Genomic DNA, 72,089 nt, shown 5'->3' on the forward strand with positions numbered 1-72,089 from the left:
TACACTGCCTCCCTTACTCCTGTAAAGATATCTTTGGTGTATTGATTCTTCATTTAACCTTAAACTAGTACTTAGGTAAGAAATATGAACACGGCTCTTTTTCCACTCAGAAAAAAAAAAGGAAACAAATTAATCTAATAAATCAGTGTTATTCTAAACAGTAGTAAAATACTGAGAAATGTTTTTCTCATTCCTGCTGTAGCCTGTTAACAACAACTGGAGGTGATCCCTGGGTTAGCTGGGAAACACACATTGATTGCTATCTGTAGAAAACTCCACTTTCTAAATAAAGCAAACAATGAAATACATTGTCTGCAAAGTGACATACCTCAATGTGAAAATATTAAGGCTTGTAAGCTCTAGATCCTGGCACTAGAAATTTCTTGCCAGTGAGGACATTTTTTTTTTCCTTCTGTGAACAGTAGAAGGGTAAGAAAGGAGAAGATGGACTTCTGCAGTTTAGGTTTATGACATTATGAGGGATCAAATCTGTTTTTTCTCTAGGATAGGGAACACAGACATAGCAATCACCTATTGTATTTTCTCACTAGACCGGATCGATGATCTGTGGAAACTTGCTTATTTATTCCTTAGCAAAATTTTGTTGCTCCATTACTGAAGCTACTAAGAGAGTTGTACAAACTCCATATTCTATTTTCACATACAATTCTACATAAATGTTTATACCTTTTATTTAGAAGGCAAAATAAAATTAAAAGAGGAAAAGTATCCCATATACACACAATACCTCTTGATGGGCTATCATTTTATGGGATGGGGGTATGTGGGAGGATGGGAGAGTAGGAGACCCAGCAGAATATAATGTGTGAGTAATTATCATTTTAACTGGGGCCAAGACACCAAGATATTATTGCCTTTTTAAGAGATGTGTGCCCTGTTGAGCTGCTTTCCTTAAAGAACACATTTCTAAATATCTCCATGTTCCCACCCATAAAAGTACTAACAATTCTAAAGGGTATGAAGGATATAAGAACAGGATAGAGTCAATCACTATTTTCTGTAAACTGGGTCCTTATTTTTCTATTTTTTATCCCTGTAACAACATGTTTTGCAATTTCTGCTTAGAATATGGATAGATAATAGAGTCTTGGTGGTCTGATTTTTAATTTGAAAACTTATCAGTCAAATATTTAAGGTAATTCTATAGGGCAGAGAAACTTCAGTGTTTTATATTATTGTTGTATCTCTGGATGACAAGAAAATTTCTGTACATTGACAGACTATACATGTAAATGTAAAAGAATGTGTCCTTCAGCTGCCTTAATCTTAGGAAAAAACAATGAAGAAGATCAAAATATTTCAACTTGGTAGTATAAGACATATGAAGACATGATCATCTAGATAATAAAAATCAATTTCCTATCCTTGTACTGAAACCTGAACCCCACAGAGCAGCATGATGTAATTCTATTACCATGCTTAATTTCTTGGCATTTGCATGGCCTTTTTATTTTGTGTTACTATTATTCCTGGCAAATGAATAAATTTCACTCAGCAGAAATAAATTAGACAGCTTGCCACTCAAACTAATCACTATGGTGCTTTGCTTCCCCTGCTCAAAAGATAGGCTGACAGCTCCTGGGCATTAATCTAGCTATTTCTTGATAACAGAGCATCTATTTGCACATGGCTGTGAGGAGAGTTATAAAGATTTTAAAAATAATTATCTTTGGGTCTCCCTAGGATTTGAAAGTCTAATTAAAGAAAGTTTAAGACATTGTAAGTCTTAAAGAATTAAGTTTACAGTGTGCAATTTAATCAGAATTTGAGATTAAATTGGGAACTGGGTATGTCGAAGAAGATGGAAGAAATATTTATCTTAGCCAGGATTTAGTTGCTCATAACACTGAAATTTCAATAAAATAAGTGAAAAGTGGTAGGTGGAGAGACTCAGGGCTATAATTACACAGAACAAAGAGAACTAAGCCCAGATCCCTTTTTCTAGCTGGCGTCATGAAGATGTCCTGGAATACACTTTTGTCAGTGACGAATGCTACCTTGTGTTACACTGAGTATAAGATGCCTATAACGCACAATCAAAAGCAGTCATGAAAGAAGGGCTATATCTACTCCTGTAGATGACATCTGTACCAGTGCATAAAATTGACTCTATCCTGCATCTGTGCATAAAATTTACTCTTATATCCTCTCTTTGCTTTGTTTCTTTTAGGCTACACATTTTCTTTAAATATGTGAACAAAATCTATTGGTTTAATATACCCATTATCCTAAGACCTAGAGGATGTTAAAATGGACTTGAAGAACGTAGGTGAAAGCCTGAAGAAAAAAAAAGTCAATAAATTTTTATCTTAAAGGAGTTCCATTTTTAACGTCATTTTCTTGGAAGATGTGCCTTTGAGATAGCTGTATATATTTTGTTCAGGCAGATGCATTGTGACTTCTTGGTTTAAAAAGATGTAGAAGTCTGTGAGAATCACTAGAAGGGGAAAGGGTAACACTCATTAACTTCGCTGAGGCCATGGTAGGCAGATCTGTTTTAAATTCTGGTGGCAAAGGGATATTTGAAAAGGATTTATGAAGTTATCTCATCTATTTTTCCAAATAATATTCTTCATGTTCTCCAAACTTGGGAAAGCTTTATGGAAAAGAGTGAGCCATAAAGTGGATGATCTTGCTAGTAGTACGACATTAATTTTCTTGTATGATTCATATTTCAGGATAGAATTTGTTTTTAAATGTTTACATATTAACAAAAAAAGCACTCTTCCTTCATCCTTTTTCTCCCAATCATTTATTTTTCACCTTTACAACTTTTACATTCCCTAGAGAAAAACATGGGCTATCTTCAGCACACCACAAAATTCTGCCTTCTTTTCAAGCCCAGTGATTCTACTTTGACCAATCTCCCACCAAAGGAGATAGGCTTTGTTATCATACAGCCTTTCGGCAGCATTGAAAGATATAGCACAAGTCACATGTGAGTTGAGCCTTAAAGAAGTTACTTCGATGTCTTTGAAAATGCAAAAATGCTCACCAATAAAGAAGAAAGCGACCAAAAAAAAATTATAATTTCCCCTTGCAGGTAGTTTTAAAAAAGTCTTTTGTTTTTAAATCAGGTTCAGAATTATTCTGTTTATACTGAAGTACAGATCTCAACTATAAGTGTGAATCCTTACCCAATATAAACAAGAGTTTAATATTGGTTCCATCTCTGGGTGAAAATAAATAGCTCTGAAGAGTCAATTTTCTCGTTTTTTTTCCCACACTCTGCCTGTAATAGTTGTTTTATGTCATTCCTGTCACAGCTCTGATACAAAGTTGGAGTAGTATGATATAGTCCAGCTCTAAGTCTTTATGAAAGTTATGAAAGTAGATGTCTTTGCCAGCAATTTAGAATTCTAAATTGTCAGTCTTTCTGGATTTTAGGTTGCTCCTCCCAGACCAACCTGTGGTAGACTTACTCATGGTCTTTGGAATTGCTCATATTTGGGGTTGAAACTTTACTCATCTCCTTACTTGTGGTTTTAATTTACCAGGTCTCTTTTGAAGCCATGCTTTTTTCTTCACCCATGGAATGGGATAATGAATATGCCAACCTCATGGAGTTGTGAGACTTAGGTCCCATTCAGTTCCAAAAATATATTGTTGAGATTATGTCAAAGAGTGTTGTGCCAATGTTTTCCCTGTGAGTTTTATAGTATCTGATTTTACATTTAGGTCTTTAATCCATTTTGAGTTTATTTTTGTGTATGGTGTTAGAAAATGTTCTAATTTTATTCTTTTGCATGTAGCTGTCCAGTTTTCCCAGCACCACTTATTGAAGAGACTGTCTTTTCTCCATTGTATATTCTTGCCTCCTTTGTTGTAGATTAATTGACCATAAGTGCGTGGGTTTATTTCTGGGCTTTCTATCCTATTCCATTGACCTATATTTCTGTTTCTGTGCGAGTACCATACTGTTTTGATTACTGTAACTTTGAAGTATAGTCTGAAGTTAGGGAGCTTGATTTCTCCAGCTCCATTTTTCCTTCTCAAGATTGTAGTTGTGAGACTTAAATGAGATAACATAAGCAGGGAACCTAGCTCAGAGTCTGTTACTTGGGAATTGCTCAGTGGAAAGCTACAATTTTCATGATGTTGCTGATGGTGTCATAAAGGGGTATTTCCAGTCTTATAGCTACTGAAGCTCCCCTTCTCGGGTATGAGCAACTAACCAGAGGCATCTAAAAGCGAATGAGCTCTAGAACTGAGACGCACTCAGGACGTGTGGTCACTGTTGTTGGGTTTACTAACCACTAAAAAGAGTGACTCACTTCTTAGAACAAGTGACTTGCAGCTCCAAGGCCCTAAAAGACTGTAACCAGTAGACACTGCCCTTCAGTGTGCATGCCTAACTCTATTTTAGCTGTAATTAAACACCTTAAATCTGATCGTTTCTACCTAAGCTAATATGCTTTAGTGAACCTGGCACCTAATACAGATCCTGGGGTGGAGTAAGCAAGTGTTCAGTATATGGTCATAGGGGAGTAAATCTAGCTCTTTCCTTGGTTCTTGGTGGGAACTCTGGAGGACACCTTAATAAATCTTAGCAGATACAGAAGCAACTGGATATTCTTTGAGGTGATCTGACACAGTTGTCATTCCTTCATTTCTACTAATATTTATCAAGTTTATGTGCAAGCTCTTTAGTTAGTATTCATATTCTAATTTTGTTTAATCCTTACAGGATTAATATTGAGGTAAATAATATTCCTATTTTTCAGATAAGGAAATCAAGACTTAGATAAAATGACTTATTAACTAACATCAGCTAAGTTTACTGTGATGTGTGGACTTGTGTAACACCTTAGCTGCTATCTGGATAGTGGCATGCCTCGCCTGGAGTGAATTTGGGGTACTGAATGCTGTATATTCAGTTACCCCCAAGATCCTTCCTCGAGAGCATATTATTCAATATTTAGATGCATTCTTTTTTTTCAGGCTTGGGCTATGTTATGGACTGAATGTTTGTGTTCTTCCAAAATTCATATGTGAAGACCTAATTCCCAATGTGACTATTTGGAGATAGGGCCTTCACGGAAGTAATTAAGGTTAAATGAGGTTATAAGGGTAGGACCCTGATCCAATAGGATCAGTGTCCTTATAAGAACAGACACCAGAGAGCTTGCTCTGTCTCTCTCTCTCTCCACCGTATGAGGACATAACAACAAGGCAGCCATATACAAGCCAAGAAGTGAACTGTGTTGCACCTTGAGCATGGACTTTCCAGCCTTTATGTTTCCAGAGAACATAAATTTCTGTTGTTGAAGCCATGCAGTCTGTGGTATTTTCTTACAGCAGCCTGAGCAGACTAAGACAAGCCCTCATAAGGTGTAGATGCTTGGATGTTCTGTTGTATGCTCAGTTAGTACACTGGTAAGCAAAAATCAGGTGTGCAAAAAAAGTCAAAATGTAAAATTGATTAATTTTATTATAAAATTATAATAAAATTTATTTATAAAATTAATTTTAATTAAAATTAATTAATTTTTTAGACAATTTTTTAGAGCATCTTTAGGTTCACAGCAAAAGCAGAAGGCAAGTATAAAGATTTCTTCTGTCTCCACGCATGCATAATCTTGCCCACTATCAATATCCCCTAACAGAGTGGTACATTTGTTACAACTGATGAACCTACATTGACACATCATAATCACCTAAAGTTCAGGGTTTACCCTAGATTTTACTCCTGATGTTATACATTTCTGTAGGTTTGCAAAAATGTATAATGACATGTATTCATCATTATAATTTCATACAGATTATTTTCATTGCCCTAAAATCCCGTGTGATCCACCTATTCTTCCCCCCGTCAACCCTTGATAACCACTGATCTTTTCACTGTCTCCATAGTTTTGCCTTTTCCAGAATGTCATGTAGTTGGAATTGTATGGTACGTAGACTTTTCAGAAGGATTCTTTCACTTAGTAATATGCATTTAAGGTTTCTCAGTGTCTTTTTATGGCTTGATAGCTCATTTCTTGTTTGCGCTGAATAATATTCCATTGTCTGGATGTACCTTGGTTTATCTATCCATTCACCTACTGAGGAACATCTTGGTCGTTTCCAAGTTTTGGCGATTAAGAATGAAGCTGCTATGAAAATCCAAGTGCAGGTTTTTGTGTGGATATAAATTTTCAACTCCTTTGGGTGGAGTTAAATCCAGATCTGCTGACACTGCTCCAAGAACACACAGCTATAAATAGCAATGTCAGTGTGGGCAGGAAAATTGAAATTCCACCGGCTTTCCCTGTTTCCATTTGCATTCCTTGACTCAGAGGTGGTACTTAAAATTTAAAAAATGTAATAGTGCGCTCAAAAAGTCAGCTTGCTCAAGAGATATCTCTAAAATTTCATTTGTTTTCCATGTTCACAGCAATTTTTTGAATTTTAATCTATAAAAATCTGTATCTCCATGTACAACTTTTCCTTTCCTTTGATAGGGTCACTTCTAGAACAGGCTGGAAATCAGAGGCAGAAAAATGAAATGAAACTCTGAGTTTTCATTCATCCACATTCTTATGTATTCTTGAGAGTCTCACTTTTGTTACCAATGACAGTGACCAAATTAATTAAGGACAAAATGACTTAGTATCCTCTAAAATTTCTCCTTTGTTCCTGTAGTTTCTAACATTTCTGGAGAATAATACTTAGAAAACATCTGCGTTTTGACCTCTGGGTTTATTGAACTGAGTGAAAAACAGGGTAAAAGACAGTTATTAAGTCATTGAAAATGGTGTCTGTATTTACTATGCCCTTTCATTTATGCCTTCTGCTCTTGACTTTAAACACTTGTTTCCAGGAGGGACAAAGCTTTGCTAATGCTCTGAGGCTCACTTTTCTCTCACGATTGGAAGAATTTGATTGTATCCAGAATTACACATGAAAGGTAGAAAAGCTGTAGGGTTACACTGAAAGGCATCTTGGGAGAGGCTGAGTTTTTCTTTCACCTGAATTAGGAGCAAAAAATATTAATGTGTATGCCCCCAAAAGAACAAAAAGGAATCCATTTAAAGAAATAGCTTACAGGAAGGTCATAGCATTTTAGTGCTGACAGTCACTCCACCCTTACCGTATATTCTAAATGAGAAAATTAAGACCCAGAGGAGGCTCCAGACTTTTCAATTGGTCATTGTGATGTCAGAAAAGTTTTGAAACATATGCATAGTGTTCTCAAATGCTTGTGCTATTCAGTGCTCAACTGAAGACTTCAGGGGAACCTCTGCACATTTCTAGAGCTCTCTGTGGGCTGGATGATTCTTTGTTATGAGTGTCTGACCTGTGCATTGTAGATGTTTCATGGCATCCCTGACCTTTACCCACTAGATGCCAGTAGCCCCACCCCACCAGTTGGGACAGCCAAGAATATCTCCAGACATTGCCAAATGTCTCCAGGGGGGAAGTTGGCCTGTATGAGAACCACCGCCTACTAAACTTAGTAATAATTTTGTCAGAGGGACAGCAGAACACAGTGGTTATCTGTGCAGGCTGTGGAGTCAGGCTGCCTGGGCTTGAACCCTGACTCTGCTACATACTCACACTCTTGGAAAATTACTCAGGCTCTGTGTGTCTCGGTTTTGTCATCTGTAAAATGGGAATTAATATACCTGACAGGTTATAGTGAGAATTAATTGAGTTGTTTTTATAAAATGCACAGAATATAGTGCCTGGAATGTCGTAAGTTTTCAATAAACATCAACTTATAGTTTTTCACTTTCCAAAATATATCTTTGATATTTTATTTTATTTATTTTTTTAGCTATGGTTTTCTTGTAATCTTATTTTTTTAATTGAAGTATAGTTGACTTACAGCGTTGTGTTAGTTTCTGGTGTACAGCAAAGTGATTGTTTTATATATATATAATGCATATATATTTTATATATACATTATAATATGAAATATATATACATTATATATTATATATAATTCTTTTTCAGATTATTTTCCATTATAGGTTATTACAAAATACTGAATATTGTTCCCTGTGCTATACAGTAGGACCTTGTTATTTGTCTATTTTAAATATAGTAGTATGTATATCCTAATTTATCCCTCCCCTCCTCCCCCCTTTGGTAACCGTAAGGTTGTTTTCTGTCTGTAAGTCTTTTCTGTTTTCTAAATTTAAGTTCGTTTGTATCATAATTTAGATTCTACATATACATGATATCATATATCATTGATATTTTAATTGCATTGATTTGGGGGATTAATTGATCTGGGGGCAGAAGTGATCTCTCTGGGACATTGCAACCTCCTTTCAAAGAACCAAACATGGCCTTTCCATTATTCTAGTTCTCTTCTAGCTTCCTCAGTAGCTTCACAGCTTTTTTCATAGGGTCGTGCTTCTTTCTTAATCAGCACACATAAATGAAAAATAGAAGTAGGGTCCTTCCAATTTCCTCTGTTTATTTCTTGAAGCTCTGCTCTGTGCCCTCAGGTAGAAATGTTATGCCAACGCCAGTGCCCTCTCTCTGTTTGGTCCAAGGCAAATAGTCTACAGAGCTTCTAGTATGAAGTTGGGGTTATTTCCTAATTTTGAACAATATTCGTTTTTATTTTACAGTTTTCTTTATTCTTTTGGTTCATTCAAGCACATTTCAATAGAAGGACTTTGTGAGTGTTTTCTTAAACTGCTAACTTCTCTAGACATGTTCAGCTTTTTACAGAACTACTTAAAATTTTTCTTTTTCTTCATCTGTTTTTAATTAGTCTGCTAATGTTTGGGGTTTCCAAATGATTTATTATTTTATTCTTTTTCATTAGGGGGTGATGTTAATAGTGAATTTGGGATTGGAAGCAACTGTTTTGTTGGAAGTCAATGGGAACTAGTACAAAAATGGACTGTGATTTTTACCTTTTGTGCAATTATTTTGGCTTCTTACAAGCTCATGGCACTTGCCTTAGTATTTACCACAAACAACTAAAATGGTATAAAAATTGTTATTCCCCTCCTTACACTAAACTGCAAAAAGCTTTTTTTTTAAAAAATTGAAGTGCAGTTGATTTATAACATTGTGTTAGTTTCAGGTGTACAACATAGTGATTCAGTTATATACATATATTTTCAGATTCTTTTCCATTATAGGTTATTACAAGATATTGAATATAGTGACCTGTGCTATACATTAAATCTTTGTTGTTTATTTTATATAGTCCATTTGCAGCAACATGGATGGACATAGACAACATCATACTAAGTGAAATAGGTCAGACAAAGATAAATATTATATGATATCACTTATATGTGAAATCTAAAAAATACTACAAATGAATTTATTTACAAGATAGAAACAGAGACATAGAAGTAGCCCTTTTTAAAAAAAGAGTTGTGGTTGCCTCTTGCAAGCAGCCCCATGTACCTGATATATAAACACACTAATTGCCTTTTTTTTCCATACTTGAAGATGGTAGAATAAATCACTAAACATTTTGTGTTATCTGAGGAGGATAGATATGTTGGGATGATGTTTTCCTGCCTGGGGCCAGTGTATGCACCATGCAGTCCCCTCTATTTGCCCTGTAACTCCATCTCCATCTCCCATACATTGCTTTGATACAGGCAAAAGCTGAGGTCTTGCTACTCATCTCTTAGTCATTTTGCTCTTAGTAATTTTTCTTTATAGTTACAGCAGCATTTATTTTCTTTTATTTACCATCGACCTATCCAAATGTTTTCCTTGCTTTTGTATGTGTAAATTCATTTCCAGCTTGTTGGCAGTTCTCTTGTAGCTACTAGTATAAAAATAGAGGAAATGTATCAATCTTATATGAAAAACTTCATATGGGTGTGTGTGTAGGGTGTGAGACAGGAAGAAGTAATCAGTATACAACAGCATATGTCTGCCCTATAAAGTTTTAATACTTAACAGAGTTTATAAAGGGGGAAAGTTAATGGGTATTTTGGAGATGCTGGAAGATATTTCTAAACATTTTTCTAAAAGATTGCTCCAAATTACTTTACTATAACAATGAGAGCCTCAGCATATGTGGTATTATATTAAAAATAACACTTTCAGTTTCATAGATAATCAAGCAGTTTCCTATTGTTTTAATTTGCATTTGAAAACATTAGTGAGGCTGAAAATAAATTAATGCAATTTTGAAATATGCGTGCCTAAAAAGTTGAATAAAAGGTTATTGGTCAGAAGGTAGAATGAGTTTGGAACAAGTTAGATGTTTTGAAAAACAACATTGAAGTGTTAAATATTTTCATAAGATGTGATAATTGCTCTAGCAAATTTTACCTGTCCGAAGTGTCTGAAACTTTCTAGTCAGTCCATCAGTGATTCCACAAATAATTTTTGTAATGATATCTCTTTTCTACTCACTATTCTAGGCACAGAGAGGTCCCCCCAGTCATTGCCCTTGAGAAACTTACATGCTGGTGTCTGTAGGGATGTAGGTGGCATATATTAAGTGGGGAAACCAATGCTACAGGATGTTGTGAGACTATTCTATTCTCTTGGAATTGCCCACTAAGATCCATAACTGAAAACAAGAATGACTGAAAACCACCCCTTTCTAAAGGGAAGCACTGAGGTGGTCTCACTGCTGGTGCCAGACCTCCTCACAGGGCTTTCTTAAAGTTTATAGAACCAGACCTTCTACTGGGCTAGTCTATATAAGAGGAAAGTAGACAGAAGAGATTCACTGGGGCTTCACTGTCAGTGACTTGGTGTGGTAAAGGGTGAGGCCCACTCCACCCCACTCCCAGAATCTAAGTGGGAAAAGGCAGAAGGAAGCTCTGAAAGAAAAGCTGATAAAGACTGGTGATGCTTGCAGAAGAGGTGGGCAAGACTAACATTCTGTTTAATATTGGAAGGCTGTTTGGGCAGCATTTTGCCAGGATGCTCCTATTGCTACATGAGTAGCAATAGGATTACCTAAGATTACCTCTATGACTTCGAGAAATCCAGCATTGAAATTTTTTTTTAATATTTATTTTAAAATTTTCTTTATTTTTTTGGCTGTGTCAGGTCTTAGTTGTGGCATGCGGGATCTTTTTTTGTTGCGGCATGCGGGCTCTTCGTTGTGGCACGTGGGCTTCTCTCTAGTTGTGGTGTGCGGGTTTTCTCTCTATAGTTGTGCTGTGCAGGTTCCAGGACATGTGGGCTCTGTAGTTTGTGGTACATGGGCTCTCTCATTGAGGCGTGCGATCTCAGTAGTTGTGACACGTGGACTTAGTTGCCCTGAGGCATGTGGGATCTTATGTTTGATCCCAACCAGGGATCAAAACCCACGTCCTCTGCATTGGAAGGTGGATTCTTTACCACTGGACCACCAGGGAAGTCCCTGACCTTTTTTTTAAACTTTCCAACAAACAAAATTTGTTTTTTAATCTTATTTTATTTTTTGTTTCATATATGTTCTTTAATAATCCAGCACTGAACTTTGACTCACAGAGTCCACCGGTGGCTGGATTGTGTAAGCCAGGTCAGCAGCTACAACCATTAAGCAAATGACCACAACCACATACAGTTAAATAAAAAGATGTCCGTTCTCTGCTTCCAACTGAGGGGAGCTAAAGCCTAGAAGGAAGAGGGTAGCCATGGAGCTTTGAATTAGGTACGAGATTAGCATTTTGAAATTGGAATCATTTTAATAACAAAAGGGACTGGAAAGTTTATTAACTCTCTAAGATGTCTCTAAGGAATAAGAAAGGTATATTCCATGTAGCCTAAGTGAATAAAAGATTGAATTTTTTTACTCTAAAGAAATGAGACTTCTCAATAACCAGTTTACAAATAAAGAGAATAGTCCTAGGGACTGAGTGCTATGAAGAAAATAAAGGAAAGAAAAGAGGTAGAATTGAATGGAAAGAGGAGAGAAGCTGCTTTGCCTTGGCATGGCTGGGGAGACCTAGTTCATTCGACAACATTTTATTGAATTTTTCTGTATTCCATTCACTGTTCCCAGGTTTGGGGGTATAGTAGTAAGCAAAGTAGACAAAAAAATAAAATCAACAATCTTCTTTGAAGGTGTGAGGCAGGAATGATGTGAAGGAGGCAGCCCAGCAAAGGTATGAGGTAAAAAGGAGAAAAAAAAAGAATACAGTTCCTGAGAAAGGAGCAAGTGAACTGTGTTGGCGTTTCAGGGAAAGGGTTTGGCTGGAGACCAGTGAACAAGGAGAGGGTTGGAGAGGGATGGGGCAGGGAAGATAAGGCTGGTCAGATCCTTGAAGAGCACGCTAAGGAGTGGGGTTTACTCTGGTGTAATGGGAAGCCCACTAAACATTTTAAGTAGGGGAAGTACATGATCTAACTTACATTCTAGAAAAATTACTCTCATTGCTTTGTGACAGAGAGAGTGTAAGAAACATGAGTAGAGGCTGGAAGACAAAACGTGGGGCTGATACAGATAATCTCACCTATTCTTTTTAGTAGGAATAAATGATATTCGTCACTTTTCAGTGCCCTCCCTTTTCTTAATTTCAAAATACCTAGGGATGGGGTACTTTGACCGGAGGAAATTAAAATATTCAGCACTTTTATGCTTGAGTGGGCCTAGAATGAAGTTCATTGATTTAGGTTAAGTAAGACTTACATTAAACTGATTGCTTTCGATTTAAAGATGATACCTTTCAACTGAGAATGGAAATAATTTTCATATAGTTGGCAATATTTGAAATAATTACTCAACTCCAGTTAAAACAGAAGGTCTAAAAATTACTTTATTAGCTTTCCTCAGAGCACATCTTATTACAAATAATACCACCCACAAGAGAAAAGAGCCATGAGACGGGTCAAGGGCATCCTATGACTAACTTAAATAGAGGCTGAAATAACACATTCTTCTAATATATGATGCACTGATAGCATCTGGCAAAAACATTTGGAAGAGACCCAAACTGAGACAACAACCCTAGTTAACAAGCTCCACTGAGTGATGTTCTTTAACTGATAATGTGAACTCAGGTTGAAGTCTAGTGGTAGAACTTGGAAAAAGGGAAGTTTGAGAAATTGTATATTGTTCATTGTGAAATGATTGACCTGGCCATGAGATCAATTCTAAGAATGACTCTAAGGGGCAGATAAGTTCAAGGCCAAACTCAAGAAAATAGGAACCACTCAACAGATGTTCATCATCTCAAGTTCTATTCCCAAACCCATCTGTACTGAAGAACTTTTTGGATCTCCACTGTGGAAATGAAATTCTTGTGTCTAATTTAAACTTACTCTTAAGTTCTCAGTAAGACACAGCTAAACAGTCTCTGAAACATATTAGACATGCAACAGAGTTAAAGAACTCATAGATTTGGATGACCGTTTTTATCAGTTATAAGTAAAACCCCACGCAGATTAATGCAGTCTATCCATTAGGGAAATGTGCTCTAGCACCTGTCTTGTCATGATTTTTTTTTTTTAACTTTGAAAACATTAATGACTTTTATTGTATAACCCACAGATGAAGATAATCTTTCTCCCCCATCTCAATTCCTGGAACACTTGTGGTACTTCACTAGTGATGTGCATCATGTTTTCTCTTTATTATAATCATGCCTATTCATAATTTCCTTTCTACATTGCACAGAAGCTTCTTATGAGTAGTTGGCAGATGCTTTTGGAGTGGAAGAAACCTGGGCTTGAAACCAGGTGCAGTTGTGTTCAAATAATAATTACAAGACAAAGGAAGATTTAAATTTACAAGTTCTCAAGAGCTGTGGGAAAAAAAGCACTTGGTAGGGTTTAATAACTACTTACAATGAAAAAAAAAATCCCCTAACAACTAGGAATGAGCTTCTTAAACAATAATGGTTATAGACTGAAAACTTTTAGGAAACATAATTCTTAATGAAGAAACTTTAGTTCAGACATACTCTCTTTAAGAAAAGGAGCAAGAAGGATGCCAACTGTCACTGCCATTATATAATGTATTACTGGACATAGTGGCTAAAACAACCTGTCTTAGCCTCCATGGCATTTAGTTGTGGTTGTGCATCTAAGTCTGGCCAATTGCATGTGAGTGAAGGTTACCACTCGTTCCATTTGCCAGTCTGGCCCAGAAAACTTCATCTGAGCATTTCTCCATTCTTTCTCTTGGCTAGGTAACTTTGCAGATTGAAGAGGCACTAAGCCTAGATCCCTGAATGACTGTGTGGAGCAGAAATCTCTCTCCTCCCCACCCAGATTCACACTGCACACTTATATGAGCAAAATTACCAACTTTAATTGTGCTGAGCCCTTAAAGTTGGGGCCTCTTTGTTATAGCATTTAACCTATCTAATACAGAAATAGGGATGCTACCATAGCGAACCCCTGAAATATATGGCATTGGGTTAGTATTTTGGTGTCAGGAGACAAAGAATTAGATATTATTATTTGGTGAGTGTTATCTACAATAACTTAGAAGGAATGTGCCTTCTGCACCTGTAGTTTAGGAGAGTGGTTAGAGAGAGCCCAAATTTTGGTGTTTGTTAATTTTTACTGCTTGTATGGCTGTTATCATAACTGACACTATCTTGGGCACTTACAGTTTTTCCTTTTCTTCCGTTGACTCTACCCAGAACTGTACTGTGCAGTAAATCACTTCTCTGTCATCAAGGGCTTTGTAGTTAATAGATATTGTTTAACAATAATCAGAATCAGGTGGCCTCTATGCTCTGTTAGTCCCCAAATGATGATGAAAACCTTTGCTGATGTATTCCAGGATCCCATGAGACTAGTTACCCTTTCATGAATCTTGACTTAGGAATACTTGTCCTGTTTCCAAGCACCTACCCCATACCTCGGTTAACTGTAAAATTGTCCCTATGGCCCCTCACTGGTGCAGAGTGCAGCTGCGAATGCTTCTGGATCATTGTCTGCCCAATCCCACCCTGTGAGTTAGTTGCCCAAAAATAAATTGATCTATTGATTATATGGAGCTGCCTGCCTCATGTTTTGGTCTCAAGATGTCTTCTTAGCTTGGTGGACACTTTTCATTCCCTCCTTCCTTAAACACTGCCTTTAGCAATATATTTTAAGAAAATAATTAGTTCAGGAAAGAATTGGCTTTTATTTTTAAGAAGAAATGAAGGATCTCAGAATGCTGGAGAAACCAAACGCTTCTGGACCTAAAACAGTAGAAGATAAGACTGAAAAAAACTTAGAGGAAAAAGATGTATCAGTGCTTCTCATTAACCAAAAGAATCCATCCCTATGGCTAAGATTATATCAAGAATATTGCTTTTCATCTTAGCCCATTATTTAAGATGTCTCGAAGGAGCTATCATTAAGTTAGAGGCAAGGATTAATGCAAGTACACAGAGAAATTAAGAGATTTGGAATTGTGTCTCAGAAATAACTTTGGGTGTAGTTACAGGCAGATGGAGCTGATTGAAAGCAAATTGACTAGAAGTCACTTAAGTTTCTAAGGGATTTGTGTTACCAAAGTAACCCTGAGCCTGGCTTGAAAAGGCCTTTGCCTATTTCTTATCTAAAACAACCCTGGCACCATTAGAAAATGTGTTGCAAAATGTGTACAGTTTTCAAGGAGGGCCCCCTGCTCAAAACTCACTTCAATGTGACTGTGATATTTAATCACCAGGAAGAGCCTTTCAAAGTGCAAAGCCAAGTGCTGTGGAGAACAATAGACGCATCTTCTCCATCCTGGGCTTCACAGTTCTTGTTCATAAGATTCTCTCATTGCTCTGCACCAATGACTGACGTGTGTTTCACATTCATCTCTTTTTTTGAATGGTAATTTTTACTGCTAACATCCTAGCCCAGCTCCACCATTGTGTATGGAGGGTGGCAGGGACAGATAGCTTGTCTTCTTAGTTTCTTGATTGTTTGACCATAAGGAACTACATTTTAAGCTCATGAGAAAACCGTTCACCACCGAGAGATCCTAGGCTTTCAGCTACATGCAGTGCTAGAGGGGAGAGGAGGAGAGTGTGATTTTTGTGTGAGAATAGGGAAGTACACGAGTATCTAATGACCAGAAGCATGAGGTCATGGCAGGGACTGTCAACTATCCACTAAAATCCATTCTACCCTTAGTACTGGGCATAGGGCTTGATTTTACCCAGACTCCATTGCAGTTAAGTGAAGAATGAGACTGAGTACTAATCAACAGAATGTGAGTGAAGATGATATATCCTCTCCCCCACTTCCCCCTCCACTCCCTTTTAGTTCTTAGTGATTAAACCTCCCATGTGTATTCCTTCTTACTATTTCCCTCTTGACTGGAATAATGATGCCCAGGGTAACTTTGGAAACCATGTGTTGAAGATGGCAGAGGTGCCATTGGCTTAGATACATGAGTGGCTACATGAAAGATAATCTCTATTCCCTGCTGACCTGGAATATTTCTGTACCATTACCTGAGCAAGAAATCAACTTTTGTGTTAGCACCATTATAAGTTGGGTTTTAAGCTGCCCTAATTAATACCATATACAATCAAGTCCATGGGATATTTTAGCAGTAATCTCAAGCAGTGAAAATACACCAACTCAAATGGGTGACAGCAAACAGACTAAGTAGGTTTGGGCCCACAATGTCATCAGGGCCTGAGGATACAGAGAAATGTCTACTCACAAGACGAGGGCTATCCAAGTGGTCAGAAAACAGACAAAAGAGTTAGGATTGAAGTTCATTTTCCAAACCTGGTAGAGGAATTATGGGATAAGCCTTTTTTTTTTCTTAACATTTTTATTGGAGTATAATTGCTTTACAATGGTGTGTTGGTTTCTACTTTATAACAAAGTGAATCAGTTATACATGTACATATATCCCCATATCTCTTCCCTCTTGTGTCTCCCTCCCTCCAACCCTCCCTATCCCACCCTTCTAGCTGGTCACAAAGAACTGAGCTGATCTCCCTGTGCTATGCGACTGCTTCCCACTAGCTGTCTATTTTACATTTGGTAGTGTATATATGTCCATATATACTCTACCACTCTCTCACTTTGTCCCAGCTACGCTTCCCCCTCCCCATGTCCTCAAGTCCATTCTCTAGTAGGTCTGCGTCTTTATTCCCGTCGTGCCCCTAGGTTCTTCATGACCTTATTTTTTCTTTTTTAGATTCTTTATATACGTGTTAGCATATGGTATTTGTTTTTCTCTTTCTGACTTACTTCACTCTGTATGACAGACTCTAGGTCCATCCACCTCACTACAAATAACTCAATTTTGTTTCTTTTTATGGCTGAGTAATATTCATTGTATATATGTGCCACCTCTTCTTTATCCATTCATCTGCCAATGGACACTTAGGTTGCTTCCTTGTCCTGGCTATTGTAAATAGAGCTGCAACGAACATTGTGGTACATGACTCTTTTTGAATTATGGTTTTCTCAGGGTATATGCCCAGTAGTGAGATTGCTGGGTCATATGGTAGTTCTATTTGTAGTTTTTAAGGAACCTCCATACTGTTCTCCATAGTGACTGTTATCAATTTACATTCCCACCAACAGTGTATGAGGGTTCCCTTTTCTCCACACCCTCTCCAGCGTTTATTGTTTGTAGTTTTTTTGATGATGGCCATTCTGACCGGTGTGAGATTTGAATTGCATTTCTCTAATGATTAATCATGTTGAGCATTCTTTCATGTGTTTGTTGGCAATCTGTATATCTTCTTTGGAGAAATGTCTATTAAGGTCTTCTGCCCATTTTTGGATTGGGTAGTTTGTTTTTTTGTTATTGAGCTGCATGAGCTGCTTCTAAATTTTGGAGATTAATCCTTTGTCAGTTGCTTCATTTGCAAATATTTTCTCTCATTCTGAGGGTTGTCTTTTCATCTTGTTTATGGTTTCCTTTGCTGTGCAAAAGCTTTTAAGTTTCATTAGGTCCCATTTGTTTATTTTTGTTTTTATTTCCTTTTCTCTAGGAGGTGGGTCACAAAGGATCATGCTGTGATTTATGTCATAGAGTGTTCTGCCTATGTTTTCCTCTAAGAGTTTTATAGTGTCTGGCCTTACATTTAGGTCTTTAATCCATTTTGAGCTTATTTTTGTGTATGGTGTTAGGGAGTGTTCCAATTTCATTCTTTTACATGTAGCTCTCCAGTTTTCCCACCACCACTTATTGAAGAGCTGTCTTTTCTCCATTGTATATTCTTGCCTCCTTTATCAAAGATAAGGTGACCATATGTGCATGGGTTTATCTCTGGGCTTTCTATCCTGTTCCATTGATCTATATTTCTATTTTTGCACCAGTACCATACTGTCTTGATTACTGTAGCTTTGTAGTATAGTCTGAAGTCAGGGAGCCTGATTCCTCCAGTTCCATTTTTGTTTCTCAAGATTGCTTTGGCTATTCAGGGTCTTTTGTGTTTCCATAAAAATTGTGAAATTTTTGTTCTAGTTCTGTGAAAAATGCCACTGGTAGTTTGATAGGGATTACATTGAATCTGTAGATTGCTTTGGGTAGTATAGTCATTTTCACTATGTTCATTCTTCCAATCCAAGAACACTGTATATCTCTCCATCTATTTGTATCCTCTTTAATTTCTTTCATCAATGTCATATACTTTTCTGCATACAGGTCTTTTGTCTCCTTGGGTAGGTTTATTCCTAGGTATTTTATTCTTTCTGTTGCAATGGTAAATGGGAGTGTTTTCTTAATTTCACTTTCAGATTTTTCATCATTAGTGTATAGGAATGCGAGAGATTTCTGTGCATTAATATTGTATCCTGCTACTTTACCAAATTCATTGATTAGCTCTAGCAGTTTTCTGGTAGCATCTTTAGGATTCTCTACATATAGTATCTTGTCATCTGCAGTAACAGCTTTACTTCTTCTTTTCCCATTTGGATTCCTTTTACTTCTTTTTATTCTCTGAATGCTGTGGCTAAAACTTCCAAAACTATGTTGAATAATAGTGTTGAGAATAGGCAACCTTGTCTTGTTCCTGATCTTAGTGGAAATGGTTTCAGTTTTTCACCATTGAGGATGATGTTGGCTGTGGGTTTGTCATATATGGCCTTTATTATTTTGAGCTAAGTTCCTTCTATGCCTACTTTCTGGAGGGTTTTTATCATAAATGGGTGTTGAATTTTGTCAAAAGCTTTTTCTGCAACTATTGAGATGATCATATGGTTTTTCTCCTTCAGTTTGTTAATATGGTGTATCACATTGATTGATTTGCGTATATTGAGGAATCCTTGCATTCCTGGGATAAACCCCACTTGATCATGGTGTATGATTCTTTTAGTGTGCTGTGGGATTCTGTTTGCTAGTGTTTTGTTGAGGATTTTTGCATCTATGATGTTCATCAGTGATATTGGTCTGTAGTTTTCTTTTTTTGTGACATCTTTTTCCGGTTTTGGTATCAGGGTGATGGTGGCCTCGTAGAATGAGTTTGGGAGTGTCCCTCCCTCTGCTATATTTTGGAAGACTTTGAGAAGGATAGGTGTCAGCTCTTCTCTAAATGTTTGATAGAATTCGCCTGTGAAGCCATGTGGTCCTGGGCTTTTGTTTGTTGGAAGATTTTTAATCATAGTTTCAATTGCAGTGCTTGTGATTGGTCTGTTCATATTTTCTATTTCTTCCTGGTTCAGTGTTGGAAGGTTGTGCATTTCTAAGAATTTGTCCACTTCTCCAGGTTATCCATTTTATTGGCGTATAGTTGCTTGTAGTAATCTCTCATAATCCTTTGTATTTCTGCAGTGTCAGTTGTTACTTCCCCTTTTTCATTTCTAATTCTATTTATTTGAGTCTTCTCCCTTTTTTTTCTTGATGAGTCTGGCTAATGGTTTATCAATTTTGTTCATCTGCTCAAAGAACCATCTTTTAGCTTTATTGATCTTTGCTATCATTTCCTTCATTTCTTTTTCATTTATTTCTGATCTGATCTTTATGATTTCTTTCCTTCTGCTACCTTTGGGGTTTTTTGGTTCTTCTTTCTCTAGTTGCTTTAGGTGTAAGGTTAGGGTGTTTATTTGAGATGTTTCTTGTTTCTTAAGGTAGGATTGTATTGCTATAAACTTCCCTCTTAGAACTGCTTTTGCTGCATCACATAGGTTTTGGGCTGTCGTGTTTTCATTGTCATTTGTCTCTAGGTATTTTTTGTATTCCTCTTTGATTACTTCAGTGATCTCTTGGTTATTAAGTAGTGTATTGTTTAGCCTCCATGTGTTTGTATTTTTTACAGATTGTTCCCTCTAATTGATATCTAGTCTCATAGCATTGTTGTAAGAAAAGATACTTATACAATTTCAATATTCTTAACTTTAACAAGGCTTGATTTGTGACCCAAGATATATTCTATCCTGGAGAATGTTCCATGAGCACTTGAGAAGAAAGTGTATTCTGTTGTTTCTGGATGAAATGTCATATAAATATCAATTAAATTCATCTTGTTTAATGTATCATTTAAAGCTTGTGTTTCCTTATTTATTTTCATTTTGGATGATCTGTCCATTGGTGAAAGTGGGGTGTTAAAGCCCCCTACTATGATTGTGTTATTGTCGATTTCCCCTTTTATGGCTGTTAGCATTTGCCTTATGTATTGAGGTGCTCCTATGTTGAGTGCATAAATATTTATAATTGTTACATCTTCTTCTTGGATTGATCCCTTGATCACTATGTAGTGTCCTTCTTTGTCTCTTGTAATATTCTTTGTTTTAAAGTCTATTTTGTCTGATATGAGAATTGCTACTCCAGCTTTCTTTTGATTTCCATTTGCATGGAAATGGAATTTCCATTTCCATCCCCTCACTTTCAGTCTGTATGTGTCCCTAGGTCTGAAGTGGGTCTCTTATAGACAGCATATATACGGTCTTGTGTTTGCATGCATTCAGCCGGTCTATGTCTTTTGGTTGGAGCATTTAATCCATTTACATTTAAGGTAATTATCGATATGTATGTTCCTATTACCATTTTCTTAATTGTTTTGGGTTTGTTATTGTAGGTCTTTTCCTTCTCTTGTGTTTCCTGCCTAGAGAAGTTCCTTTGGCATTTGTTGTAAAGCTGGTTTGGTGGTGCTGAATTCTCTTAGCTTTTGCTTGTCTGTAAAGGTTTTAATTTCTCCATGTAATCTGAATGAAATCTTTGCTGTGTAGAGTAATCTTTGCTGTAGGTTTTTCCCTTTCATCACTTTAAATTTGTCCTGCCACTCCCTTCTGGCTTGCAGAGTTTCTGCTGAAAGATCAGTTGTTAACCATAATGGGATTCCCTTCTATGTTATTTATTGTTTTTCCCTTGCTGCTTTTAATATGTTTTCTTTGTATTTAATTTTTGATAGTTTGATTAATATGTGTCTTGGTGTGTTTCTCCTTGGATTTATCCTGTATGAGACTCTCTGTGCTTCCTGGACTTGATTAACTGTTTCCTTTCCCATATTAGGGAAGTTTTCAACTATAATCTCTTCAAATAACTTCTCAGTCCCTTTCTTTTTCTCTTCTTCTTCTGGAACCCCTATAATTAGAATGTTGGTCCGTTTAATATTGTCCCAGAGGTCTCTGAGACTGTCTTCAATTCTTTTCATTCTTTTTTCTTTATTCTGCTCTGCAGTAGTTATTTCCACTATTTTATCTTCCAGGTCACTTATCTGTTCTTCTGCCTCAGTTATTCTGCTATTGATCCCTTCTAGAGAATTTTTAATTTCATTTATTGTGTTGTTCATGATTGTTTGTTTGCTCTTTAGTTCTTCTAGGTCCTTGTTAAGTGTTTCTTGCATTTTCTCTCCTCTACTTCCAAGATTTTGGATCATCTTTACTATCATTATTCTGAATTCTTTTTCAGGTAGACTGCCTATTTCCTCTTCATTTGTTAGGTCTGGTGGGTTTTTACCTTGCTCCTTCATCTGCTGTGTGTTTCTTTGTCTTCTCATTTTGCTTATCTTACTGTGTTTGGGGTCTCCTTTTTGCAGGCTGCCTGTTCGTAGTTCCCGTTGTTTTTGGTGTCTGTCCCCAGTGGCTAAGTTTGGTTCAGTGGGTTGTGTGAGCTTCCTGGTTGAGGGGACTAGTGCCTGTGTTATGATGGATGAGGCTGGATCTTGTCATTCTGGTGGGCAGGTCCACATCTGGTGGTGTGTTTTGCAGTGTCTGTGACCTTATTATGATTTTATGCAGCCTCTCTGCTAATGGGTGGGGTTGTATTCCTGTGTTGCTAGTTGTTTGGCATAGGGTGTCCAGCACTGTAGCTTGCTGGTCATTGAGTGGAGCTGGGTCTTGGTGTTGAGATGGAGATCTGTGGGAGATTTTTGCCGTTTGATATTACGTGGAGCTGGGAGGTCTCTGGTGGACCAGTATCCTGAACTTGGCTCTCCCACCTCAGAGGCACAGCCCTGACGTCCGGCACAAGGTGGCCATCCCTGGGTTCACATCAGCATGATCTCAGGCACAAACCTCCTTGTTTTTCCATTTTGTCTTTAAGTTACTTGTTGAAACAACCGGCCCACTGTCCCCAGGAGTGTCACGGCTTTGGCTGCTGGGACACCTCCAGAGCCGGCAGCCTCAGTGAGGCCGCCCTCCCCTCGGGCTCTGGGGAAGTTCAGTGACAGCAGAGGGAAGAAACCCCAAGCCAGGATTTCATAAACCATTTTTTAAATCAATATTGATCACTTTTTGAAGTAAGTCAGACAGAGAAGGACAAATATCATATGATATCACTTTTATGTGGAATCTAAAATATGATAGAAATGAAAACAGACTTACAAAACAGAAATAGACTCACAGTCATAGAAGACGAACTTACAGTTACCAAAGGGGAAAGGTGGGAAGGGATAAATTAGGAGTTTGGGATTAACATATACACAGCACTATATATAAAATAGATACAGAACAAGGTCCTATTGTGTAGAAAAGGGAACTATATTCAATATCTTGTAATAGACCAGAATGGAAAAGAATATGAATAAAGTATCAATCACTTTGCTTTAAGAAATTTTTTAAACTACGAGGAAACACAATACTAGTTGTATTTCCCTATCTACCTATAGAATATTTGAGAAAAAAGTACATGAACTCCTGGTCTGTCTTAGTTGCGATTTCAAAAAGAGTTACGAGTCATCTATGTAGTAATGTACCATTTTGGTGGGCTCTGCTCTAGGAACAGTGAAGAAGTTAGGATGGGAAGATGCTCTGTCATTGCCTTGAGACTCTCATGGAAGAAAGAATAGGCAAATCACATGATGCTAGAAGTTCATACTGTGTAGCTGTATTAAATAGGAATGAGGAAGAACGCTGGGAACTTTTACCTCCAATATACTGGAAGTTTTGTGAAAACCTCGCGGTAAGTAAATCAAAACAAATTATTAAAGGGTTTTGAAATTATTACAGGTTATCATTTCTTAGAGGATTGTGTTTAGCTTTAGAAGTGAACAAGAACTATTACATGTCAGGAGCAATGGGGAACACAAACTCCTATATCTTTTGGTCGCATGATCCCAGTGAGAGAGATGAGGGGTTCATTTGCTTTCCTTTTGTGTTTTCTTTATAAGCCTCTGTGGGAACCATGGTTACTGCTATGTGAGGTGGCCATTAGATAACCAGAAATAAACACTGTTCTGGAGTTGACTTGTTGGAAGGGGAAACAGACACAGTTTTCTGCCTTCTGTTGCTGGGGTGACATTGCTGTTGTTTCTTTGGATTTCTAAGAGGAAAAAGTAGCCTGATTCTTCTCTTTTTTTTAATATTTAAAAAATTTTATTGAAGTATAGTTGATTTATAGTGTTGTGTTAATTACTGCTGTACAGCAAAGTGACTCAGTTATACATACATGTATATTCTTTTTCATATTCTTTTCCATTATGATTTGTCACAAGATATTGAATATATCAGTAAGACCTTGTTATTTATCCATCCTATATATAATATTTTGCCTCTGCTAATCCCAAACTCCCATCCTTCCCTCCCCTAGACCCTTCCCCTTGGCAACCACAAGTCTATTCTCTATATCTGTGAGTCTGTTTCTGTTTCATAGATATGTTGATTTGTATCATATTTTAGATTCCACATATAAGTGATATTTGTCTTTCTCTTTCTGACTTACCTCACTTAGTATAATAATCTCTAGGTCTATCCATGTTGCTGCAGATGACATTATTTCATTTGATTCTTTTAAACTAGGATTTGAATGAGGTAAAATTTGTTAAGTTGTTGAAATATCATATACACACTGGCTGCTAACATTACAACAAACAGATATACATCTTAATATGAAAAAAATAGTTTTTAAGACTACAGCACATTAAAAAAATAGGATCACATTCCTCCTAAGGTGTACAGACTAAGTTATCTTATTGATGAACTAGGAAACAAAATTCTTCTGTTTCACCCTTTTTTGAAATATTTCTCTTTCAACTTTCAAGAAGTATTTTTGCAGAGTCACCACACATTTCAATCACACCCAAAAACATGTTTCATGAGATACGGGTAATGGTATGCCAAAATGTCTCTGGTGTTCAGTTTTGAAATAGAGCTCTCGCTTAAAGATATTCAGCAAGAACCCACAAACACTGGTAGCATTTTACTTTTAAACTAGTGGCACTAGTTCTTAAACAACAACAGGAAGAAAGAAACTATTGAATATTGTTGCCCATTTTTTTCTGAACTTGTTCATTTATGCACCTGTACTTCTGATTTGTTCAGAGTAAACAGGCTACGTTTTCTACCTTTTCACTTAAAAAGTAATTTATACACACATTTTCACATGGAAACAGAGTCAACATACTTGTAACTTTTTATGGCTATGGAACAGTCTATTTTGTTAAGATACTAACAAGAAAAATATGACTGACATACAGACAGTACTGAGTTGTTGGACATTTGTGCTATTTTCTTCATTCATGTTATTAGCCATTGCTATGAGTATATGTTATTTTGTAATAAATTACAAGATAATAAATTACAAATTGCTCTTCTATTTTTTATTGGAGTACCTTCTTCAAAATGGAAATACTGAGCCAAAATGTATGGGCAAATTTGTAAATTTGGGGATACATTTTTCTACTGTTTCTGAGTCAATTTAGAGAGTTATACTGATAATGTATGTGTTCTTATCCTTATGCCTTATCTATTTTCATCAACAAATGGTTTTCCTACATTAATAATTCTATCAGTATAATGGTTAAATTGAATGAATAAGACTCACAGAAGAAAATTAAAAATAACTTTAGTTATGTCTCCTGTGTCATTTAAAATGTATTCTGTGGAACTGGTTCTTCCACTGTTCTTCTGTCAAAACCTGGGTAGACTCCATTACTATTCTGGTCACTATTAAGTAATACAAATAGTCCTCCAGTTAGTAATTAAAATATCTATACCATATGACCCAGCAATTCCACTACTAGGTATATATCCGAAAAAACCAGAAACACTAATTCAAAAAGATACATGCACCCCAGTGTTCATAGCAACATTATTTACAATCACTAAGATATGGAAGTGAACTAAGTGTCCATCAGTAGATGAATGGATAAAGAAGATGTGGTGTAGATATACAATGGAACACTATTCAGCCATAAAAAAGAACAAAACTTTGCCATTTGCAGCAACATGGATGGACTTGGAAATAAGTTGGACAGAGAAAGACAGATACTATATGATATCACTTATATGTGGAATCTAAAAAATACAACAGACTAGTGAATACACCAAAAAAAGAGAAGCAGACTAACAGACAGAAGAAAATAGTGGTTATCAGTGTGGGGGAGGGGCAATATAAGGGTGGGGGAGTGGGAGTTACTAACTATTGGGTGTAAGATAGGCTACAGGGATATATTGTACAGCATGAGAAGTACAGCCAATATTTTCTAACAACTGTAAATGGAGGGTAACCTTTAAAAATTGTATAAAAACTAAAAAAAAATTTTTTTAATTTATACCAATGCAATAATCAAAATTTCCATTCTGATTTTAAATTAATATTTTTACTCCTTCTCCCACCTAAGATCAGGAAAGAGATGGTCAAATTCCTTCCCTCACCCCACCTAGAGCTTTCACTCCTCTTCCTGCATCTTGCTACCCAAAGTTTCTGACCCCTCTCTCATACGAACACAGTAAGGGAAAAATTGGGTAAGGGGGTAGGAAAGTTCTGACTAGACCAATATCTTCACAGCGGCCCAGCTTTCTACTCTTGGCAGAGATTTCCATTCAAATCTTTCTTTTGTAGGTGCTTTTGTGGGTTCTGCAAAACGTTCCCATCACTGGAGACCGCTCACCTACTATTCTCTTGGCTTCTGTAAATCCATCTTTGTCTCAGTTGGTTGTCTCCATCTTCTTCAGTCCTAAGGTATCTGGCAGCACTTCTACTTTCTATTTAAAGCTAGTCCCTCCTCTAGGAATTCATGTCTGATATGCCCAACAGTCCCCCACAACCCAGAACCCATAGAAAGCCCATAGGAAAGTCTTTTTCCCATTGGCCCCTCCCCACCAAATTTAGGAATGCTTGTCATCCCCAGCATCATTACCTGTCCTGGCTGCACTGTCGGAGCAGGACTGGGGCATCTATTGTTTAGATTCCCAAGTGAGAGTCAGACTTCTGTAGTGTTCAGAGGACACAAGCGCTCCCTTGGTGCTGACCACCCTATGCACTTCATTTTGAATAAATCTCAAGACATTTTTGCAAGGTGGTTATTCTCACCCTCACATTACGATAAGGAAACAGAAATTATGTGAATAAATAAGCAAGCGTTCAAACTCTGGCTCCAAGATCGATTCTCTTTCCATATCATGCCATGTGAAACTTTCAAGATATCACTATGTATAATGGCATTTTAAATATTAAGAAAAGCGTCATGAAATAAGTGAGTTTTATCAAGCCTCACAGGAATTACAAAAACGAATGAAAAGTCCCTGCTTTCAATGACACCCAGTTAAGTAGGGGATGGAACCCAAATAATAGTACAAGCAACACATGAGAATTCAGAGCACTTGTTTAAAGCTAGAGGCTGAAAATCTTTTATCAGTTGCCAGTAGACATAGTCCAGCTAAATAGAGCTGAGGGCACAGATTCATTAGAACTGTGTTGACATAATAAGAGGCTTATGCATGATACTGGGCAGAATTTTGTACTGATTTTTGTTTAATTGACATTTGGCTCTTAGGAGTTTCTTGTATGAAATTTGCAAAATTTGATAAGACAAATGCTGAGAATAAATCGGAAGGCTCTCCCTCAATTACTATTATGGGTATCATTACAATAACCCTTTAACCACGTCATTCCTCGCCTCCCCATGTTCTGCCTTCAAGCATCTCTCCCTTTTCTCCATTCATTTTCTCCCTACTGTAGACCCTTTGCTCACACTTAGGCAAACAAACACCCAGGCCTGAAGGATGATGTTTTCTAATCAGCTTCCCTCCCACCCCCACTCCAGTCCCAAAGTTTAAAAAATTCTAAGTGAACCATTCATAGGGGCATGATGACCTCATAGGTAAGATTTCTTTTCTATAATCTTATGATGATTTAATTATAAAAATATGAAGAGTAAAGGCCATTTTTTCCCCACAAATATTAAATTTAAATGTGAAAAATCCTTTGATAGAAGTACAGAGAAATTGAGGAAGAGTTGAAGGAGGTTAAAGCAATTCCTATTTCAGTTATTCTCTGGACTCTCTTGCCCTGGTAGAGATGGCACAGTCACTCTGATCGCTTATTGCCTTTGAGTCGTAAATTACTTTAAAGACAAGGTTAGTCTCATGTTCTCTCTTGGTTCAACATTTTGTTTTTATTTAAAAAATACATTTAAAGTTGGCTTGATGCTTGGGTCATTCTTTTGATTAATTTAACCCAATAATACTGTTAAAACTACTTTTAAATACATATACCAACAGAAATATGTTGTTCTTATTCTTTATTTTTATATAATCAATTTAGTATAAGAATACTCTCTGAACATACAAGTAGGTTAAGATTTAGATTTTTTTAACTTATTAAAAAGTAAATCTACATTCCCAGGCTCAAATATGTACATAATATTATTTACTTAATTATTACACAACAATGAAAAGCTATATGGATTTTTGTTCATTTGGAAATAGAACATCACAAGAAGGTACTTTGTTTTTACATTGCTTTTCAAGTTTTACTGTAAATGAGTGATAACTGTATAGTCACAAAGCCTTAGTCTCTTGTATCCAGAAATTTCTTTTAGATTATTTAAACCAGTTTCCAAAACTTTACTAATAAGAGAAACCAGGACTGGACAGATTAAAGAATTTAATTGACAATACAGAATACCCTTTTAATATATTTACCTGCATGTTAAATTTGCACATTTTGTTGCATTTACAGAGTTATTAGGAAGAAAAAGTCATTAATTCTTTCTCAGGATACTCTGCCCACTGACATAACTAACTCTCCCAGTCGAACACAATGCATCAGTCAGTGCCCTGAATGAGTTAATGCTCTAGACTATCAGACAGTTATTTTAAATGAGCCATTTACACATGTGTAACACCTCACTTTTTTAATGGGAAAAATCTTTTGTGTTGATTTATGCATTATAGGATGAAAGTAGGTGTCATTTTATACATCTATATCTATGTCCATATCTTTATGTGTATGTACATATGTGTATGTATGTATATGTGTATGTATGTATGTATGATGCAAGGCATTTCCAAGCACAAGCTTTATTAGTGTGACTAAAACATCATCATCATTAGTGTAATACATACCCTGCCTGTTCAGCAATGAAGGAAATAATAGCATTTCACTGTCCTCTTAATTTATTCAAAACAATGAAAATAGACTTGGAAGTTTAGAATGAGAAGAGAACTTAGATTTTATCTAGATGTTACAAGCCTTTCATTTGACAGCACAATCATTAAAATACAAAAGAATAGAATGTCAGTCTTAAAGAATTGTGGACGAAGCCAACTAAAGTTTTGGATAAGAATTCCAAGTTACTTAATTACAAAAATTATGCTAACACACAAAAACAAGCATGAAAGAAAATATTTGTCACTGGACTCATTACAATGAAATTTTCATCCTGCAATTGTACAACTTTGGAAGGTATACAATTTATTGGGTTTTTTTTACATGCTCATTTTTCACTTGACCAAAATTTACATGTTTATTTTTCACTTGACTGAAGTCTTGTCTTTGAGTTCTTCCAAAACTTGGCTTGGTGAACAGATTCTCATCGGTGACTATACTGTAGAAGGATTATAGAGAAAAACAAAACAAAACAGTAGTATAAAACATAGTTATATTTAAATACAACACGAAATTAATGCATAAAAATATTTCAGGATTCTATATTCTATCAGAGTTGTCCTGGAATACAATTGTTAAGAAATGAAAGGAATTTCTTTTCATATTAGCTCTATTAGAGTTATGTGTAATGAAAAAAAATTTCTTAGGAAATCTATTGTAAAAACCTTAGGTAAGGAACAAACATAATCACTCTTTCTAGTTTCTGCGGAGATGAGCAACTAAGAGAGAACTTGTGTAGGGGTAGAATATAGTGGGAAGGCCGTAAATGATAAGTGAGTTGAATTACAGATGTGTGTTTGAATTTAAGACAAGTAGTCTGTAATCTCTTTTAGGAATAATTTTTTTTTCTTAGACATAAGCAAGGGCAGGTCTGTACAGAAACTCACTGGTAGATTCCTCTCTGATTCTAGCATGTGAAAGAAGGGCTGATCTCCTGCACCAAATCTGACGTTCCAACTTTCTTGGCTGGTAGGTTGGATTTATGTTACTTCCGCAGACTGTGCGAAAGGGATGGGATGAACTTTTACTGTTATGGACGCAGAGCATTCTTCACAGTTTCCTTCTATTGGGGGAATTATAGGAACTGTGCAGCTCAAAATTCTCCCATAAAAAATGGGCTGGCAGGGGTCACATGTGGCCGCCACTGTGGGCAGCTAACTCAGATTCACTTATTCTCATTTCCCACCAACCATTAATCGTGTGCAAGTTCAAGGAGGTTAAAGCAATTCATGCTTTATACCCTACCATTTCTAGTTCTCATTGAGATGGTACGATCACTGTAATCTCTTATTGCCTTTGACTTGTAAGTTACTTTAGAGCAGTATTCTACAAAAGTAGGGCTAAAACAGTTTTTTGGAATCTTAGTGTTTCCCAAAATTTCCTGTGAGGTGCGGGGATTAGATTTTATAACCTATTTTGTTAGAGCAGACAGATAGCTAGATAAGAGAAGAGAAAGGGAAGCACAGGCCAAACGGCAGGAAACCATACAGCTTGTAAACAAGGGGGTCTTTGGGCAGACAAAAAAACCCAGGACTGACAGGAAACCACACATTTTGGGGTAACAGGTGTCCAGGAGGCAGACAAAGAAAGGTGGGAAAAGTCAGGAATCTCCAGTGTCCAAACGTAACCTTTTGCTCATTATGCCCTCATTACAATAAAATTAGCCTTGCAGATAAAATGTTGCCACCATGCACCGATGCTGTGACACTTCTGATCAAGGCTAAATAAGGACAAAAATCTTTCCTCTCCTTGGAAAGGTGGAGCTGGGATGAAAATCAGGGAATACAACCCCAAACTTTTCCCTCCCCAGTGAATATTCTGCCTATTCATTTTTGTACCCATATAACTGGATTGCTAAAGGAATTCAGGGCAGCTACTCACCTGAGTCTGCCCGCTCTCCCCTTGATAGCACACTATCGCTTAATAAATCCTCACTTTATTTTCTTGACCTCCGTGTCTCGTATCTGAATTCTTTCTGCGATGAGACAAGAACCTACTCTCCAGTAACAATTTCATTAACTTACTAAGACACATTTAATAACTTCATTTGCACAAATATGGGGAAATGAATTGAGCCTAAAATCTGTTTCATCTGACTTCCCATTGCCTTTACAAATATTTGAGAAATGAATGGCGAACTGAGGCATTAATCTTGCTAATGTGGAAATGCACCCAATTCCTTAACTACACCATATCCTGTCTTCTTTTATGCTTTTGCTCAAGCTCCCCTTTTGCTTAGAACTGACTTTCCCCCAGAAATGTTTCTGTGTCCCCTAAGACTGCCCTCTGGTGATTTCATTTCCAGAAGCTTTTGCTACCTGCCCCGGCCTTTTTTAGATGCTAACGCCTCTGCTACCTTAAAACTTGTTCCCTACAATGACCACAGTCTGTTTCCCCAACTAGATTCTCAGCTTCTAGAGGACAGAGATTCCTATTGGTATATCTAATGCGAGTGTGGTGCCCAGCCCACAGTAAGCATGTGGTAAATAACTAACAAGGATATATTAATGCACTTTGATGGATTAAATTGTCCCAAACTTTTGTGGGCTATTCCACAGAGAGGCTCAAGATTGTATGGGAAAAAAAAAAGCAAAAAAAAAAAGCAGACAAAACACTAAACTCTAAATTTGTCATCAAAATAAATCAGTAGTTAAAAGCATATAGAAATTTAGGTAACAACAACAACAAAAAGGTTTTTTTTTTTTTTTTTTGCGGTACACGGGCCTCTCACTGTTGTGGCCTCTCCCGTTGCAGAGCACAGGCTCCGGACGCGCAGGCCCAGCGGCCATGGCTCACGGGCCCAGCCGCTCCGCGGCATGTGGGATCTTCCCGGACCGGGGCACGAACCCGTGTCCCCTACATCGGCAGGCGGACTCTCAACCACTGTGCCACCAGGGAAGCCCCAAAAAGGTTTTGACTGGCAAATTCTCCATTTTAAAAGCAGCTTCAAAACATTTTTTTTAAACAATGCAGAATGTAGATAAAATAAATACTTAACGCATATTTGTTCTAGCTGCAAGTCCTATAAGGAAGTAACCTTAGTAAATGAAGTGAATCCGTTACATGACTCAAAACTTTTGTTGTTTTAAGTATCTGCAGATTGGGTTTTATTAATCCTGTTAGCTGAAAATTACATGTAGGCCATTCAGCCTACCGAGCATGAATTTCCTAGGACTAAACAATTATGTAACGAGAATCGTTAAGCTTTAAGAAGCTATAAGATAATGTGATGAGGCTAGTTCTGCATACAGGTTATGTGGTTGGGGGTAGAAGTTTAAAACTCTCTATTTTTTGTGACCCCAAAGTCCTAGCAAGTCCTTTGAAGATAGGTGTTAGGTATAGGGTTGAAACTGGAATCTAGAAATTTACAGCCCTTGTTAATTCTGGGAAAAACTTCAATCGATTTTGTAGAAGGCAGAATCAGTTCCCTTTTGCTTGAGCATTTAAAGCCCATTCCAGGGCTTCCCTGGTGGCGCAGTGGTTGAGAGTCCGCCTGCCGATGTAGGGACACGGGTTCATGCCCCGGTCTGGGAAGATCCCACATGCCGCGGAGCGGCCGGGCCTGTGAGTCATGGCCGCTGAGCCGGCGCGTCCGGAGCCTGTGCTCCGCAATGGGAGAGGCCACAACAGTGAGAGGCCCGCGTACCGCAAAAAAAAAAAGCCCGTTCCACAGAGACTTGTTCTTGGTGGACATATCCCCAAATAGATGTCACTTGCATTTATGTCTGAAGCAAATTTTAATAGAACTATATACTCAATTAGTGAGATTATACAACAGGCCATATTTAATAAAATTGGCTGGGTATTTAAAGACATAGAGGCAGCAACTACTACACAGCTCTTATGAATTGCTCTCATGCTGGTATGGATGCTCCAGCATTGTTAGAGTTTACTTTTTTTTCTTTTCTGCAAGAGAGTACTAATACCTGGATGTTTTTAAATGTAAAAATCTCACACTTTTTAAGGTTGGCATGAGTGCTCTTTTTGGAAAGAGTATTGGGTGAGTCGATACTATTCTGGGTGAGCAAGATACACCATTTTCCCCATGTTCGTGTCCCTCTTTGCGCCTGGGAGTGGAAATGAGAACAGAGCCAAGTGACTGGCCATTTGTGCAAAAGTCATTTGGAAATGAAGCCTGCACTATTTATAATATAAACAGGCCATAGGTACTTACTATGGCCAAGCACTGTTCTAGGTGCTTTACTTGTGCTGGTTCATTTAATCCTCATGAAACTCTGTGAGATGAAGGCCATCATCATGTCCATGTTAAATTATCTCCACATTCACTATCATCATCTCCACATGAATAGCTGGCTCAGCTGATAGCTATTACACAGCTGATAAGTGTTGGAGTATGTATTCAAATCCAGGTCTGGCTCCAGATACGGGACTATTAAACTATACCCACTGGAGGGTCTCCTATACACAACTTTGCAGTTTGAAAAATAAGAAGTACACAAATAACTTGGTTTTTACTTTACTTATCATATTTGTTTTACTTTTTTCTTTTTTAAAGATACATTATGCCTAAGGGAGAATTTCAATATGCTGCAGATAAACATTCACAAAAAAAATTCTTACAGAGGAGGCATTGATAAAATAGAATATAAATGAATCCTAATTGGATGCACCCTTCCTAACTCAGAAAGAAGTAAGTCATTAACTTACTTCCCTTTCAAAAACACAAAAGGCAATAAAAATATTAGCACCAACCTGTTTCTCCTATTTTTACAGAAGTTAAAGGATCGCTTGTTCCAAGAGTTGGATTTCTCTATGAATAAAAACCAGAATAATGTTAATACCACAGTTTTATAAACTTAGACACAATAAAGAAAAATACCTCAGATTAAAAATATGTATTTTTTTGGCTAAAGTTTGTTTTTTTTCGATTAAACTTCACTTTGCAGAGTTCTTTTGTGGGAGAAGTCGTTATTTTGTAGATATTTACAAACTTTGATTTAAACTTGTATTTGTATTTCTAAACAGCATTTGTTATTTCTGTAGGTGAATTATTACCCCAAACCTTGACTCTGTCATATTTCCCTGCTGTAATGAAAAGCCAAAATGGAAATTTTTAAAAAAGAGATAAGTTCTTTTAGTCATATTAACCATGACCCAATTCTTCTATATCCATATAGATTTTCTCTGAATTTGGCCAACTAAGTATGTCATTGACTTTTTCAGATTTTAGATCATCAACCAAGAGAGAAGACAACTAAGTTTAAGTTTGCCATCTATGCCCAAACCCAAGGAGATTACTTTTTCCCCAACATTTAAACTGCAAACGAGGGGTCATCTCCCATTCAAGTCGTTACAAAATCTTTCATATTAGAGTAGATACTCTCAATTACTTTGCTTTTATTAAGAAAGTATTATTTAGAGAAGATACGTTGACATGGAGTCATGCTAATCAATCATAGATTTGTATGATTATCAAAATCACCTAATAAAAATAGTTAAAAAAGAAAAGGGCAAAGGAACTTTATGTAGATTTACTGTCAAACTTGTTATAGGCCTGCCATTGCAATATTGTTATCTATCTAAACAAGCCTTTTTAAAAGAATATATAGTGTTTATAGTATGGAGATCACAAAGAGAGGTAAAAAATAGTGTGAATAAGAACTCAATTGTACCATTCTTTTGTGACTAGGGACTTAATGATCTATGATTATAGTTCCAATTACTAGCATTATAATCACACACACCAATGTGTGTCCGAACTGTCTTATAAAGAAAGTTACAGTAAAGGTCGTGTGCTTTGGACTCTGTCATACAGACTCAAAATTAATTTTAGGGGTGAAAAAAAATCACTCATGCTGGAAGAGTCATAGGTGGAGTTTGAAAAATCTGTCTCAGGAAATACGAGAATTAAAAAAAGCAAACGTTTTAAACATGCATAAATATATCATGTTATTTTAAATATTTTTCATACACAAATTAAACTATATACTATAATTAGAAATTTGACTATTTCATCCATATCCATCAAAATATATTAAATCAAGTTAGACAAAAAGTTTGGAGGATCTTTCATTGGAAGAGGGGGATAGATTTATATTGGGGGTTTCTTTATAGGGCAAGTGCGAAAAAAAAAATTCTGTTAGAGTAATGCAGTGACTTCTATGTGTCCAGTTGAAAAAGATGAGTTTTACGCAGTTTTGTTTCTCTTTGAGTTTAGTTGAACGCAGAGGACTAAACCCTCCTAGAGCTTAAAATTTACACCAGCATTTACAGCAAAATTAAAAACTGAGTCCTCACCTTTATCAGCAGGCCAATAAGCTGAGCACTTATGAGGATAATTCCAATGATAACAGCCATCACAGAATAAATAATGACTGTTATTACTGTGAGAGAAAAATAAAGCAGCAAATTACAAAAGTGTAAAGTAAATGACATAGCAATTGAAAAGTAAAGCAGGTAAAATCAGGGTAATATCACTTTGTCTTTTTTATAGAACGTACATTAATAAACTTTTATGTATATTTTAGTTTTTCAAAAATTAGGTTTTTCACAGTAACCACGTGGGAAACTGGGACTTTAAGTGGTAAAATCTTTTGTCCAAGGTCACACAACTAACGACAGTACCAAGACCCAGGGGTTTCAACTCCAAGTCCGGTGGAGTTTATAGGACCTCAGAGGTTTAATTACGGATAAGAGCTATGTGGACCTTCTACCCAATAAGGGAGAAACCACAGACTCTTTCATAGTTTCAGTGATATGGGAGAAAATAATGTCTTGATGTATAAAAGAGTATTGGACAGATCATAGAATCAAAAATTTGGAAGGAACCTGGTATAATCACGTTGTAAAAGGAAAAGAGGTCTAATGAGTTCAAGTTACACTAGGTGAGATAACTAGTTAGAAGTAGACTGGTAACTACTATCCAGCTCACCTATATTCTAAGCCTCTGTTCCCTCTACAGTATCCTTATGTGTAGTCTATAATAAAATCACTAAAAATCTTTTTCAAATCTTTTACACGTTGGGAGTGAAACAGAATTTAAGTTAGAGGTACTCTCACATATTCACGGCATATTTGCAGTGCTTCCAAATGAAGTATATAGAACTGAGGGCAAGACATACAGGGAAAAGAGCGTATTTATTTGGCTAGTTTATATTTAAAAGCCTTATTAGTGGTAAAAAAGTAAAAGTGGCTTTTCCTATCACTGGTATTGTCCAGCCTTCTTCTCCACTTAGCTTTAATTTATGGGATAGTGACTCAGTTATACAATCCATTTTTCTGGTGTGAGTATGGACACAGGCCAAGTGGGAAGGGAGGCCTAGAGATGCAGAGTAGTAAATAAGCACATAAATGAACCAGAGCCAAAGCGACAGCAGCACCTAAGTGGGGAAGCGACAGTCCCCAGATAGAGAGGATTGGGAAGATAGCTCCAAATTGGTAGCGCAGGGCCCAGAACAAATCCGGATGGAGACACGAATGGTCTGTATTTATTCTGGATTGGTGCCAATTAAGTAGATGATTTTTAAGCCCCTTGCTTTCTTTATAGTAGGGAGGGAGAAGTTCCAGCGTTTTATAAGCTCTAGACTTTTCTCAAGTACCCATAGTTACTTAGAAAGCTAAAAAAATATCTAACTTAAAAGAAAAATGATGATCAAATTATGTATTCCTGTTTCCAAAATGTTTAAGGAAATTATAGATGCCTATTTTAATTTTGAAAAGAGCATATTTTGTTTGCCTTTATAATTTTGTGTGACTAAAGTCAATAACATATACTCTCTTGTTTTTAAAATAAACTAGTGGTTACCAGTGGGGAGAGGGAAGGAGGACAGTCAATATTGGGGTAGGAGAGTAAGAGGTACAAACTATCATGTATAAAATAAGCTACCAGGATATACTGTACAGCACAGGGAATATAGCCAATATTTTACAATAACTATAAATGGAGTATGACTTTTAAAAATTGTGAATCACTGTATAGTACACCTGTAACTTATATAATATCGTACAGCAATTATACTTCAATTAAAGAAAACAGCAAAAAAAGAAAATAAACATAGAAAATAAAATTGACATTTCTATTTTCATAGGCATTTAAAACTAGCAAAACAAAATTTTAAATGGAATGATCATCATTCCACGTCAAATATTACCATACCTGGTTGTGAGAAATTGTGTGGATATCTTTGTCTTGCGGCTAAAAGGATAGCGTTTCAAAATAAAGTTAGAAAACATAAGGCATGTTTTAAAAATACCATTTTGGAATCAGACTGTCTAGTGGATTTCTTTTTCTTAACCGTGCTTAGAGAGCTAATGTTCAACTTTCAGCAGTGAGCTAGTAAAATGTATGAGGTAATGTCAGTCTTAACATTAGTAATTCCAATATCTACTTTCAACTACCCAACAAGTTTTCATGAATCAGAAATTAGTAAACCATCTCATGAACTAAAGGGAAGGGTGTGAAAAAGTGTTGGAAGAACCATCCGTGGACTTCCACAAGAAGCAGTGCATTTTTAAAAAATGTAAAAACGGTGATCAGAAAGGAGACGTATTGACCCATCATCCTGCATGGACATCAGTCCAACCCCAAAAGAGGCCATGTTGCTATCAATTTTCCAGATTTATGCCACAGCCACCATGAGGATCCAAACCCTTACTGTGTCTCAGCTAAGTTTTTGCCAGCAGTCCCACTGGATTCCCTTTCTGTAGAAGTTTCTAATACGGTTGCTTTAAGGCTCCGCTGGAGTTAACCTCCCCCTTATCAGTCCACAGCTAATATTTCTTTTTCTGCTGTCTCCAAATGTCATTTCATGTCAAGAAGCTGCCTTACTACTGTAGCCACACAATTTTCTTGAATTTAAATATTATGAATAACATATCACACTATGTTGTATGACATACAAATCAAGGACTTGGTTATATTTGGTCATTCTTTAGCACTTATGCATAAAGGTTAACTGGGCTTGTCTTCTCTATCTTTGTGGCAGTTGATAGTTGTGGCTGATGTATGAGCTCTGGAATAAAACAGATAGGGTTTCAGTCATCTGTATGCCTCTTACTCATTGTGTGGCCTTGCTAAGTTACTTAGTTTCTCTGTGCTTCAGTATTCTCTTGGCAAATGAAGATTATAATACCCATCTCTTTGAGTTCCTATGAGGATAAGACCAGCTAATGCATGAAAACACTTAGTACAATGCCCCACCCACCATGCCATTCTTTATTCATAGGATTCAAGGCATGTAGCACCATGTGTGTCTGGAGTTGACCCATCAATGCTTTCTGGTTTGACACTAACATGTTGGCTTCACACTGCAATCACTTTGAAAATTAGATTGTTTAACTGGACCCAGAAACCTAATAATTAGTTCCAAGCACTCAGCCTAATTTTCCTCTCTTGCTCTCTGTCCTTCTGAAAATCCATTGCTTCCATTTATCTCAGTGTATTTTTTCAATGATTCTATTAGCTAATGATCCGGTAGCCACGCTAAGTCTTCTTTGAGGCTTTATTTTAAATCCAGAGGACCCTGCCTAAACCCCACCTACAAAAGACCCTCTCCCCTTCTACTTTCAACCTGCTCTTGTAAAGTCATCTTCTTCTCCCTAGAAAAATAACCAGAGAGAGAGTGAATGCCACCTGACCGTTCTTATCTCAGCACCCAGATGGCTTATATTTTACTGGGCGCTTATGATGTGCCAGGCTCTGAGCCAAGCAATTTTACACACATTTTCTTATTTAATCCTTAGAGAACACTGTGAGATAAGTATAATGAGTCCCATTTTAAAATTAAGAAGACAGAGGCCCTTTGGGGAACTCAGGGTTCAACTCACTCAGGGTCAGCACCTGGGACAGGGCCAAGCCCTTCGCTGAGTCCAGCTGGGTTTAACCACAAGCCCCCCCCCCCCACCACTGCACTACTGGATCCCTTTTATCTGGCCCACTATTTCATGGTCACATTCGTTGTTTATGTGTTTTGCTAGATTGTTTTAATTGTTTTAACCCACAATATTTTTTCAGTGTGACAGTCCAGAAGTGAGAATTCCTCTGTGGGAGGGACTGTGTCTACTTTGCTTCCATTTCTCAGTCTTTGTCACAGTTTCCCCACAGTGGTAGGTCCCATTAAATAGAGTTGCACCATAACAGTGACTCCAGAGCAACTGCTTTAAAATATGAACAAACCTTCTTCCTTTTCTGTAGTAGGTACAGGCGTACTAGGAGGGGTTTTCTTTGGACCACTAGGAGTGGTTGATATTGAGCCGTTGGTGGAAAGCGAAGCTGTACAAGAGAGAAATTGAGAAAGGAATCAAGAATGAGGCGATGAGTGGACCAGAGAGCGTGTCACAAAAGACAAATTTATCCCACATCTCTCCCAATGGCAGCTCCAGAATTTGTACATCACAGGGCCTTACAGAGGAGGAAAGTGAGCCTTGATTTCCTCATCTGTAAAATGATAATACCTGCCTCAAAATGACATTGTGAGGACTAAGTTAAATATATATATATGTGTGTGTATTCACACACTCATCAGTTAGTACAGTACTTGGCATGTAATGGACATTACATTCAGCTTGGCTATTATTATTGATCTTATAAGGGGGGCGACTTGAAGCTGCATCTGCATACCATTTTACATAACTTTGTAAAACTGTCCATGTTAAAGAAAGATGGAGACTCACAGCAGTTATACAAAGACTGAAGTTCTGCCCCATGCCTCCACCTCCCCAGTACGATCCTATTTCCCCAGTAAAAACTAAAACAAAGACACTATTAAATTTAGTTTTCTTCTAGCTTCATAGAGGATGAGTCAGTTCTAAGGTTCTCCATCCATTCTCTCTTTCAAAAGTAGAATTTCCGAGCTCTAATAGAATTGTAGGAAATGCTGGCTCTGATCTAAGATTACTGGCTAAGGATCCAGATAACCAAGTGATGTAATGAATTCTAGGTCATGGTTATTCTTTACCCCAAACATATATGCACACAAATACAAATACAGAACATGTATTCTCATGTATCGTTTAAGATCTCATTGAATACATAATAAATTGGTTTTTATAATTAAGCAATTATCCATTTATTTCAAAATAAGTTTTATAAATTTATAAATTCTTTTATGAAGTTTTATAAATTAAAGAAGATTTTTATTGTAAAAGCAATAGATTGAATAAATTAAACTTGGAAAATACAAGAAAGGGCAAAGAAAAATACAAAAGTCATCTATCATTCCACCACCCAGAGACAGATACTTTAAACATCTTGGTATATAATCATCTGAACTTTTAGCTATTGCATCTAAATACGGCATAATTGTGTTTAAATATGTAAATAGCATTTAAAACATATATACCATGAACATATACTCTATATTTTGAATACTCTTCTATTACAAGATTTTTAATGACTGCATAGTATTCCATTGTATGAATACTGTAGTTTATTTATGAATCTCTGACTTTGAACATTCATATTATTTTTACTCTTATGAGAGTTAATACCATTCTGAGACAAACATCAGTGCACTAAACTCTGCAGAGGTATCTCTGCTCATTCTTTTGAGACACTTTAGTGAAGGAACTGGTACCCAAGTATGATAGTATGGGGGTGGAAGGACCCCTGCAAACACTTCTCAGGACAGCATCACCCTAGCTTCTCAGCTAAGTGCTCAAGGTTTCCTGGAGAATCCACAAAGAACTGAAAATGCCTTTGGCACTTCTGCTCAGTTTACTGAAAGACAGATTTCCAAGGCCTGCCTCTTTCTACCAGCTGCCAGCTACTCAGTTCACCCTCAGATTGTTCAGGCAAGAACCCACTGTCCGAAATATTTTCTCCTCTCCTATAAATCCTATTTTCACCTTGTTCCTTGACTTATCATACTGCTTGATTCATTACTTGTAATGTAAACAGTTGCCACACAAATTAGGCAAATGGTGTGACAAATAATTTGTATCTCTAAGTTATCCTTCAACATTCAGGGATGGTGGTGTAAAAGATAATATAAGAAGAAGAGTGTTTTTTAAATTGTTGTATACTTGATTTTAAATGTTTTAAGTATCCAGCAAAGGAATTCAGTTACACATATATCCATCTGTCTATTCTTTTTCAGATTCTTTTCTGTTATAGGTTATTACAAGATATTGAGTATAGCTCCCTGTGCTATACAGTAGGTCCTTGTTGTTCATCTATTTTGTATATAGTAGTGTGTATCTGTTAAGAACAAGTGTTTTTAAACAATAACCAGATGACAGGAATTTTGAGGTTTCATCAAATACCCAGATTAAAATTATGGAAAGAAATATTTTCATTAGGAATCAATGAAAGTATGTAAAAATTATAAAAAAGGATACGTAATGAACAAAAATCATCTATTTCTCTTAGTTAGTGTTACATCTTCTTTACATCTTTCAGTTCAGTGTCATTCATTCACATTTAGGGCACACGTTTATAACCCCTTGTGGATACCAATGAGCTTTTCTGAAACAAGTGTCCTGGGCTCCTAGATCCCAGGGCTGGCACATTTTGAATTCCTCAGCACTAGAACAGGGCTCTGTACATAATAGGTATTCAGTGAAATACTAACAATTGTAAATGTTTGGCCAGTTTCTTTTCTGGTTTAAAAATTTTTCTTCCAGTTTTATTGAGATATAATTGACATACAGCAATGTATTGTTTGGCCAATTTCTTATAAAGAAACACATAAGTGAGTTTCCAGATTGCATCTAAAATGAACATAACAATGAATTAAACAAGTCACATGACAAAGTGGCATGCACAGAATGAGTGTAAGGATAGTGGAAACCTGCATCTACAGAAGACCAACAAAATATTTTTGAGATTTCGATCACACACAATTTTACAACTAGAAGAAAAGAAATCCCGAAGTGAAAAAACAAAACCATACCAAATTTAAAGTTTTTAAGTGGTAAATGAGTTAAAAAGTTAAAAGTTTAACCGAAGCCATCTAGGAGTTTTGTTTGTTTGTTTGTTTTTTGCGGTACGTGGGCCTCTCACTGTTGTGGCCTCTCCTGTTGCGGAACACAGGCTCTGGACGCGCAGGCTTAGCGGCCATGGCTCACGGGCCCAGCCGCTCCGCGGCATGTGGGATCTTCCTGGACCAGGGCACGAACCCGCATCCCCTGCATCAGCAGGGAGACTCTCAACCACTGTGCCACCAGGGAAGCCCTAGAAGTTTTGATTGAGTGCAAAGATGGCCCTCCTCCAGGCTTCCTGACTGTCTGAGTCAGGATTTGTAGGGGTTAGTTAGGGAGGTGTGTTCTGTCTATGGGACAGTGCCCCCTCCTGTTTGTGAACACCCTCAAGACCCTGCGTGACCCAGCCCCCCGTCGCCCCATCCTCATTGCTTGCCACTCCAATTTCCTCTTGTGGTCCAGCCATGCTGTCATCTCTTGGTTCCTCAAATGAGCCATACTCTTCTCCATGCCCAGACCTGTGTGCCTGTTCTTCCCTTTGCCTGAAATATCCTCTCGTGGCCCTAACTTGCCTAGTTATCTGCTTTTCAGGTCCCAGTTCAAGGCCATTTTCTTTCTTTCTCTTTTTTTTAAACTTTTAATTTTATATTGGAGTTTAGTTGATTAACAATGTTGTGGTAGTTTCACGTGTACAGCAAAGTGATTCAGTTATACATATACATATATCTATTCTTTTTCAAACTGTTTTCCCATTTAGGTTGTTGCATAATATTGGGAGATCTTCTCTGATCTCCCCTACTTAGATTTAGACTAAAAACTCGGCAAAGTTCCCAGTGCTTGGCATGGTGTGGTAAAGCTCAATGAAATCTTATGATAGACTGTTAGAATCCAGATGTGTTCCATAGGCCTTGATGGTGTGGATGAAAAAAGTTTCTGCCATATCAGTAAACAAAGGATATTGCAGCATCAAGCTGTCAGCCACTGCAGCTGCCCCAGACTGTGCACCCTGAGGGGATTCAGGATGGAGGAAAGCGGGTTACTGGCCCTAGACAGTTAAGGTACAGATCAAAGGAATGATTTCAATGGGCCCTGACTCTTGCATCTTCCCACACATGGAGAAGCACTAAATTTATTAACTTGAGGTGTCTGGTTTTCTTTAATTAACAGTAATCTTTTGATATTCTGACTACTTGGTTTTTACTGTAAAACTGCTACATATCTTGGCTCTTCCTTTACCTCTTCGGAGCAGTCCCTCAGAGCGACCTGAAAGGCTGTCTTCTGGGCTTAAGTCCTCAGAAATTCCGCCGAATAAAACATAATTCTCAACTTTTAGGTTGTGCATTTTCTTCAGCCGACAATGGTTCCTAGGCACCTTGGGTATTTATTCTCTTGTTCGTTTATTTACAAGAGTGTGTAGGCTTGTCTCTTTTGTACTAGGAAATACAATGAATTAATAAATAATTCATGGTCTTTCCATCAAGGAAATTCCAGCTTAGTCAAGAGGTAAAAATTTAATCTAAGTGTAATGAAGTATTTTAGGGGATGGTGAAGTGAGGGCACAGGAGACAGTGGTCAGTTCTGTCTGAAAAAGGAGGAGGTGGAAAGACCTCATGGAGAGGTTTTCTGAACCCACCTTGAAGGAAGTCTAGGGTTTCACCCGGCCAACCATGTGGACATTTAGGTACAGAGTCAGCAGGGTCAGCGATGTCCTGGCCCTTGAGACATCCTGGCAGTTTGGAGGAACTACAAGAATCTGTGTGGCTACAGCATATGGTGTGAGAAGCAGTGAAGGCAGTGAAGTTCCATTTGTTGTGGGCCATGGCGTGGAATTTCCATGGGCCAAGGCAGTTGGAAAGACGATGAAGGGTTTGAACCAGACTTTCATTGGGGGAGGATCACCGTCCATAGCATGAAGGATGATGTGGGAAAAACAAACAAAAAAACCATGCCCAGAACTCTTTAGAAGAGGATCCCATCTTGTGTTCAATAGTGGTCAAGATATGCAGTCCTTTTGAAAACAGGACACTCCTCCTTACAGAGGGTCCTTATCACTTGTCAGCATTGCCTTTGGTGGAGAAGGCCTCTATAGATTAAGGGCTTAAAGGGACAGAAAATTACAGCAAAAAAAGAATATGAATAATTTTAAACAAAGTGAGAGAAGGGGAAAACAGAATTTGCTAGGGATAATCAAAGTCTGTAACATTTTTGCTATCAAAATGAGAAAATGCTTAAGGAGAGAGAGATCATTAAAATTAGTTTTGAACTTTAGCAAAACAATTTTAACCCTCTAGGAAAGAGATAGACTTCTTTCTTCTCTACCAGCTACTCCTCAAGGGAAAGGACCATTTGGTGGAAATTTTGTTCTGAAGAAGCAGAGGCTGGAGTCCCAAGCCTCTAAATTGTAGTCAGAACTCAGGAATATCTAACATTGAAGGCAACAAGTTGTTGAGAGGAACAATGTCCTTGAGGCAATTTCCAAAAATTGCACATGCTTTATCCAAGTTCCATTGGTGAGTGTCACATGCTATAAAAACTGATTGGTGGCCAAATGGATTTGAGGCTGAAATTTTCCATGTATGTTCTTAGAAATACCTGCTTTAATTCTCCAGGTTTAGTTTCTCTGATACAATTTCTTACTAAAGTCACCTAAAACCACCAGCACAGTAAATAAATAAATACTAACTTGCAGTCAGTAAATAAATGACCTAAGAAGAACTTGATAAAAAATGTTTTTTAACATCATTGGCTTAACAATCTAATTTCTGTAGCTGATCTGTGAAATGACCTTTGTCATAGTTATTCTTCCATTTTCTGAAAAAAATAGATAACCTTATAAGTGTTTTGATACGAATACCCATGCTTGGTTAGTGGTATGAAAAGGGCTCAGAGACCTCAAAGTCCAGAGTTCACAATCAGTGTCAGCTTGAAAGAACACGGGCTCTGATCACACAGACAAACTTTTAATTAAATTTTATTCTAACATAAATTCATATGGAACAATTTAAAGAATTTTATCCATCACCTCAAATTAAATAAACCAGCCCCTAATTGGAAAATGTCGCTTAGGAGAAACAAAAGGAATATCTCTTTATACATCCTCAGATGCTTGAGCTCCTTTCACAATTCAAGAGAAGGAACCCCAGATCCCACAAAACATATCTCCAACAACCACCAAGAATGTTCTAGTGCTACATCGATAGCAATAGAGCTCACATTTATTTTACTCTCCCAGGTTCCTAAGGCCCTAATTGGCTAATAGGCAAACGGGGATATATTTAGTCATGCGAAGTTGCAAACTTTCTACGAATAAGCAGATTTTAAACAGGGCTTTTTACAACATAGTCTTCAGTTGGGCCAACTAGGTAGAAAGATTCCAAGGAAATGTGTAGCCATTAAGCAACAGACACGGTTTGCCTGAACCTCATAGAGGCTGGATTACAGGAAGGGTTTCTCTCCTGTGTAGCCATTAAGCAACAGACACGGTTTGCCTGAACCTCATAGAGGCTGGATTACAGGAAGGGTTTCTCTCCTGTGTAGCCATTAAGCAACAGACACGGTTTGCCTGAACCTCATAGAGGCTGGATTACAGGAAGGGTTTCTCTCCTGTGTAGCCATTAAGCAACAGACACGGTTTGCCTGAACCTCATAGAGGCTGGATTACAGGAAGGGTTTCTCTCCTGTGTAGCCATTAAGCAACAGACACGGTTTGCCTGAACCTCATAGAGGCTGGATTACAGGAAGGGTTTCTCTCCTGTGTAGCCATTAAGCAACAGACACGGTTTGCCTGAACCTCATAGAGGCTGGATAACAGGAAGGGTTTCTCTCCTGTGTAGCCATTAAGCAACAGACACGGTTTGCCTGAACCTCATAGAGGCTGGATAACAGGAAGGGTTTCTCTCCTGCTTCTTTTCCTCTTGTGCTCTAGGTCCCTCCTTTTCTGTTGCTAAATCAGCTTTCAATCTGTCTGCCTTGTTCGCTGAATAAAGGTCAATTTCAATATTGTCCTAATTAATTCAGAATGTACTTTTACATTTTACCTTACAAAGACTTTTGGATTATTTAATCCAACTTACTTTATAGAAAAGAAATTTGAAAATTAAATGATTAGCTCAGTTTAACACAGCAGGTAAGGAACAAAACAGAGAACAAATTCTGCTGCTTTCCTATAATATTCCCACTTTCCAGATCTCTGCCTGGTTGAGATCTTGTCAGCAAGATTTTTGATGTTTTAGCATATTAGCTGGTGAACATTGGGGTGCATTGCACACACAAAAAAAGGCAACTAAAGTCCTTGAGATTCCCAGACATCCTAAGGGCCAGAATTGTTATAATAATCACGTAGTCTTCATCTTGATGATTTTTTCACACCAATATATTGTACTACTTCCATTATATCTCTTAGCTCTCAGTGTCCTCTTGCTATAGCCACTAAGAAAAACTGTTTTCTGCTCTAGCAATACTGACCTGAGAGTCTTTTCCTTAATCCCTTTACTTCTGTTGCAGGAACACATCCAGACTATACCTGAAAAATTCCCCCTCTCTCCCCAAGAGAAGCATATTTACCTTGTGGTATCATTGAAGACATTCCAGCATCTGGCCACCCAGGAACAGATGGGTCTTGGGCCATCACTGCACATTTCCTTAGCTGCACTGGGCTCTCAAAACTTACTCTGAAGTTCTTGCCCCGTGCCTACTTGCAATGAATCACTGGCTGAAGCTTGAAGGATGGGTGGAGTATTCGGTAGAAATGTGGAGGAGGAGGAATTAAGGTAAAGAAATAATGTGGGCTAAAATATGGAGAAAGAAAGAGTACAAGGTGCATTTCTGTGGAGGCTCGGGGGCAGCTGGCAGGCCAAGGTTGGCAAACCTCTCAGACCTACAAGAGTTTAATGTTCAAGTGGCGAATTAGCGCAAAATGGAATAGAAGGGTAGGTTTAGCAGGGCCTCCATCTCCTAGTTAAAAACATTTTTTTCATTCTCCAAGTAGTGAGATGGCGTTTGCTCTGGTACTTTGCACAAAGTACGTATTAGGGACTGGAACTGAATCACTTCATTTTAGATTTGGGAAGGAAGGAGTGAATGAATGAATATACCACCCAGAATATTAAACATTCCAAATTTGCACGGTGGTGTCATCTCATATTTGCCTGACGTCGGAATTGTTCCAGAACATTCACCCCTTTTGTCTCTTATCCTCACTGCTCTGACCTCACGGTTGGTCATGAAAACCGTGTCTGGGTGTTGCAGGAGGGACATGACAGGGCCCCTGACACTGTTCCCAGTGTGTGGAGGAGGTGGGGTGACTTGGGGGTTAGGGACACAGTTGGGAACGGAGGTCCTGTCTCCCGGCACACTTCTCTGGCTTCCAGCCACTAAACCACACAGCTCTCCCAAACAGCTGACCTTGCTCACATGGAATGTCATCAGAAAGAAGGTAAAATGCAACGTTGGACAAACACCCTACAGTTTTGCTCTCTGCCTAAACTTCCAGCCACCGAGCTCCTGTCAGGATGTGATAAAGTCATTTTACACAGCTGTTGGTTTTAGTTTGGTTCCCTCCTGACTTGCAGTTGATAGAAGTCTTATCTCACAAAAGCCAACTCTTATAAGGATACACCCCACCTATGAAATGCTTTCAATAGTTTCCAAGTCAGAAAAGGAAATTTCCTAAGTGCTACAGTTTTCTGGCATTGTGATGACCATGAAAACTGATAGATAATGTATTTGTGGAAGTTCTGCCCAGCTCATTTGTGGTAAAACTGGGAAAAAAACACATCTGCTGGCTTCCAACTCAATGTCCTTCTGCCAGGCTTCTTTGTTTTCTACAGAACGAACGTACAAACAGAGCTCTTGCCTATTCCAAAAGATGTTTGGAGAAGGCTATTGCCACGAAGCAATACTTTAAAAGAAATACTCAGTTTTGCCCTTGAACCAAAGGATTGACAAACTCAATTTGGGTCAACTTGTGATAATATAGTTAGATGTCCCTCTTGTCTCTTGTTATTCATTTCTCTTTTTTGGAAAGGTTTTAGTAAGCCAAGGTAGCCAGTTACAATTTAGAACAATTGAACTTTCTAAAGGATAAAGTTGTTGATGGGATAACATTTGAGCTTAGTGTTTTGAATAGCCCTCAAAATTTTGTGCACTCTCTGGTTAATAGCTCTTAAAGAAGGACACAGCATGTCCACTGGTGCAATTAGTGGGCCAGATGTCAAACACAATGACCCAGTTTCTGCTCACCTGCAGAGCGGCTTGCTTTGGCAGTTCCCAGCAGCCAATGGGTCGCACCTCTGCCTTCCTTAACTTAGTAGAGAACAGCTCCTCCCTGAGTCTGCCTTGGAGCTGCTATGGCTTAGGACAGTGGTTTCCCTCATGGAACCCTGAACTTTATAGCCTGGTTCTGTGCTGCCCAGCTTCTAGTCACCCTTATTGCTCCAAACTATTGCTGAGCCAGAGAGTAAGAGAGAGAAAAACCAGCCTATAATCCCAGCCATTGTGCATTCTTCAGCCTGGATAGATAGAAAGCAAGGGATATTTCTGTTCATTGTCCCAGGGCAAAAGGAGATCAGGATTCTGGTCCTGGCTTTGCCACTACTTGGTTGGGGATCTGAGTAAGTCACTGAACTTTTTTGGGCCTCAGTGTCTCGTTTCTAATATGAGAGTGAAGGAACAGATGTCCTTTAAGGTGCTTCATTATTCCAAAATCATAGACATTCATATGTCTGAGATGGTAATATTCATAATCAACATGTATATTTACTACATAATAGGCATTTTCTCTTCAAAACAATTACCTGAGAGCATATTATTATATATTAATCATCATGTATAGAGGAGAAAAACAAAGATCAGAAACATGGCCTAATTTGCCTAAGATCACGCAGCTGATAGATGGTGGAGCTGGAGTTTGAATTCCCATCTACTTGACTGCAGAACTGTCTGCCAAGGTCTACCATAATCTATGCAAAATATAAAGAATGAGGACACCAAATAAATTTCATTAAGAGAAGATGAAATTCTCACCAAATTAGGCAACTAACTCTCAAGCAAGCCTTCCCTTGCAGCAAATCAGGGCTAACTGAAAAGATGCAAAAATAATAATTCACCTTGTGCAGAAGCTGAGGGTAGGAGGGTTATTCCTCTAACATACAGTGACAGAGTGACTTGTAGTGTCAGATCCAGGTTACGGAAGGCCAGATGTTTCTGGTTGGTAGCAATTTGTTAACCGAAATCTCACTTTTTCCAGTGAAGCATCTTCCAGTCCAGTTACTCTTTGCTTATCATAAATCCTCAGAACTAAAGGAGATTTCACATACTTTAGAGGTGTCAGCTTTATTTTAAGATATTGGCATTTCTGTAGCTAAACTCCCTATACGTATTAGGTTAGGGGTTAAAGGAAGTTAGACTGGATGAGAAAAATTCTAATTAAAAATGAAAACTTTACCCCAAAGTTCTCACACCACCGAGACTTCCTGTCACTGGCTGGACAACCATGAATAGGAACAGTAGAGATTAGATCAGCATACTCACCCTTGACTGCACGTTAGAATCATCTGTGGTACCCAGACATTGGAGTCTAATGTGTTGCCTGCAGCAAGAACCATTGTCCCAGTCTACATAAACATGTAGAAACTTCATTTTCTTAATCTTTAAGATCTTTTTTTACATTTTCAAAGGTTCTTATGTCACCCTTACCTTGTGTTGCACAGATTCATAAAATGATTGGATATTAGCCTGATTTGCTTGAGAAAGAATACCATTCACACTTTTCCATATTAAATGGTGGTATTTCTTGGGCTTTTGTGTTAGGAAACCCCATCTCCCCGACATTTGATTTCACTGTAATGCACTTCCCAAGGGTAAGTTCCTCAGTGTGTGAAACAGACAAAGTGGAATGGCTCTGGTGGAAACCTGGGTTCCAGGCCTGGAGCCTCATACCCCATGTCCACAGCCACCTGGGAGCTTCCCCAAGGAACTCCACAGGCACTCAGCTGGAAAATCCTCAGTCTAAAACTGAGTTTTTAAATTTTAGGTTGGGATCCCTTAGTGTAAGAGTTGGTAAACATTCTTCTGTAAAGGGGTAAAGAAAAAACATTTTAGGCTTTGCAGGTCAGTCTCTGTTACAGCTCTATAGTTCTGTTGTTACAGGGCAAAAGCAGCCACTGACAATATATCAGCCAATGTATAAATGAGTGAGTACAGCTGTGTTCCAGTAATTATTTATGGACACTCAGATTAAAATTTCATATAATATCCACATGTCACAAAATATTCTTTTGGTTTTTTTAAGCACTTAAGAATGTAAAAATCATTCTTAATTTTCAGGCTATACAAAAGCAGGTAGTGGGTTGGATTTGGCTCATGGGCTATAGTTTGTTGGCCCCGGCATTAGTGTATTTGGAATCTCTGGATGTGGAACTCAGTCATCAGTACTTTTTAGAGTCCCTCAAATGATTCCAACATGTAGTCAAGATAGTGAATTCCTGCTATAAGGGGCCATGAAATCAGTTTACTCAGTTGTCACTGGCATTAAAAAAATTAAATTGTATAAAATAGAAGACAGTATGTGAAAGTACATCACACATTGTAAGGACAGTTATGATTTTGTGAAAGTTTCTTTCATACATATATATGTTTATGTGTTTGTCTCTGTGTACAATGAGTTGCAATGTACATTCACTATGTATTAATTGTCCTTGAATATGTCTTGTTGATAGATTCACCTGGCTATACCCTATCTGAATACCTGGCCTCCAGAGGGGCTAAGGGAGTCAATAGCCCTTGTCACAATTGAAATCCACTTAAGGCACCCACAAGCTATTGGCCAGTTAGCTTCATACTCCAACAGCCTTATCCGGCTTATATAAGGTCTATAAAAGCAGTTAGAGTTTCTATGTGTGCTGTACCATTAAAATGGTACATTGCTGAATTGCTTGACAAGATATTTTGAGATCTGTACCTAACAGAACAGGGAGGGTACCAAGAGGCAAATTTGTGCCGTGTTTCTCCTGGTAAGATGCAATGTCATTGCTGCGATCCATCTTCCCAGTTGCCTTCAACAGATGCACTATGTTCACATTTTGTGCTTTGGGTTTATTTCCTTTCCTTTCAATTTTTAAATATCATCATGACAGAGAAATAAGTGGTGATATCAAAGGGAGAGCCCTAGATAAAAAGTTATCTAGTCCAGATAAAAAGGAGCAGAAGGTTAACATCATAGTCATAAAATTAGGGTTCATTAGCTGCACCAAAAGGAGAAGACAGACTACCAGCCTTCACTATAGGCTTCATTTTAGTGAAAGCACGAGCAGAACACTGAGTGACAATGCCGCAAGAGTAAGGAAGGGCCAAGCTCGGAACATCAATGTGTATGACAAATAAGGCAATATCATATTTGGATTAAATGCACAGACTCTAGAGCCTGAATGCCTGGGTTCAAACTAATTTCACTAACTACTGGCTGAGACCTTGGGCAGCTGATTTAATCACTCTGTACCTTTGTTTCATAATTTATGAAATGGGGATAATAATTGTCTATCATATGGAGTTATTGACTAAGATAAATGAGTTAAATATATACATATATATTTATATAAATGTTTACAACAACAGAAAAACTGATCTTAAAATTCATATGGAATTGCTAGGGACCCCAAATAGCCAAAATCATCTTGAAAAAGTACAAAGATGGATGACTTACATTTCACAATTTCAAAACTTACTACAAAGCAACAGTAATCAAAACAGTGTGGCGCTGCTCTAAGGATCAATGGAATAGAATCGAGAGTCTAGAAATAAACTCATATATCTGTGATAATTGATTTTCAGCAAGGGTGCCCAGACCATTAAAAGGGGAAAGATCTAAAATATCAAGGGAGATAAGGCTGTAGACAAGCTGAGGCCAGAACTCTCCTCCTGCATTTTATACTGGGGGTTGGTATGGTGCTTGGGGACTGAAGGAAGAATGTACAATGTTTTGTGACTTGGGGCTTGCAGTGTTTTTGGAATCATTTACTTTACTGAAACAGACATGAGTCAGAACACTGCCTGACTCCCAAGATGTGGTAGGAGTCTCTCAGTGAATAAAGCATCCCAAGGTTCTATATACTGCCACTTTCCAGATACTCTTAGCTAATAAAGTGTGGCAGCTGGGGGCTTGGAGATGAGTTATTGTATCATAACAAAAACAAGCCCTGTAAAAAACAGAAAATGGACCTTTTCCAAAGAAGACATACATATGGACAACAGGCACATGAAAAGATGCTCAACATTGCTAAACATCAGAGAAATGCAAATCAAAACCACAATGAAATATCACCTCACACCTGTCAGAATGGCTATCATCAAAAATCTACAAATAACAAAATGTTGGCAAGGATGTGGAGAAAAAGGAACCCTTGTACACTGCTGGTGGGAATATAAATTGGTGCAGCCATTATGGAAAACAGTACGGAGATTCCTCCAAAAACTAAAAATAGAACCACCGTATGATCCGGCAATTCCACTCCTGGGTATATATAGAAAGAAAATGAAAACACTAGTTTCAAAAAATATATGAATTCCAATGTTCATAGCAGCACTATTTACAATAGCCAAGATATGGAGGCAACCTAAGTGTCCATCAAGAGATGAATGAGTAAAGAAGATGCAGTACACACACACACACACACACACACACACACACAGGAATATTAGTCATAAAAAAGAATGAAACTCTGCCATTTGCAACAACATGGATGGACCTAAAAGGTATTATACTTGTGAAATAAATCAGAGAAGGACAAATATTATATGTTATCACTTATAATGTGGAATCTAAAAAATAAAACAAATGAATGACTATAACAAAACAGAAATAGAGTCACAGATATAGAGAACAAACTAGTGGTTACCAGTGGGGAGAGGGAATGGGGTAGGGGCAAAATAGAGGTAGGGGATTAAGAGGTACAAACTACTATGTATAAAATAAATAAGCTACAAGAATATATTGTACAGCACAGGGAATATAGTCCATATTTTATAATAGATTTAAATGGAGTATAATCTATAAAAATATTGAATCACTACGTTGCACACTTGAAACTAATATAATACTGTAAATCAACTATATTTCAATTTAAAAAAAAAAAACAGAAAGTGGGAAAATAGTAACCATGGGTTATCTCATACGTTTACTGTCAATTCTTGCTCTTTTGTCTGTCAGATCCCTGAAATCAATTTCAGTATACATCACAACCAAGTTTATTTCAGTAGTAATAAGCACGATGAAATGAATATGCTGGTGTCTAGGTTTTCCTCTGTTAATGTTTGTCAGCATTGCTTAATGATAGAGACATCTTAGAAAGCAAAGATTGTGTGTGTTCAGTTTAATTTTAAAAGTTTTTTAAAACTTTTCCTAATTATATTTGATGATTCTTTTCACAGAGAATTTAGAAGGTATGAAAAAGCAGAAAAAAATGACCTCCAATCCCAACACCCAGAGATAACCCTGGAATATTTCTTTTCAGTATTGTTGCTTTAGTTTTAATTTAGTTCATTTATCACAGAAAACTACACAGAAAGTTACTTATTAAATACATAGATATGATAATAATGGCTGGAAATCTATTGCCCGTCTGCTTTTGTTGGTAACTTACCTGATGTTGTATTTGTAACACCTATTTCTGGAGTAGTTATGGCGACAGCTTTAGTAAAAATATAACCTATAAAGACATTTGAGAAAATTATTTAAAATGTGCTTCCCCAATAGGTTCATAGATGTTTTCGGTCATCCTCTAGAGACCAAAGTAAAAAGAAATTCATCACAAGAATGTTAAATTCAACTTTCCAACTTAAAATCAGTGTAAGTCAATTTTGAGATACTGTCTTTTCTTCCCCCTCTTAGAAATCCTTCTCCAGGAGTTCATAGTGAGAGTGTTCATTTCTTTCTAAAAATTTCGCATCAAACTAGAGATTTATAGATTTGGTAGCTAGCCTAACAGATCATCTCAGGCTGACCTTTGAGGTATCATTGAAGTGTGGAGATGAAAGGGATTTTAGATGCCATCTAGTCTGTGTTTTATTTAAGAGGCAGGAGAAAACTGAGGCCCATGGGGGTCAATTGATTCTCCACAGTTAAACTAACCTGCAGCAAAATTCTGGTCATTTGTCATTTCTGCAACTATTATTAATTGAGTGCCTACTATGTGCCTAGCAGTGTGGAGGATGCATAAAGGAAGCACAGGTTTGACTTTTAAGAAATTTAGAGTGCTGTTGTCCCTGAAACCCAGTTCGGAACTCATTCCCATAACAATTAAATGGAGAGAAAGGGTCTCCTCTTGGATCACTGAAGAAAAAGGAGAAGCCTTGTTTCTTTGCTTAGTCATTCTAATGGTGTGTCTGCAGGCATGTGTGGTAAGGTGCACATGGCTAATCATGGTCCAGGGACACAGAGCTCTCTCCAAAGGCTTCTTAGCATCAGGACCCGATTTTCAAATCAAAGCTTTGGCTTTTCCTTGAACACACTATGTCTTCCCCTGCCTTAGAACTTTCGCCCTTCGTGTCTCCTCCACCTCCAGTGCCCTTCCCCAGATTTTGCAAGGTTGGCCTCTTCTCATTGTTCAGCTCTCATCAGAAATGTTACGAACTCAGAGAAATATTTCCTGCTTCTCGTCTCTACATCAGCCTTCTGCACTGTGTTCATCACCTTCCCTGGTTTAATTCTCTGTGTGCTATTTTTCACTGTTTTTTCTTCTTTTAATAATTTACTTGTTCTGCTGAATGTCTGTATCCCCCTCCCCATCTGCCCCCACCCGCCCTGGACTCCAACTCTGGGAGCTCATTTATCTCACTGCTGTGGCCTCGGTGTTTGTCATCTGACACGTAATTACTGAATGAACAAATGAGTGAATGAATTCAGGGATTGGGAATAAAATAATTTCAAAAAAACTTACTCTGTATTAGGAGGACGACATCTGATACTCTTAGAATTAGAAGTTTTGACTTTACCCTTAAGATTACTGGAGAAGCAAATAAGTTTTTTTTTCCTCATTTCCTCACACTTTTCACATTCTCCTCTTCAACTAATGAATAAGAGGGGGAAATTTTTTCCAGTGTCTTTCTATTATTCTATAAAGTCGTCACATCAAGAGAGTTTCTTTGGAGCAGCGGTCCCCAACCTTTTTGGCACCAGGGACCGGTTTCATGGAAGACCATTTTTCCATGGACCAGGGGATGGGGGTTGGGGGGGATGGTTCAGGCGGTAATGTGAGCCATGGGGAGTGGCTATAAATACAGATGAAGCTTGGCTCCCTTGCCCGCCGCTCACCTCCTGCTGTGCGGTCCGGTTCCTAACAGGCTGGTTGGGGATCCCTGCTTTGGAGGGTTCCAGAAGATGCAGACCTCCTGAAGCCTTATTTAAGGCCTTACTGCACTACCTGCTTGAGCACTGGTGAAATGAATTTCTTACTTTTCCAGGAATCCTTTCCACATATTCCGCCCCACCCCTCCCCCAAATGGGTAATGTGTCTAATTCGATTGAGTAACCCCACTTTGCCCTCTGGAACCACGCAATGAATACCACTTGTCTCTTCTGTGTAAGAGCTCTACAAATGTCTGAATATATTTAAATATTCTGCCACATTCCTTCCACGTGTTTTCTTTTCTTCAAGCTAAATGTTTTCATTCCTTGCCACTTAAAAAAAAACTAGAGCAACTTTGTTAATCTTCCGTTTTCCTGGAATTTTCCCATTCTCCATCACTTCTCAGAAATCCCCATCCCATACCCAGGTTTGTTTCCTAGTTTATAACTATTATCATAGCTAAATACTTATTTACTCCTTTACTATGTGCCAGGCACTGGAGTAAGGACATTACAGTAATTAGTTTGTTTAGTCCTTAGGTGCTTACTAGGAGGCAGGTACCAACATTGTCTGCATTTTACAGACATGGATGCTGAGGCCAAGAGAGGGAAAGTAATTTGCTTAATTTCCCCAGCTTTCAGATGTGAAGCCAGGTTTGAACCTAGTTCTGTCTTTCATGCCCGTGCTTTAACCATGACACTACTCTATCCCCTGATGTATCTTAGAAAATGCTGGATCCCTTCCCCATCTCCTAGAGCGCCTGGTAGATCCTTGATGCTTGCTGTAACTCGAGTTACAACCACGTTTGAGGGGCTAAACACATTTCAAGTCATTGCCTGCTCCTTATCTATGTGCCGGGCACCAGTATTTCTGACACATAAACACTCCATTTGAGAAGACATTAACCATTAACACTCTCGGGAAGAGGCCAAAAGTAATGATAATTTGATACCACTTCATAATATGCCTATGTTATTTCTGTTTTTAATGAATGGATTTCGATTTCTCCCCAAACCACATAACCCCTTAGCCAATAAGAGTTCTTTCTTTTTTTGTTTTTTCCACCTTACACCTCAGTAATGGACCACAATGTGAGAAATAACTCCCCCATGGATTCAGGGTTCATGCTTGTGGCTTGTACATTTTTGGCAGGAGAAGGACGAAATCATAATTTTTTGGAAGACTTTTTTGAAAACTGAAGACCGTATATCCACTACCACCTTCACAAATGACTTTCTAACTTAGAAGTTAAACTTGTGAAAACGCCAGTAAAGCAACACATTCCTTCACACAGAGATGTTTCTCAGTGTATTTGGTAAAATTCTTTTAATTCTGGCTAGGCATAGGATTGAAGCATGCTTCGCATCCTGGAACTGTGCTGTGATCCAGTCACAGTTACTGGGCCCCCTGGAGCCATTTCTTCCATGGAGTCCCAATAAGAATCCATCCTCCAGACTGGGATCTGAGGTACTACTCGTTTAGGTATTCGTTTAAGTCAGATAGGACTAAAATGGGATAGTTTATCTTTGCATGTATAATCCTATATCCCATATAACAGCACCCTGCGAAAAAAAAATTCCACTTACCTGACAATAGTAGCACAAAGATCATTTTTCCGTACATCCTGAGATCATGAGCTCGCTTGCCAAGGTCAGTGCAAGAAATCCGCCAAGGAAGACTGGTGTGACATCTGTGGCCTCAGCCTGCACTCTGTTATCTTTCAGGCCCACCTTCTCCAGGCATTGGGTGATAGGCCGGGTGGCATTTTTAAATGATGCAAAGTTGTGAACCGTCTATCCGTAAAGATACGTGGTTATCTGCTTAACCAGGATTATTAAAGTGTTCAGTCAAATCTTCACTTTAGGGAACTGGCAGCTACATGTTAACTTTACTTTGCATAAATTCAGTGGGCTTGGTAAGGTAGTAGCAGTCAGGAGCCACCCAATTGGACAAACAAGAATTAGACTGTGAAGGCCTGAGACTAGGGTCTGAGCCAGGCTGAGGTCACTATAATAGAGCTAGGAACATTCTCATTTTTAATGTGGAGTTTCTTGTGGGCCAGGGAGAAAATGACTTCTTACACAAAATAAATGTATTGGAGAACTGGAATTACCACTGGAGTGCTCTGAGGTTTGAAAAAACTCTCCAACCCATGCGAGTCATACAGCAATGTAAGAATACATGCGATGCAAGAAATCTTTAATTCAAAATAGAGTTTGAATGGAAGAGCTAGGGCCCACACAGAACCAGCGAGGTGAGTTTCCCTCCAAACACATCTCACTAAGGAAGCATAAATGGATGACGAGACAAGAAGTGTGAAGTACGGCCATCCGAGGAAGGTCAGTTTTAAAGGGAGGTGGGATTAGATCTGAAACAGCTCAGAAGGTGTCTGGGTACTCTACCTCAAACACCTCACTTCCTCTAAGAGTCCGTGCATATCTTTCCTGCTTGGCCCAGAAAATCAATTTGCTAAGTCAGCAACTTGTTAAATAGATTCTATTTTTACCCAAAGATGGTTTTAAAACAATATTTATGAAACTGATATTTGCAGCTTCAGGAAACTGAGCCACCGAGAAAAATATTTACTGGGGAAAAGGTGGAGATAAATATCTGTTAACATCTCAGTCTCCCTGAGATTGAGGGATAGAAGGGGAGCTGAGATGCAGACATGGAGGAGGCTGAGGGTCACAGAGTGGCACTCGGAGGGACAGTGCAAAATCTGAAAGCCCTGGAATCCTGGAGCCCCTCTGAAGGCCCCACCGATGAATGAAAGACAATTGCAGCAAAATTTACAAATAATTCATAGTAACCAATATTTAGCAAACCAATGACTGGCTTAAATTCAGTATTTGCTGCGGGGGGGAATATCAGGTTGGGTTGCAGAAGTTGTTCTCAACAGAGAGCCAAGTAAAGGAGTTTTTTTGGATATTAATATGAGCAATAAAGATTATTTCACATGACTTTATATTTTTAAGGGGAAAGCAATTAGCATGAGCCTTGAAAATGCTATGTCTCTTTGAAAATTGGTAAATAAATTAGTTACTATCCTCACAAGGGACTATTAGGCAGCCGTTAAAATCATGTTTTCAAAAATATTTGATATGGAGACTTGGGATAAAATAGGTAAGTGGAAAACAGCAAGCTCGGAAATTGTATATGCAGAAATAAAATCCTGTTTGATTCTTTTTTCCTCTGTGCTGTGTTACTTCTGCCTGGAACATGCTTATGCGCTTCTCACATGACATACTTCTATTCTGCTTAGGATCTCGATTCAATAGTTCTTCTTCCAGGAAGTCCTCCCTGACTTCCAACATCTGCGTCAGGGGTCCGTCCCTGCTCTGTACTCATACTGTACCCTCTTCCTCCCTTTTTACAGGACTTACCATATTGTGTTGCAATCATTTTTGTGTCCCCAGTGGACTATACATTCTAAGCAGGCATGCCCCGCCTGTGGCTATCTTATCTACCACTGAGTGTTTGGGGCACAGTTGATAGTAAATACTTGTCAAATCAATAAATGACAAATGAATATTGCAGTGCAGAAGAAAGTAACTTCTCTCAGGCAGTCTTGGGGAGCAGAAGCTGCTCTCTATATGTACACATAAATATATACATATGTATACATATATATAAAAAGATAGATAGATGATAGATAGATATTCCCTATATCATACCTTAGCTTCAGGTTTCCCCCTGTGTGGAGGTCCCTAATAAGACAGGAAGGAGAAAAGGAAACTCAGCCTAAAATCCAATTTCTTACCGTCTTCAGCCCGGACTGATTGGCCTCCTTTTCTTCATGAGACCTCGTGCTTTCCTGGAAAATCACTTCATTCATCAGTCTTGAAGCTCCTGCAGTACTTACACACACTGGTTCATTTGTTATCCTGCACGACCCCTTTTCTTGTATCTGTAGGTCCTGTGATCTTTGTTCTAGTTCCAGCATTCGGCAGAACACCCTACAGAGGCTGAGGGGCAGTCAGGAAATGGTCCTCAGTACTGGCAGCTGGATGACATATGTAGCCCCCTTCATGAACCTGAGGCCACAGGACAGGAATGGATGCTTTGCTCTTGGTCACTTGAAAGGATTAGATAGCTCCTAATGACATGAGGAGTGAGAAATGACCTTGGGTCAAGGATGGGTCTGCAGCTTCCTTCAGGCAGACACGTTGACCCTATGTGATCTGATTAAAGACAGACAAAAGCTGTGGGGCTTTCAGTGAAGTAACTGGAGGTCAGACCCAGCATTACACCACAGGGTGTGTGGAAGCAGAACTGTATGGTGCCCTCTAGTGGTGCATCCGCATAATGGAAGGAAAAATGTGAAATCTGAAAATGAAACAGAAAAAAACACAGGACGTCACCTTACGCTTTTCCCTTTCGGGCATTTCCCCAATTTTCTTTATATTCTTACTGAGACACATGTGCAGGATCACCAACAAATCCTACCTGTGAGATATTTCGTGGAAAGGTGTCAGAGAAATCTACCTATCTTTTGAGAATTTTGAGTTTATACCTTCAAACATGGAAACCTTTTCCCATTTGTTGGTACATTATGTCTGTGGGCTATTTTTTCGTATTGTCATTAGTCAAGGAGAAAGATGAATTATAATGTTGCAAACGAGGAAAGTCAAACTGGATCTATTAAGCTAGCTCAGACTTGCTTCATGACAAGGAACTGTTACTTTTTGTCAATTACTTCTCCTATTTCAGAATCACATGATTCCTGAAGATGGTTGTAGGCTAGTCTGATCTGCCTGTGGAGAAGTCGGCTTTTTATGAAGGCTGAGGAAAGTTGAGACACGGTGCTTGCACTGTTGGCCTCTTGGTATCTTGTCACCTTACGAATCTCCAGCCTGCTTTGCCAGGGTTGTTCAACTTCTTTCCTCGACCTTGTTTTCTCTTATCATTTCAAAATTAAAATAAAACAAACACAAATTTAGACAAATCTGACACTCAAAATAACCCTGTTACAGAGGCAGAACAGATGTTATCATTCTTCTCTTACACATCAGAAAACTAAGGGGTGGATAAGAAATTGCAAATGTATCCTTGATTTGATTTGACCCTAAGGGTTTTTTAAAACATATTGATTTAGTTGCCAATATTTATTTATTTATTTTTAACATCTTTATTGGAGTATGATTGCTGTACAATGTTGTGTTAGTTTTTGCTGTATAATAAAATGAATCAGCTCAATGTATATATATATCTCCATATCCCCTCCCTCTTGCGTCTCCCTCCCACCCTCCCTATCCCACCCCTCTAGGTGGTCACAAAAAACTAAGCCTATCTCCCTGTGCTATGTGGCTGCTTCCCACTAGCTATGTGTTTTACATTTGGTAGTGTATATATGTCCATGCCACTCTCTCACTTTGTTCCAGCTTCCCCCTTCCCCTCCCCATGTCCTCAAGTCCATCCTCTACATCTGCGTATTTATTCCTGTCCTGCCTCTAGGTTCATCAGAACCACTTTTTTTTTTTAGATTCCATATATATGTGTTAGCATACAGTACTTGTGCTTCTCTTTCTGACTTACTTCACTTTGTATGACAGACTCTAGGTCCATCCACCTCACTACAAATAATTCAATTTCATTTCTTTTATGGCTGAGTAATATTCCATTGTATATATGTGCCAAATCTTCTTTATCCATTCATCTGTTGATGGACACCTAGGTTGCTTCCATGTCCTGGCTATTGTAAATGGAGCTGCAATGAACTTTGTGGTACATGACTCCTTCTGTATTATGGTTTTCTCAGGGTATGTGCCGAGTAGTGGGATTGCTGGGTCATATGGTAGTTCTATTTTTAGTTTTTTAGGGAACCTCCATACTGTTCTCCATACTGACTGTATCAATTTACACTCCCACCAACAGTGCAAGAGGGTTCCCTTTTCTCTACAACTTCTCCAACATTTATTGTTTGTAGATTTTTTGATGGCCATTCTGACTGTTGTGTGGTGATACCTCATTGTAGTTTTGATTTGCATTTCTCCAATGATGAGTGGTGTTGAGCCTCCTTTCATGTGTTTGTTGGCAATCTGTATATCTTCTTTGGAGAAATGTCTATTTAGGTCTACTGCCCATTTTTGGATGGGGTTGTACGTTTTTTTGATATTGAGCTGCATGAGATGCTTGTATACTTTGGAGATTAATCCTTCGTCATTGCTTCATTTACAAATATTTTCTCCCATTCTGAGGGTTGTCTTTTCGTCTTGTTTATGGTTTCCTTTGCTGTGCAAAAGCTTTTAAGTTTCATTAGGTCCCATTTGTTTATTTTTGTTTTTATTTCCATTCCTCTAGTAGGTGGGTCAAAAACAATCCTGCTGTGATTTATTTCATAGAGTGTTCTGCCTATGTTCGCCTCTAAGAGTTTTATAGTGGCTGGTCTTACATTTAGGTCGTTAATCCATTTGGAGTTTATTTTTATGTATGGTGTTAGGAAGTGTTCTACTTTCATTCTTTTACATGTAGCTGTCCAGTTTTCCCAGCAACACTTATTGAAGAGGCTGTCTTTTCTCCATTGAATATTTTTGCCTCCTTTATCAAACATAAGGTGACCATATGTGCATGGTTTTATCTCTGGGCTTTCTATCCTGTTCCATTGATCTATATTTCTGTTTTTGTGCCAGTACCATACTCTCTTGATTACTGTAGCTTTGTAGTATAGTCTGAAGTCAGGGAGCCTGATTCCTCCAGTTCCATTTTTGTTTCTCAAGATTGCTTTGGCTATTCAGGGTCTTTTGTGTTTCCATAAAAATTGTGAAATTTTTGTTCTAGTTCTGTGAAAAATGCCATTGGTAGTTTGATAGGGATTGCACTGAATCTGTAGATTGCTTTTGGTAGTATAGTCATTTTCACAATGTTGATTCTTCCAATCCAAGAACATGATCTATCTCTCCATCTGTTTGTATCATCTTTAATTTCTTTCATTAGTGTCTTATAGTTTTCTGCATATAGGTCTTTTGTCTCCATAGGTAGGTTTATTCCTAGGTATTTTATTCTTTTTCTTGCAATGGTAAATGGGAGTGTTTCCATAATTTCTCTTTCAGATTTTTCATCATTAGTGTATAGGAATGCAAGAGATTTCTGTGCATTAATTTTGTATCCTGCAACTTTACCAAATTCATTGATTAGCTCTAGTAGTTTTCTGGTAGCATCTTTAGAATTCTCTATGTGTAGTATCATGTCATCTGCAAACAGTGACAGTTTTACTTCTTCTCTTCCAATTTGGATTCCTTTTATCTCCTTTTCTTCTCTGATTGCTGTGGCTAAAACTTCCAAAACTATGTTAAATAATAATGGTAAGGGTAAGCATCCTTGTCTTGTTGCTGATTGTAGAGGAAATGGTTTCACTTTTTCACCATTGAGAACAATGTTGGCTGTGGGTTTGTCATATATGGCCTTCAGTATGTTGAGGTAAGTTCTTTCTATGCCTACTTTCTGGAGGGTTTTTATCATAAACGGGTGTTGAATTTTGTTGAAAGCTTTCTCTGCATCTATTGAGATGATCATATGGTTTTTATCCTTCAGTTTGTTAATATGGTGTATCACATTGATTGATTTGCATATATTGAAGAATCCTTGCATTCCTGGGATAAACCCCACTTGATCATAGTGTATGATCCTTTTATGTGCTGTTGGATTCTGTTTGCTAGTATTTTGTTGAGGATTTTTGCATCTATGTTCATCAGTGATATTGGCCTGTAGTTTTCTTTCTTTGTGACATCTTTGTCTGGTTTTGGTATCAGGGTGATGGTGGCTTTGTAGAATGAGTTTGAGAGTGTTCCTCCCTCTGCTATATTTTGGAAGAGTTTCAGAAGGATAGGTGTTAGCTCTTCTCTAAATGTTTGATAGAATTTGCCTGTGAAGCCGTCTGGTCCTGGGCTTTTGTTTGTTAGAAGCTTTTTAATCACAGTTTCAGTTTCAGTCTTGGGAGGTTGTGATTTTCTAAGAATTTGTCCTTTTCTTCCAGGTTGTCCACTTTATTGGCATACAGTTGCTTGTAGTAATCTCTGATGATTCTTTGTATTCCTGCAGGGTCAGTTGTTACTTCTCCTTTTCAGTTTCTAATTCTGTTGATTTGAGTCTTCTGCCTTTTTTCCTGATGAGTCTGGCTAATGGTTTATCAACTTTTATCTTATCAAAGAGCCAACTTTTAATTTTATTGATCTTTGCTATCATTTCCTTCATTTCTTTTTCATTTATTTCTGATCTGATCGTTATGATTTCTTTCCTTCTGCTAACCTTGGGGTTTTTTGTTCTTCTTTCTCTAATTGCTTTAGATGTAAGATTAGGTTGTTTATTTGAGATGTTTCTTGTTTCTTAAGATAGGATTGTATTGCTATAAACGTCCCTCTTAGAACTGCTTTTGCTGCATCCCATAGGTTTTGGGTCATTGAGTTTTCATTATCATTTGTTTCTAGGTATTTTTTGTATTCCTCTTTGATTTCTTCAGTGATCTCTTGGTTAACAGAAGTTTTCCTGTAATTGATATCTAGTCTCATCTCGTTGTGGTCAGGAAAGATACTTGATATGATTTCAACTTTCCTAAGTTTACCAAGGCTTGATATGTGACCCAAGATATGATCTATCCTGGAGAATGTTCCATGAGCACTTGAGAAGAAAATGTATTCTTGTTTTTTTGGATGGAATATCTTATAAATATCTAAATCCATCTTGTTTAATGTGTCATTTAAAGCTTGTGTTTCCTTATTTATTTTCATTTTGGATGATCTGTCCATTGGTGAAAGTGGGGTGTTAAAGTCCCCTACTATGCTTGTGTTACTGTCGATTTCCCCTTTTAGGGCTGTTAGCATTTGTCTTATGTATTGAGGTGCTCATATGTTGGGTGTATAAATATTTACAAATATTAAAAAAAAATAAAAGGAGGTATATTTCAGTTAAACATCAGTAGGGGATTTAATTAAAAATCTGGTCCCTCTGAAAGCACAGGAAGGTCTGTCAAGGGTGAGCTTGCAGTCCCACATGGTGGCAGTCCACTGGAGCTGCCCCTTGGGACAGGTAGGCTTTCTTGACTTAGCCAAGCCTTCCACCTGATGCTTGCCGCTGTCAGCTTAGACGGAGTTCTCCTCTGATAAAACCTCAAAACCTCAGCATCTCACAGCAACATCGCTTCATTTCCTGCTCACAGTCCTGTTTGTCTGTGTTGATTCCAGCTTCCAGGATCCATACTGAAGGAGCAGCCCCCATTTGGAATTCTTGTTGCAGAGGGAGAAGAAAAATGGCCAAATCGGGCAATAGCTTTTAATGCTTTGCCTCAGACGTGGCATGTGCCATTTTGGCTCACATTCTATTGGCAAATCACAGGCCAAGCTGACAGCAACGGGGCAGAGAAGTACGTTTCCTCCAAAGGAAAATCCTGTAAGTTGTATGGCAATGGTGAGGATATAGAAAACACTTACATGGAGGGCAGTGAATGGTTCAGAACAATAATACAATCAACCACATTCATTTATACTCTCTTTCTTGCTCCTGTCTGCATTTAAGTTTGCAAAACCAATTTAGATAGTTAGGAGACCTCTTCAAGGTCTTCTAGAGATGAGATTTAACCAGGTCCCTGTTTCCTTTCTTTACAATTTTAATGTAATGTGCTGTTTAGGAAGTATGCTCAGTCACGCCCTAGAAGTCAGAAACTCTGATCACTACGTGGTTAGTAGGCAGTAAACAATGGCTCCAGGTTGCTCTAATCCCATTGTGTTATCCCCCTGGAATCAGGTATTATGCATCATCTTTCCATTAAGGATTAACAGGTCCATTGTGTTCTACATCCATATAACTGTCCGATAAATGATTAGTGAGCTCCTACCAAGTGCTGGAGATACAACCTTCTGTAATTCAAGTTCCCCTCCAGGAACTTACAGCCTACCTGGGGGACAAACAAGGAGGCAAGTGCATCATGGAGTGCCCAGGATATATAATCGTGAGCAAGGGGCACTCTGGGAGCACATAAGAGAGGCCCACTCAAACATAGTGTTCTGGAAAGGCTTTCCAGAGCAAGCAAGGAAACCTAGAGAATGAATAACCAGGTCAAGGGAGAAGATGGCACATTCCAGGCAGAGAAAATAGCATAAGTAATGGTCTGGAGTTGAGAGGCAGCACTGTAGTAGTTTGCACAACTGTTTGAAATTCCAAGGACACACACACAAACTTGCACATTTTCACTTTTCAATGTCTAGGACGTCAGTCCACTCTGCCCTTTACCTATGTAAACATGAATTTGACCCTGGTTCTCTACATGAAGAAATACTGGGGGAAGCATATCAACAAAAGATAAAGAACACATCTATAGTAATTTCTTGTATGTATATTTTATTGAGATGTAACACACAAATTTTAAGGGTGCAATGTGATGGATACACATGCACACACACATATACATACATACACACGTGTGTGAGTGTGAGGGTGAGTGTGTGTGTGTGTGTGTGTGTGTGTGTGTGTGTGTGTGTGTGTAACCACCAGTCAGATCAAGATATAGAACATTTTCAACACTCCCATTATTTTCTTTCTTGCTCATTCCGGTCAATACCTATCCTGCATTGAGGTAACCACGACCCTGTCTTCTAACACTGTTGATTGTCTTATCTGTTCCTGAACTTCGTAAAAATTGAATGACACATTAGAACTCTTTTGTGTCTGGATTCTTCCCTCTTTAACATAAAGTCTGAGAGATTCACTCAGGTTGATTTTGCATGGAAGAGTAGATGTTTCATTTATAGTACGGTGGTTGTCCAACTGATTCAGTCTATTGAAAAGACCGTCTCTTCCCAAGGTATGGTTTCTTCATCGAGGGTAGTATGTGTATTTGTCCTCTGACTGCTTTTAAGATTTTCTCTTTGTCTTAGATTTTCAGGAGTTTGATTATGAAATGTCTGTGTGTAATTTTCTTTGGGATCTGAGCTTCTTAAAGGTATGAGTTGGTATTTTTAGCAGTTTTGGAAAATCTTGACCATTACCTTTCAAATATTGGCTCTCTCTTCCTTCTGAGATTTTGATCATGCATACATTAGACTTTTTAACTAATACTCACACATATGGGTTTTTTTAAACGCATACCTTCTTTTCTTACTGTGCTTCAGTTTGAATTCTATCTAATGACCTTTAATAATCCTTCATCTACGATGTCTAGTCTGCTGTTAAATTTAGTCCTAGATATAGTCCTATCTCATGAGTTCTTTGATGCTACTTTCACATTTTAAATTCAGAATGCACACAATTCTTTTTTATAGGTTCCAATTCATGGCTGAAATTCTACTTATTTTCATTTGTTCTGTGTACCTTTTTCTCTGAGTCCTTGAACATAATAATCATAGTTATTCTAACGTCCTTGTTTGTTGACTGCAGTATCTGGACATCTGTAGTTCAACTTTTATTTTATTTATTTATGTTCATTATGATAAAATATGCATAACATAAAAGTTATCACTTTAGTAATTTTTAAGTCTACATTTGAATGGCATAAGTAGGTGCATTCACATTGTTACAATCATCAGCTCTTATTTTCTAAATATTATTTGCCACATTTTCCTGTCTCTTTTCATGCCTAATAATTTTTATTCTTTTGGGCAGGACATTGACCTTAACTTTTAAGCTTCCCATCCATGCAGCTTCCATGGAGATGTCTCGAGGAAGAGATTCATCATGGTTTGTTGCAAGCCCCTTCCCTCTGGTAGGATTTTGTTCTGTTTTTCCAATTTAGCTCCCCAGACTCCTGTGCCATTCTAGAACTCAGCAAGTGTCCTGTGGGAGAAAACAAGCCTTGTAGTGGGGCTCCTCTTGCTCTTAGTCTGTTACGCCAACCTGATTAACCGCCAAATGCTCTGATAGTTTTTTCTCCCCCTTCCACAGCCTAATGTCCCCATGGGAGAAATCAACAAATAGGTAAATTCCCTCAGTGAAAAAAAGATTCCTTCTATGTGACGATGTGACCTCTTATTACCTCTCATATCTGCACCTGATTATGATACCTCTAACAGAATCTTCCTGATGATATTCCCACATTTTCCCCAATATGCCAAATTTGAAGGAGTAGTTGTTTCAAGTGTCAAGGAGCAAATAGCTCATTGACACTTGAAGGATCACTTTTAGTGACAGACTTCCGATTTCTTAAAAACTAACCCAGAAACAGGTGGTATTTTATAAAATTCTGGGATTATAGATCCCAATATCTCTTCCATTTTCCCTTTCTTGGCCTCACTCTTAGGGTCAGAGGACAGAAACTGAGTGGTTTGCTGTAGCAGCAAATATAGGTGAGCTTCTCTAGGCCCTGAGAGCCAGCTGAACCCAAAACAATAGATGTATTTTCAGGTTATAATACCATGGGATGCCTACTACATTGTTACTCCATTGGCTCTGTTATTCTTGCTTCTGACCAGTCCATGATATTAATGAAAAGTTATTGAATACTAACCAATTATCAGGCTAATTACTGTACTAATTACTTCTTGTGGGTAATGTATTAACCCTCATCATGATTCTGTGCAGTAAGTACCGTTCCCTTAGCATGTGGTGGAGCCAGGATTTGAATCCAGGCAGTCTCTCACCAGGTCCCAGGTTTATATTCAATACTACACTCCATCCTGCTATGCCTGATCACATAGTGAAAATCAGTTAGCACGGTCTGGAGGGGCAGGGACAGGGCAAACACTAAGATAAGGACATTGTTTCTTAGTTGCACACAGGAGTAGGTGAAGAGCCTTTGTGTAGAGACCACTCTGTGCTCTGAGACAGGTGCATACTGTTCAGAGGAGTAAACTTGACTCATTATGGCTGGGGAGTAGAGTGTGAGCAGTGAGGATGGTGGCAAGAGATATGGCCAAAGACTGTGGTTGGTGAGACCATAAACTATGTTAGGGTTTGGGGTTTTATCTTGTGGACAACTGGTAAACCATTGAGAGCTGTGCAGCAGTGTGATGCCATACTGTCCACAGGATGGAGAACAGATCTTTGGGAGGTAATACTGCTGTCAAGGAGAACAGGAAGAAGGTCTTAGCAGGCAATGATGTGAGAGTAAAGCCAGCTGATTGAATAAGGTAGCTGTTATGGAGTAAGTTGAACTGATTCAACAACTGTTTAGAACTTCAGGTTGAACGGTCTTGTGTTGAATTGGATAAGGGGGATGAGAGAGGCAGGCTAAAGGTTGCTTCCAGCCTTTTCAGCTTACATGATTGGGTAAAGCATGGTCCTATTTACGGGGATGGGAAATGCTGGAGGCAAACCAGGTTCATGAGGGAAGATCATGAGTTTCATTTGGGAATACTGAATCTGAGATTTCTCTGGAAGATCTTAGTGGAGAGGTCAAGTAGGAAGATGGATGACTGAATCTGGCACTCGGAAGAGGAATCTGGACTGGAGATAGAGGTGCCTCTATTGTCAGCTTGTAAACAGGGAGAATGGAGGTAATGATGGACAGAAGACAAGGGAAAGTTTATAATGTCTTCAGGCTGGATGGACAGTTCCCAGAATGTCTCTAAGCCTCGCCTTGGTAACTAGAGACATGGATGGGATCTTGGCCATATTGTCTCAACTAAGTTCTGCGTTCCTTTAGCATCCAGCTGGAGCCTTATAAAAGATACCATTAGTCCAGAATTCAGAGGTGGGCTCACAGTAGACATATATTTTATTATGTGATGATTAATTTTGACCATGGCTGATGAGCTCATACATGGACAAGTGATACCACTTGAGCCCATCTGATTCCCCACCGGAGAATATTTTCTTGAAAAACACAGAAGACTGGAAGTTAGAAATTAAGCTCTATTAGCGATGGAATTCTCGGGTGAATAGCGACCAGAATTTCCTGAGCTCCACTGAACCGCATGTGTTCCCACCCTTTGTGATGTCTGGAGTCTGTGAGGTAGCCCAAAGTCCTTCCAAGAAATTCTCTCATTCTATGAAGCTATTTTGAAGCGGGTTTGGGATACTTGTAACCAAAAGAGTCTTAATTAGGACAGGCTTGATGTGTCTAATTAGGGAATCATTAACAGAATAAAGCAAAGGCTGATGCTGAGCTGAGCTGTCCGGGGACCAAGACAGGCAGCTTTGCAAGTCTCCATGATGGGTGGGAAGACAGCAGTGATCGCACTCCTGGAAGGTCTTACAGATTGCTGGGCTGCAGGGGACTAAAGGGCCCTTTTGTGCATGGCTGATCATGTGGGGATGTTTAGCACAATCCAAATATGCCCCTTAGTCCTGCCATGACACTCCCATAAGTGAGATGTGAGCCTGCACTGTCTCTTCCAGATTCCAGACAAACTCTGCTGACTTTTTATTTTTATTTTTTTTTTTACTATCTGTCTAGTGCAGAAGGGATTCAGTTACCCTTTAGTCTTAAAAATATGCCAAAGGATGGCATTGGCCTTCTGTGGCTTGGAGCAAGCTTGTATTGCACAGATCTGTTTCTCATTTATGTGGTACAGCCAAATCGCCAGGGTTGGGTTTTTTTTTTTCCCTCATAGAATGTGGCCGTACAGAAGGCCAACATCTTTTTCTATTTGGGTTTTCTACTCAGATCCTGGACAGAGTAGGGAAAAAGAAGAAATTACTGGAAAATTTTGATGTCTATCTTTACAGGACCAAAAAAACCCCTCAGAATAAAAACTGAGGGAAGAAGCCATTTTTAAATACTCTGTTAAGTTTCATATTTCTATTTATAATATAAATAAAATTATTATAGACTAAAAAATACTCTGTTAATTTCTGTTACTAGCCTCATGTCTTATCAGTGTGTATGATTTAACCAATGAGTCATATGGGAATACTTCTTATGCACTGCCTTCAATATGAAAACTGTAACTGGCACTAATGGAGTTTAAAAGAACGTTCAAGAAAATGTTATGTTGTAAGAAAGAAAACAAGGTTTCAGTCGTGTAATACTTCAATAGCTTCAATAGCGATTTAGGGATTTAGCTGTTTAAATCTGGTAGATTATAATAATTCTGCAAAATGCCATAGCTAGTAAAAAATTAGAACCCAGAAATAACCTAAAACGTGTTCCTTAAAAAGATATGAGACTTTTAAAAAAATGATACAAATGAACTTATTTACAGAACAGAATTAGACTCACAGACATAGATAACAAACTTATGGTTACTAAACGGGAAAGGGGGTGGGGGAGGGATAAATTAGGAATTTGGGATTAACAGATACACATTACTATATATAAAAGAGATAAACAACAAGGACCTACTGTATAGCACAGAGAACTATATTCAATATCTTGTAATAACCTATAATGGAAAAGAAACTGAAAAAGAATACATTTATATATATATGTGTATATATATATATATATATATGTATGTATGTATAACTGAATCACTTTGCTGTACACCTGAAACATTGTAAATCAACTATATGTCAACAACAACAAAAAGACACAAGCCTACCAATGAGACACCTAATTGACACCATTACTTGTATGGGGAGACGTTAAAGTACAAAATAAATGTCTCATTTTGATAATATGTATCATTCAGTAAAGAAAAATAACTGGCTCTATATAGAGTCTTTGCCTTGGGTGAGCAGGGTTAAGATACCTAGGGTATATCCCTCATGGTATTTTGAGTAGAGAGACTCAAACACAGAACGTGTTTTAAGCTGGTTCTTTCTAGCCAGGCTCAGAAGAGACTATATTTAGTACCTTTTTTCTGGATCTACAGAGCTACTCCTTTTGTTTTTATTTTTTTCATTTTTGTTTTTTACATTTTTCTTTACTGAATGATACATTAGCCAGCATTGATTTATTTTGCTTGAAATCATATAACTCTAACAGAATAGAAGAAGGCACACACCATCAGAGAGAAGTAGCCTGAAATTCGGAATCTGAGGCAATGCCACACCTGGGACCCAGGATGCACAGATTCAGCCTGGATCTTCTAATCGAGGCATCAGTAGCTTCGTGGCATCTGTATCTTCATGCTGGGAGAAGGCCAAGGACCCAGCCTGAGAAGCCCCTCTCTCTGTGGATGTTGGGCTTCAGCTGTTGTTACTTAATCTTGGGGAAAAGCCAGAGTGGCTATTTGTAGGTAGTGGGAGGCCAGCAGTGCCTGGAGAGCATGGCTTGAGAGCAAGAGCAAGTTGGCTGGACCTTGTAACACATCCTTCAACTTCACCAAGTGATGCTTCTACTGCAAGGACCTGGTACACATACATTGCTCTGAAGAAATGCCTCTCGATTTTTTTAGCTCATGCTACCCATCCCTTCCATCGTTTCTCAGTTTTTAAAAATATTTATTTATTTATTTATTTATGGCTGCATTGGGTCTTCGTTGCTGTGTGCGGGCTTTCTCTAGTTGCAGCGAGCAGGGACTACCCTTTGTTGCAGTGCACAGGCTTCTCATTGCGGTGGCTTCTCTTGTTGTGGAGCACAGGCTCTAGCGCGTGGGCTTCAGTAGTTGTGGCACACGGTCTCAGTAGTTGTGGCTCACGGGCTCTAGAGCACAGGCTCAGTAGTTGTGACACATGGGCTTAGTTGCTCTGTGGCATGTGGGATCTTCCCGGACCAGGGCTCCAACCCGTGTTCCCAGCATTGGCAGGCGGATACTTAACCACTGCGCCACCAAGGAAGTCCCTCTTTTCTTAGTTTTAATCAACCCAGAAGACTGATTGATTTTTACTTTCTGTAATTCGTATTAAGAAACAAAGGGCACATGAATATATTTTATTAAAAACGACACAGCCCCCTGATAGCCTAATACATTCTCCTAGGAGAGAGAGGGTATGAATATAGTACAGGTCTTTGACAGTGTAAACTCAAGCAGTATAGCCAGGAAATGTAATTTATACATTTAGAAAGTATTTCACAAGGTGCTACCCTTACTCTGATCATTGCAAAAAAGATGTTCAGAAATTCTGTTCTCCCCACTTATCTTTCTTCTACAAAATCTACCCAACCTTATTTATCTTATACAGAGAAGAAAAAGAGAACTTTGTATTTACCCTGGGAATGCAAAAACCATTAAAACAAATTAAGCCCTCAGCAAACACTTTCCAAATATAACCTTCAGCTGATAACTGGTGAACAGATACCTTGTGTAAAAGTTGAGGGTTTTGCTGATGTAGGAACCATATGTTTATATGTGTTTACCAAACAGAGCTCCTCAGAACCTGATAACTCTCTATTTTTTCCTTTTTTCCAAGTGGCATAACCTTGCACCAGTGGACATGCGCTATTAGCTCACACATAGCGTTTTGGGTTATTCTTGGTTCCTTCTTTGGCGGAAGGCCCTTCAAAGAATGCT

General features: G+C 38.1%; 1 protein-coding gene across 1 annotated transcript; it reads right to left on the bottom strand.

Annotated features, from left to right (window-relative positions):
* Window positions 1–6,058: 6,058 nt before the first annotated feature.
* LOC309821822 (glycophorin-A-like) lies at window positions 6,059–56,451 on the bottom strand (the record flags this gene model as incomplete). The annotated part of the gene is made up of 7 exons (XM_082653303.1): window positions 6,059–6,198; window positions 33,323–33,380; window positions 34,868–34,953; window positions 36,726–36,764; window positions 38,745–38,840; window positions 53,125–53,190; window positions 56,415–56,451. 7 exons carry the CDS (start codon window positions 56,449–56,451, stop codon window positions 6,059–6,061), a joined length of 522 nt encoding a protein of 173 aa, XP_082509429.1.
* Window positions 56,452–72,089: the final 15,638 nt, after the last annotated feature.

The sequence above is a fragment of the Grampus griseus genome (assembly GCF_964374135.1).
Source record: "Grampus griseus genome assembly, chromosome: 4".
NCBI lineage: Eukaryota > Metazoa > Chordata > Mammalia > Artiodactyla > Delphinidae > Grampus > Grampus griseus.